Raw genomic sequence first — 63,148 nt, 5'->3', positions numbered from 1 at the left:
TCATCATAAGTGCTCTTATTTTCCGATTAACCAACAATTTCAATCGCCCTAAACACCCATAAATGCAAAAAAAGAAAAAAAAAAAATCAATTCCAGTCAAACCAAGCAAAGTCTCAATTAACTCTTCTATCTAGTTAAGTTACTACCATGAAGTGTCACTTTACCCATAATTTTAGTTGATTTTGGTGTCTACCAAAGCTGAAGATTGGTAAATTTGAATTTTTTGTTTGTTTGTGTTTGGTAGTTAAGAAAGTGCAAGTTGAGAACGTTCCTTTTTTTTTTTTTTTTTTTTTCTATCTTTAAAATTAAGAAATTATATATTATTTGTTTTTGTAAGGACACGATTTGTAACGACCCGAAATGATATTGGGTTCGCACGTAAAAGGGCCCAAACAATATCATTTATAGAGCGTGGGTTTGAAAGGCTAGGCCTTGGCCACCGGACGGTGGATTTTTCGTGGTGTTCATACATAGTTAAATCGTGTTCGCTCTTGGAGTTTTTCTCCAGGAGGTGGGCCGAGAGGCTCTGGTTTTTTGCCATTTTTCCCAGCCCCTTTCCCCAAATTGCTCACTTTTCCTTTTATACTAGCCTGTATCCCTTATCCAACGTCCACGTGTGGGTTCGATTTTCCAGGACTTGATACTTGTCCCATCAGCCCATACCCAGAGTGGTTGGGGGTGGTTGTAAAAGCTGAAGAGTATGGCTCTGTCAGGTGCAGAGTATTGAATGGCAGTAAGGGCAGCTTTCCTTTTGTCCTTTCTCTATTGACCTAGATATTTTAGATTTTTTCCCAAACTGTTCCTATACCGTTTTTGCCCTTTCTTCCAGGGAGACCTCGGATATGCCGAGGACAGGATCATCCTCGACTATGTCTTAAGACTATTTGTACTTTTATTACCTATCCTCGGCTATAACCTTCCTCGACTCGGGCCTTGGACCCCAATGTAAAAATGGGCCAGGGCCACAAATTATCAAACCCCACAATAGCCCCTCAAAATCCTGCTGTCCGACCTCTTGGTCGGAGATGAGGGTTTTGGTAATGCCACGCCTTTACTGCGGTCTGCTTAGATCTGCCCTTCATCAATGTGGGTGTCTCTTCATCTATCCAGGAAACATATCGGACTACGAGACATTCCTTTGAATTCATTCATGATGCGTTCCTGTCGCTTTATTATCCGAAACGCGCCTTTAATGATTTCCCTTTACGAGACCATTTAAGTTTGACGGTTATTGACGGCGTGGGGAAGTGGAATGGGTATATCCTCATTTACCGATTTTCTTGGAAATTTGGACAGATTAAATGCCTCCCGTTTTGCCCTTCATATAAGAAGAAATGCAAGAGGTTACTCCTCTTACACAGAGACCCTTTTAATCTCTTTAAAGTCTGAAACCCTTAGCCTCCCCCAGAGTTTCTTTTATTCGCTAGTTTACACTTTGAATTGTAATACGCTTAAGATAGGAGCGGAAATGAAAGGACCATACCCTTCCCAGAAATGCCATGTTCTTTTGGAACTCAAAATGGCTCGGTCAGGGCAGGGATGGCAAAGACTCGAGATACTTCTCATCCTTCCTTCAGCCAAAATCCGAAGCAGGGGCTCGTCGCGTCAAACTTTTGGTGCGACTGAGTTGGGGTCACCCATTATCAGTACCAGCCGCTCTCTTATGAGCATAGCTAACATGGCACCAGCGTGTTAGGAGTCAGGACTGACGCAGGGACAAAATATCCCTGCTTCTTCCTCTCTTCCTTCACTGGTGCCTCATTTTGCCTCTCCTTCTTCTTCTTTCCCATCACCAGATCCATCCTGGTGTTTTTCCTTCTTCCTCTTCTTCTCCTCTCCCCCCAAGGAAGGTCCTCCTCTCAATATGAGCGCTACTGGGGCAGATTTTGGAAAGACTTAGGAGCAGAGCTTAAAAAGATTTATGGCTGTTTGCTTGTTTTGTTGTTGTTGTTGTTGTTTTTTTTTTTGTTTTTGATTGTTTTTGTAACTCGTTTTCTATATAGGCTTGTCTAAGCCCTTCATTGTACGCTGTAATACCTCTTTATATTAATAAAAGTCGTCATTGCTTTATTTCGTATATTCTATCTCTTCTTTTTGAAATGGTTATGCCGTGAATAGACGTACTATCTTGTGACTTTTATTTTTATTTTTATACTATGAACGATGCTTGGGGCCGAGATCCTAGTTAATAAAAAGACTTTGCTCTGTGCTTATTGAAACTATCTGGCATAATGATGCCGATTTGAACAAATGATACTTTGGGCAAAAATCCTTACTAAGAAGGAAAGAAAAAGACATTATGATGAGCTTATTAGAGCTGTCTGGCATAATGACGCCGACCTAAGAAAACAATACTTAGGGCCGAAATCCCTTACTAAGAAAAAAGATGTTATTATGAACTTATTAGAGGTATCGTGTACAATAAGACCGACCTGAAAATGGGTTGTATACCCCAAACTTGAACGAGGTGATGGCTGAATGCTCGATGCCATGTAGGAGGTAATCATCCGAGGATATATAACCCAAAAAATGTACAGCCCCTGTAGGTTGCTGAGTAATAAAGCGTTTCGCCATCTTCCTAATAACTTTCATAGCCTTAACCTTTTCTGGTATTTGGTCCGAGAACTGAGCGACTTAGAATTCTTCTTAAGTAGCTGACTTCTCCATAGGTTTGAGTCCGAGGACCATGCAATACCTTGGTTCTATCCAAAACTTGATTTCTAAGTAGTTGGTTTCCCCATAGGTTTGAGTCCGAGGATCATGCAATACCTTAGTTCTGTCTAAAACTTGATATCTAAGTAATTGGTTTCCCCATAGGTTTGAGTTCGAGGACCATGCAATACCTTAGTTCTGTCCAAAACTTGATATTTAAGTAGTTGGTTTCCCCATAGGTTTGAGTCCGAGGACCATGCAATACCTTGGTTCTGTCCAAAATTTGGTTTCTAAGTAGTTGATTTCCCCATAGGTTTGAGTCCGAGGACCATGCAATACCTTTCTATCTAAAACTTGGTTTCTAAGTAGTTGGTTTCCCCATAGGTTTGAGTCCAAGGACCATGTAATACTTTGGTTCTGTCCAAAACTTGATTTTTAAGTAGTTGGGGGAATTAACCCCTCGGCTATGGCGCGGGACTTTGGTTTAGGGGGATTAGCTCCTCGGCCAAGCCCCTAGAACCCTCCGTGTTGCTGACGCTACGAAGCGCAGCCCCTAGTGAAGAATCGTAGCCCCTAGTGGAACTTTGTGCTAAAACACTACACCCAGCTGTTTGAAATGACGTGAGTGATTGTCTCAACCCATCACCTGTACCAAGACACAAGCCTTCCCCACAGACGGCGCCAATTGTAAGGACATGATTTGTAACGACCCGAAATGATATTGGGTTTGCACGTAAAAGGGCCCAAACAATATCATTTATAGAGCGTGGGTTTGAAAGGCTAGGCCTTGGTCACCGGACGGTGAATTTTTCGTGGTGTTCATACATAGTTAAATCGTGTTCGCTCTTGGAGTTTTTCTCTAGGAGGCGGACTGGGAGGCTCTGGTTTTTGGCCATTTTTTCCAGCCCCTTTCCCCGGATTGCTCACTTTTCCTTTTATACTAGCCTGTATCCCTTATCCAATGTCCACGTGTGGGTTCGATTTTCCAGGACCTGATACTTGTCCCATCAACCCATACCCAGAGTGGTTGGGGGTGGTTGTAAAAGCTGAAGAGTATGGCTCTGTCAGGTGTAGAGTATTGAATGGCAGTAAGGGCAGTTTTCCTTTTGTCCTTGGTCGTTATACTATCCAGCGTACGTTTCTCTATTGACCTAGATATTTTAGATTTTTTTCCAAACTGTTCCTATACCGTTTTTGCCTTTTCTTCCAGGGAGACCTCGAATATGCCGAGGACAGGATCACCCTCGACTGTGTCTGAAGACTATCTAGACTTTTATTACCTATCCTCGGCTATAACGTTCTTTGGCTCAGGCCTTGGGCCCCAATGTAAAAATGAGTCAGAGCCACAAATTATCGGACCCCACAGTTTTTAATTATTTTTTCAATTTAAACGTGATTTTGCATTTTTTCAACACTTATTATTTATTTTATTTTATTAGTTATATTTACGTTTTAAGTGTGTCAGCTGTACATGTCATATAATTAGTAAGTCGACAATAAAGATCTAAAATTGACAATAAATTAAAAATAATATAAACCAAATTATTGAAAATGATCAAAATATAAATTCAAAATTGACAACGACCCTTAAGTGTAACCAATAAAATGGTATATTTATCTATAATTTTTTAATCAAGTAAAAAAAAATAAATAAATAAAAAAACGAAGGAAAAAGAGGAGTCGTTTTACAAAAGACAAATAGCATGGAAACAATTTCCAAGGTGACGTTACTACGGTCATTGGTAAGACTTTGAGAAAATCACTTTTGGGTTACTACTACTACTCCTCATCTCCTCTAACTCGATCCAGTCAAATTCACCACCTACCACTTCCACTTCATGCACCCTCTTACACACTCTCCTTCCTACCCCCCACCTATCAAAATACCTTTTTCCTTTACGCACACGCGGCACACGTGTCGGTGATCCTCGCACATATTTGGTATATACTCTCTCACTTTTCCTCCAAGTGTGTGTGCTACATACGACTTCGATCAGTTGCAGACAACTTTTTGTTCAAATGGCTCAGCTCAGCTCAGCTGGTCCAGCTCACTACTCAGTCTACTCAGCTCCACTGTTTCATCGCTATAACTTTTTTTTTTTTTTTTACTAGACATTAGTTTAAAGCACAAAATTAAGTATATATTACCTGAGATGTTGTGAGCATTTGGATCTGCGTTTGCAAATCCACGTCCACGTTTTATGCCTTTTATTTTTCTTTAGCGCGTGATCAGTAAAATCAAATAGAATCACTGTGCAGAGACAAATTCACTGTTTATATACTATTCACAGGTTCCACGGCACTATTCACACATTAAAAAATTATTTTGTTATAGTATTTTTAGTTTTTAATTTAAGTAAAAATAAGTTATATCCAAACGGACCCGTTGTTTCTTAAATTATTCTCTTAAGATTTTGTCATGTGGTTACTTAATTAAAAAATACACTTTCATCTCATGAAAAAAAATTCACATAACAAAATTATAAGAATGGAACATAAAGAACAGTACGTAAGTACTGTATCTAAGTTTTGTTCTGATATAAAACTATAAACTAAAGAACGAAAAGCTCAAAGGGAAGTTTGAGGAGAGTTTCCTTTTGCTTAGAAAAAAGAAGAAGACAATCTTCTTTTTTTATATGGTAGGTTGTTTTGGCAAAACTTCTATGCAATGAGATGTTATTATTATTTTTTGATGAATAAAAGTCGTGTTAAGTTCACTATATATGGCCAAAATGGTAACTAGCCATAATTTTCTAACTATATAGTTAGTAGTTCTGGTTTCCAAACTATATTTTTTACTAGCATTTTGAGTCTAAAAGACTCGATTTAGGAGTTATAAATCGAGTTTTTGGGACTCGATTTTTATGAGTTGTTCATTTCTGATGTGGCACTTTTTCCATGTGGCATCTACATGGAAATCGAGTCTCTAAGACTTGATTTACATCTAAAAAAAAAACAAAGAAAACCACAACGACAACAGTAAAAGAAAACCACAACAACAGAAAATATGTGTTCATCAAAGAAGAATATGTGTTCATCAAAAAAAAAAAAAAAAAAAAAAAAAAAAACCCAGAGAAGAATATGTGTTCAACCCAGGCTGCATCTCCATTTCTTCTTCTTCTTCTTCTCTTTCTTTCTTTCCGCGTTTTTGCAGTTTTTGCATTTTAGGTCATTAATAATTATTATTTTTGGGTTAAAAATCGACTCGATTTCCATGTAGATGCCACATGGAAAAAGTGCCACATCAGACATGAATAACCCATAAAAATCGAGTTCCAAAAACTCAATTTATAGACCCTAAATTGAGTCTCTTAGACTCGAAATGCTAGTAAAAAATATAGTTTGGAAACCAAAACTACTAACTATATAGTTAGAAAATTATGGCTAGTTACCCATTTTGGCCACTATATATAGATCACTATATAGTTGTAAGGACTCGATTCGTGACGAACCGTAGCGGTGTTGGGCTCGTACGTAAAAAGGCCCAAACAATATCATTTGTAGAGCGTGGGTTTGAAAGGCTAGGCCTTGGTCACCAGGCGGTGGGTTTTCCGTGGTGTTCATACATGGTTAAGTTTTTTTCACTCCTGGAATCTTACTCCTGGAGGTGGGCTGGGAGGCTCTGGTTTCTGGCCATTTTTCCCAACCCCCTGATTAGCGCACCTACCTTTTTATTATATAGTCCGTCTTGGTTGATCCTAGCCCTCCATTTGTTGGTCAGGCAGGTGCTTATTTCTGTGTCCATCCCATCAACCGTTCCCTCTTACTTTCTATTAGTTGCTAGGATCGAAGTTTGCACCGTCCAAACATCTTTTCTCATTAATCGGCTCTGGGCACTGGCAGGTGCATTTACTGAGGATGGGACGCATTTTCCTTGGTCCAATTTTACACCCTGCGTCCATGTGGGCCCCATTCTACTCACATCCCCTTCAGGGGGCTATTTGGGGATAGCCTTCACTAAGACGTTGATCTTCCCATCGAAGTTCCGGAGTGCCGAGGACAGGGTAGCTTCTCAGCCGTTCCCCTTAACACCCCGGCCATCGATCATTCGTCCTCGGCAAGAGACCTCCTCGGCATGGGCCCTAGGCCTAGATAGAGTTTGGGCCGGATTGTAAACTTCCCGGACCCACAATAGTTATCCCAGGAAGCCAAGACATAAAATTGTTTTTATTTTTCTTAATTAATTGGTAGTCAGAGTGTCAAACTATCTCGTACCCAAGAATCACGTGCAAACATAAATAAAAGATATTGCTAAAAGTTAAAATTAAAATTTTTTAAATAATAATAATAATGAATTTCACAATCATTTTTTAGAGTATAATTTTTATTTTGTATAAAAATAATAATAAGAAGAAGAAGAAGAAGGAGAAGAAGGAGAAGAAGAAGAGGAACTGAAGTTAGAATTCAAAGGGCCAAGTTGGGCAAAAAAAAGGGTTTTTTTTTTTTTTTACAAGTACTGACAATTTTTTGTGCAATTCAACATTTATTTGAACATTCGTATTTGGTTTTTAAAAAATATCATATTTTATTATCTCAAAAGTTACTTTATCTGTTATACCATATCATTTTACAACAGCTTATAAAAAAAAAAAAAAAATCATTTTACAACACACTAAACATCTCAAACTCTACTTTTTTGTCACTTTATTTAAATATTTTTTTAACTATTTCTCTCTCTTTGTCCCTCTTCCTCTAAGCAACCGACCACCACAACCACTTTCTTATCAATTTCATAATTGCATGGGTTTGATCTGCACCACTACCATAGCCACAATAACCACCAACAACCACCACAAGAAACCACCACCACCACCACAACCACTTTATCTTTATTACTATTTAAGGGGTTTGTCTTGTTTGGATTCTTCAATTTTGATGTCCAAAATACCTTCAAATTTAGTTTTTTTTTTCTAACCAATTGTCCCACCTCCACATTTCTCTCACAGATTACTAGTTAAGCACAATTCAACTTTTTTTATAATAAAAATAAAATTGCTTTTTATTCCACTAACATACTCTTCTTTTTCTTTTTCTTTTTCTTTTTATTTTTTTCCTAATTTCCAAATAAAAAATGAGGCATATAGGGAAATTCAGTAACTAAATTCAAAAACAATTAAAAAAAAATCCCATGTTCAAGAGGTTCATCCCCACTACCAAGCAGTTACACAACCTTTTAGCAAAATTTTCAGGTTTTATTGTAAAACTCATTCAAAATGTAGGCATGATTATCTTTTCCTTAAAAAAAAAAAAAAAAAAAAAAAAAAAAAAAAAAAAAAAAAAAAAAAAAAAACCTAGCCTCAACACATGCATGAGGCTCTTTTTTTATTGGATTTAATGTCATAATTTTCTATGAATCACAATTTGGTTTAAGTATTTGTTCGATAATATTATGTTATTGATAACTACTCATATAGCCATGAGGGTCATTTGGCTAGCTCCAAAAAATGAAATCAATAATAGAGAGATGAAAAAAAAAATGTTCATTTTTCGGAGCTAGCCAAATGACACTTGTTGGGGGCGAAAATCTTTTCCTTCCAACAAATGAGATTTATATTGGGTTGAGGGCCTAAATCGAAACTCAACGATGGGCTTGAAGCATGGCCCAAAGGCTATCGGTGAAGTTTTTGAAGAGTTTGCCCTCTTTTTATACCTTGGGTCTAGGATGGGACTGACAAGGGTTATGGGGTACATTTCTTTACACCTAATATTATTTAAATAACACCTATTTATTTTCTTTTTCAAATGTCACAAACAAATTATTGGGCATGCCTAGATATTTTCTTTGACCATCACTATGCCAGCCCACAACCTTTTTCCTTTTTATCACAAAATTGGGCTACAAATGCAAAACACTATAGAACCTCATATTTTCTTGTAAAGCCCGATTATTTATTGAGTGAGATAAAATCTAATCCTTTCTAAAGCCCAAGAATTTTATACTTAGCAAATATTTGAAAAAACCCATGATTCAAATTCATGGCAATACTATTTTTTTTCCAATGGGATTCAACCCCATGATCAAAGCCCACGATTCAAACCCATGGCAAATTACTCGTCAAGAAGCCCAGTTCCCACTGGCAATATCAAAAGCCCAATTTTCATTGGCAATATTAAAAGCCTAGTCCCCACTGGCAATATCAAAAGCCCAGCTCTCATTGGCAATGTCCGAAACCCAATTTTCATTGGCACTATTTTCTCAAAAAAACCCAAGATTATTAATGCTTGGCAAAGAAAAAATATCATGGCATAATATTACCATGGAAAAAACCATGGCAATCGTCTTATAAAAGCTCATTCAGAGTTATCTTGAAGATTATGTTCTCATATTATAAACCTATGAAATACATGGTCATCATTTGCATCACAACATCCATAATATATACCTTCAATGCGCACGGTAAATATTCAAACCCACAAGCTCATCATTTGAATTATGATGCAATTATTAGAAGCCATGAACATTATTTACAATATGGAATTCATCATAGTAAAATGTCATTTACAGAGGTATTTTGAAACTTGTCCTATTGTTTCAAACATTACAACTAATTGCCCAAAGGCCCATTGCAAGTATCTATGAAAAACCCAAAAAATATTTGCTAATAAAAGTCCATGAGGAATGAAAAAACCATGGCAAACATGTGTTGTTGATGTCCATTTTTGTAGGATGCACACAACCCGGCCCAAAATAACTAGCCCATGTGAGCAAGCCCAATCCAAAAGACCCTAGCAAAAGGCAAAGGATTGAAAGTGGACAAATCAACCCTTGTTTATCCCTAACCAAAGTATAGTTGAAGGCCCCTACAAGAGAACCAAGGCTTTAAGGATGAACTAGGGGCTGTCCCATCAGCTTTCTGTCACCCACTACCTGATGTGAACAGTGCCCTAGGGTTGTGACATCAGCTAAAGTCTATGGGATGATGGAACTCCATCATCTTCCTCAAGGCTGTACCTCCAGCAGAAAGGGAGCTGAAACCAAGTTATCCAAATCTCAACAAATTAATGCTATAAATGTCAAAAACATTCAAGACATGATTCATATGCTAAGCCCATGAATCCTAAAGGGGAAAATTTTTGGAACATGTGGTTTGGAGGGCATAAAGGGATCTCCAACGGAACCCCCTGAAGTGGACTTAAAGTTTGACATCTGGCTTGATGTGTTGAATCCTACTTCTTGGGAGTTCAAATCTCAGTTGCAACATTAGGATTCATTCTTGATACATGTCTTAATCCCATTGGTTAGGCTCAGCTCTAGAAATCCTGACATTTAATGCAAAACACTCCAAAATATCATCATGTGTCATATATTGCCCAAAGAAGCAAGGCAGCCCCTAAAGTAAATCTCCTACTTCTGGCCAAATCCTAGGAAGATTAACCTTGATTCACTGCCTCTGATCAATCCTACGTTTTTTGGATTCTTGTTAATTAATGTTTCTTTAAAACTCCATTATAAAAACATAAGCACCTCTGCTCACAAGGGGACAACTACTCCCTCTGAAACTCTTGATTTGTTTGCCACTTTGCTTATGGTTTAGCTCTCCTCAAGCTCACCATTCATTCCTCTTAGGCCACACTCACCTAACCTCAGATATTCCTTTTCCCTTTCTACACAATTACAGCTCATAAATGTCTTTCAATTAGTCACAGACAGCCCATCACTCACTAAAACTTTAACCTCAATATTAATCCTATCATACTCACTCAAAACAGTCCACATTACCCCATTCATGCCTTATGAACATATACTCACCAAAATCTTAGTTTAATACTTGCTGCGCTGGGCTTGGATCTCTATTTCCTTTCACACCATGCCAATTAATCCCTTTCTTCTTTCCATGGAACCTTTAATTTTTACCTTTTGTTTTACTGTTGAAGGATATAATGTATTTGTAACAATCGAACTCTTCCCTTACATTGATGTAATGATGGCCGAAAGTACAATAAACTCCCTTGACCAAGACATACACCTCCAGGAGTTAACACTTTCCTAAATTTATTTAATCATTGACTGCTGGACTGTGTAATTTCACCATTGTCGTTGGAAAATTTACCTTTCTGGACTTAAGTATAATTTCACCCTTAATGCTGGAGAATTTATTTCCCTTGTACTATCAGAACAGGACCACTAACGTATTAATTAAGTATTGCAAAGTATTTTTCATTGGGCTTTTGTTATTGTTTTGTCAAGTGCGGCCTTTGTTTCTTGCTTGGATAGACTTGTCATCACACCAAAAACCTTTGGGTACCATCTCAAGAGCCCATAGTCGAGTTTCGGCTTGGCTTCTCGACATTTTATTTAGAGGCATCAATTTCTCCCTCAACTATCTCTTAGTGTGTATTGGTCTGTCCTGGGGTCTATCAGTGGAGAGTTCCATTTATAGTTGAGTTTGAGCGGGTAATTAGCAAATAATCTCTGCTAAATCATTCTTAATCTTCAAAAAATCCTTAGAAAATCGTTCCTAGAATTTGGCCAAGAGTAGTAAGCTTAGTTTTAGGATGTTCTTGCTGTTTTGGGTAATAATAGCTTGAATTCTGACTTGGTATTAAATGCTAATTGGCCTTAGCTGATAGGATTAAAGCATGTATTAGGCTAATGATCTTAGTTTTGCTACTGCTAGAATTAGAGCTCCCTAGGGCAGGTTGCATCACCCCAAGCCAGATGTCAACCTTGGAGCCCTTTGCTGGGAACTTTGCTAAAGATCCCTTTGGTGCCTTTAAAACCACATTTCCCTAAGTTTCCCCATTTGGATTCATGTGCTTGGTCCATGAACTAGAAAGTACATGTTTTTGGCAAGATAATGAGCTGATTTCAAGCTGTTCCAAAAGTTTTCATGGCTTGGTTATGGCTACCCTTAGTCCTTGATCGAATGGGTTGGAGAAGAAAGGGAAGACAGCTAGCTGAAACTTTCCTAGCTTTATATTATGTCACCTCAGCTTTATGTCACATGAGAAATGATGAAAATGAACTTAGCAATGAAGGGTTTAACCCCCTGCTGGACATGTGTCCTTTTTTGATTTGACTGGTCAAGCTGGAACTGATGGTGACGAGCTCCAGCTGTCAGGTTGTACTGAAACTTGACTGGATAGCTCACGTGACCTTCAGCTGCTAGAATTTTCATGTCAATTGGGCTGGCTCAGCTGGGCCTTGTAGTTGACCTTCTTTGGGCTTGTCCATCCCTACAAGATGAATAGTTTTACCATGAGTGATATGCATGGGCTTTTGTAGTTAGTTGATTATGGAAAAAATAAGAATAGTTCCCATAAGTTTTGTAAAAGAAATATTTTTGAGAGATGAGTAATTTATATTTCCCATGAGTGAAGGACTTTATTATACAAAGATATGTTTTTTGCCAAGAAATAGTTTTGAGCTTTTGAGCATAATGTAATTGTTTTTGCCAAAATAATATTTGGGCTTTGTAAAATAGGTGCCAAAATAATATTGGGCTTTGTAAAATAGGTACCAAAATAGCATTTGGGTTTTGTAAAATAGGTGCCAAAATAATATTTGGACTTTATAAGATTTTGTAAAAATATTACCGTATAGCAATGGGCTTTTAGAGGTGCTGTGTAGTAATGAGCTTTACTAGTGCCGTGTAGCAATAGACTTTTAGAGGTGCCGTGTAGCAACATGTTTTTAGAGGGTTTTGTTGGGCTTTTTGGATTTTTCTCACAAGGTAAATGATTTTGGGTTTTTTTGTGGAGATAGTATAATTTTATGGCCCAATTTGGTAGTGATGTGATAAATATTTTTTTGTGGAAAGTCTAAGTTGGATGATATGTAGGATATAATGGGTAGTATTTTTGAGAGGGATCAAGGTAATTTATGGAGCTTATATAGGGAGTATTTGTGGGAGCCCAATAACATGGAGAATGTTTGAGTAATATGTGGGAAATATTTATGTGGGCTCAAAATAGTTGATGGGCTTGTGAGGGTATTTTTTAGTGAGTGAGCTAATGAAATTAGGGTTCGAAAATTTGTACCTCAACATTTAGCCCCCCGAGTCCCGTGTGAGTAGTTTCTGTTTGGTCACATGTGCGAGTTTAAAATTTTGGTGGCAGTTGTGAATAGTGGGCTTCTGCAACTTTCCCATGTTTAGCACTTTGTGGATTTTCAGTTATTCTCCAAGTTTCTTGCATTAAATGTTGGTCTCGTCCCTATGTCTTGTCACTTGTAACTTTCACGTTTTCCAGTAAAAGGCTTGCCTTGGTTACTCCTTCTTTTATTTTTGCTTGGACTGAAAAATAGAGAGAATAAGGTAGAGAGAAAGAGCCTTTTCTTCTTCTTCTTCTTATTTTCGGCCAAGGGTGAGAGAGTAACACCAACTTCAACCAAGGTAGAGAGAGTGACTGAGATTTTCGGCAAAGCAGAGGCAGAAACAGAGTCTTTTCTTCCTCCTTTTTCTTGTCTTCAACCAAAAGTGGGAGAGAAAGAGAGCTTCGGCCAGGGTTAAAAGGGAAACTGAGTTTTTCTTTCTTTCCTTGCTGATTTCGGCCAAGTGAGAGAAAGACCCATAATTTCTTTTACTTCCTATTGTGGCTGTGGGTGTTTTTCTGCCTCTTTTTGCTTCTGAGAAAATAATATTTTTGCTTTTGTGAGTTATGGCTGAAAGAGAAGAGTAGCTGGGTTTTGGTGATGCTGGTATTGTTGGGGTGGTTGTGCCAGGAAGTGAGGTTGCGGCTGGGGGCAAAGCTGAGGCTATTGCCATGGGTGCTAGTGCAGAGGCTAGGCGAGGAGAGCCGTTGTTGCCGCTACAAGACCCGTGGTATTGCTTAACTTCTCTATTTCCTGCAGTTGGGGCTCCGGCTGTCAGGTTGTACTAAAACTTGACTGGACAGCTCACGTGAGCTTCAGCTGCTAGGATTTTCATGTGAGCTGGGCTGACTCAGCTGGGCCTTGTAGTTGAGCTTCTTGGGCTTGTCCATCCTTACAAGACGAATAGTTTTGCCATGAGTGATATGCATGGGCTTTTGTAGTTAGTTGATTATGGAAAAAATAAGCATAGTTCCCATAAGTCTTGTAAAAGAAATATTTTTGAGAGATGAGTAATTTTTATTTCCCATGAGTTAGGGACTTTAGTATTAGAAGATATGTTTTTTGCCAAGAAATAGTTTTGGGCTTTTAAGCATAATGTAATTGCTTTTGCCAAAATAATATTTGGGCTTTTGTAAATAGGTGCCAAAGCATTATTGGGCTTTATGAGTAGGTGCCAAAATGATATTGGGTTTTGTAAAATAGGTGCCAAAATGATATTGGGTTTTGTAAAATAGGTGTCAAAATAGTATTTGGGTTTTGCAAAATAGGTGCCAAAATAGCATTTGGGCTTTGTAAAATAGGTGCCAAAATAATATTGGGTTTTGCAAAATAGGTGCCAAAATAGCATTTGGGCTTTGCAAAATAGGTGCCAAAATAACATTTGGGCTTTGTAAAATAGGTGCCAAAATAGCATTTGAGGTTTGTAAAATAGGTACCAAAATAATATTTGGGCTTTGTAACATTTTGTAAAACTATTGCTGTGTAGCAACGGGCTTTACAAATGCTATGTAGCAACGGGCTTTTAGAGGTGCCGTGTAGCAACGGGCTTTACAAATGCCGTGTAGTAACGGGTTTTAGAGGTGCCGTGTAGCAACAGACTTTTAGAGGGTTTTGTTGGGCTTTTTGGATTTTTCTCACAAGGTAAATGATTTTGGGCTTTTTGTGGAGATAATATAATTTTGTGGCCCAATTTGGTAGTAATGTGATAAGTTTTTTTTTTTTTTTTTTTTTTTTTTTTTTTTTTTTTGTGGAAAGCCCAAGTTGGATGATATGTAGGATATAATGGGAAGTATTTGTGAGAAGGCCCAAGGTAATTTATGGGGCTTATATAGGGAGTAATTGTGGGAACCCAATAACATGGAGAATGTTTGAGTGATATACGAGAAATATTTATGTGAGCTCAAAATAATTTATGGGCTTGTGAGGGTATTTTTTAGTGAGTGAGCTAATGAAATTAGGGTGCGAAAATTTGTACCTCAACAACACTCATGTTGTATGATTAGTTCTTAAGGACATAATATTATCGAACAAATACTTAAACCAAATTGTGATTCATAGAAAATTATGACACTAAATCAAAGAAAAAAGAGAGCCTCATGCATGCGTGGAGCACATGCAATGAGGCTAGTTTCCAGAACTAATATCTAGGTAATACATTTTTGATTAAAAATTAAAATCAATGCTTTACATTAGTGAATTAAGACACATCAAAATTGATATATTTTATGATATTTATAAATATTTTTTGGTAGAGCATAAAATATTATTCGGATTTGCAACAATTAAAAAAAAATGGAATTTAAATATTCTGATAGACCAAGAATGTATTGATCTCTTGAGATGAATTAATTGATTAATTAGTCAAATTGATTAATTAATCAAATTAACATGCAATGTACGTGGCAGTATAAACAAATCACCAATAAATTAAAATATGCAGTGGAAATTAAATTGCTACAGTAATTTGTTTACGAATGAAAAAAACCTACACAGCAAAAACTCCACTGAGTGATTTTAAAGTCACTACTCCCAAGTATCCACTATTATCAAAACAAACAGTTACATGTAAAGGAATCTCAGTACCTTATACCAACTTACAGTTGAACCCTTACCCCAATACCCAATTGGACTTGTTCTGTAATGACAATCTCTCCTTTTAATGCACGACTCCCAGTATGTGACTAACCAATTGTGCGGATCCCAATATGTGACTTCGATCACCAATTAGAGAAAGTTGTTGGCTGTAAAGTTCTTCAATTCATCACACGATGAAGATCGAGAAACTCGTTGGTTACAAAATCCTACGGTGCACAAACATAACAGCTTCTTCACAAGAAAGATGAATTAGGACAAATTCTGTTTCCGGTCACAATTTGCTTGAACAAATTTTGCTTAACACTTGTGCAACTTGTGTCACCTTTAACGGCCCTTAAAAGAATCATTTTATATGTCTGGGGTTGTGAGAAAAGATAGCTCAAACATATAATCACGGATTGGATGAAAAACAAAACAGAAAATCTAAATTTCATAAACCTCGACAGATACCCTATTTGTTGAGCTGCTATTGAGCCACGGGCTAGAACAGCTCTTCAAGGCTTGATAGATGCTAGCTATCGAGATTTAATGAACAACACTTTTCACACTTGAATCTTGGACAGACTTGTATAACTTTAACACTTGAACTTGAAACCTTCTTTCTTGAAGTATTAAACAAATCATAGATGTACCCAAATGCAAGTAAAGTGTGTTTTGTTAAAGGATTATCCAATTACATAAAATAGTGACATATGTTTCTAACAAATGAATCACATATGTCCTAACATATTTCAAATAACAAATGATAATTTTAAATATTAAACATGGAAATTTTTTTATTTTTTTGCACAGAGGAAAGACATCCATTAAAAGATATAATATATGAAGATAGCATAACAACCAAAAGAGAACTAATAATGGAATTAAAAAAAAAAAAACAATATATGGAATTTAAATATTCTAAATAGCAAATGATAATTTTAAATATTAAACATGGAAATTATTTTTATTTTTATTTTTATTTTTTTACACATAGGAAAGAAATCCATTAAAAGATATAAGATATGAAGATAGCATAACAACTAAAAGAGAACTGATAATGTAGAATAAGCCAATTAAAGAATATAAGTGTTACACATATCAATAAACTTAGGCATAATAAGGCAATTATTTATTTTACAAAACAAAGAATCACTAAGGAGTTGTGTATGATTGAATGTAAGTTTTAACTTCTTCTTTCACCCAAACTCAACTAACACTAAATTGTGATGCTTTGGCCTTTATGCAATCCACTAAAAAAGTCACCCTGCATTTATAAAAAACAAAAATGATATGAGTTAAATTTGTTCTCTCTTTGGTGGACATTGAAACATATACATGGTGGTTGTGTTTTTATTTTAAATTTTTTGACATGTTAGAATTTAGTGCATATATTATGAAATTAATTTCAATTTGGTTCAAAGTATAAAATGACCGAGCAGGATTATATTAAAAAAAAAAAAAAAAAAAAAAACCAAGTGTAGATGAGTTCCATTCTAACATGGTCAAAAAGTAGGAGATTGTTTCGATTTAGGTAGATGAGTTCGATTCAATTGGATTCCACCCCCCCCCCCCCCCCCCCACCCCCCCCCCCCCCCCTTGTCCTTATGTGAAAAATTGAAAAATTAAAATAGTAGGTGTAAGCCCAAAAATTATCTTAAAATTTAAGAGTGATTTACTTCCTGGCCCCCCTAGAGTTTTGGGAAAAAATAACTTCAGACCTCATAGTTTCACATTTCAACCCAAAGAGAAATTTTGATATAAAGACCCTAGAAAAAAAAAAAAAAAAAAAAAAAAAAAAACTCATCAAACAAACAACCCTATCCTTCATCCATCGCCACTTGCTGCAAAGAGCTCCATCGACTTAAAGATCTGACCAGGCAACTAGGGACGTTCGGCGCAAATCTAGCCTCCAGGCCCTTTACAGCTCCATTGCTATATTTACCTCTCTTTGAATCCCTCTCTCTGTTTGTATATTCAAACGTGTTCATTTTGAGTTTAAGACTTAGTTGCTCTTTGTGTTTAGTAAAGTGATGGGAAACTATAGTAACTCATAAAATGGTAATATAAATTAGGATTGTTAATTATATTATTATTTTATTGATTGATATTTTTCATTGATGAATATAGATTGATATGTTGATACGTGTAGTTCAATCAAACAAAATAAGATCACTGTGTAGTATTGTAAAGGACTAGTAGGTATATTGTTAACTTGTAAGTGATCATCAATTTGCTTTATATTCAATTTAATTTTTGTCTACATTGCAATTTCAACGTAAACTTACACAATAGACATACAAAAAGTAATAAATATTGTATATATTTGTAAAGAAATGGTAAATATTGTATATTTTTTTGCAAACGTATATTGTAGGGGCAAAGACTCCAAATTATGTAATGGGCTTTGGGTCCCACCCGGGACGATTAGCAAAGTCCGAGGAGAGGAAATGATTGCTAAAGGAATTTCCAACTTAGCTCTCATAGGCAAGGGGCATTTGAAGGACGATCTGAGGAGGAATGCCTCTTCGGACGTGATGAATATAGCTCAAACATGCACTCTGGCAATCAAAAGGACCCCCCAATAGGTATTAGCAATAGGGACGTGCCTCACAAACCCGCGGGGAAGAAGGAAATGCAAAATATCTAAGGAGAGGCTGCTGCTACCGCATTAAATGCGTTGCAGCTACTTTTCTGGCCACATTAATGTGGAGAGGACCTGTGAACAGTGCTGCCTTAGCCACCGCAACTCACAGAAGGTTGAAGGGGGGGGTGTTCGATGGGACAAGCATTCAAGTAGGGACCCAGATGATCGACAAGTGTAGGACCACGATGGCTTCAAGAAGACTATATAATATGGGGAGTCCCCATGAGGAAAGGGGGGAGAGTAAAAAAAAAAAAGGAGAATACTGTAGCAATATAAACTGCCATAATACTCAAACGGTGATCAATATATATTCATTTAACCTCCTCGAACTGAAAATCTATGGATGTCAACATGTTTTATTTGTGTTTAATCGTAGTATAGCCCAATACTAATCGTTGTCCAACTCACTAGGATCTAGTTCTACGACCCATTCTCTACAAATTTATTGTTTCTGGGCTTTTTGGATCAGGACCCTATACCTCTTGGGCTTGGGCTCCAAATTGTGACCCTACATATACAATATTTGCCACTTTTTTTTTTTTATGTATACAATATAAATTTACATTACATGTAAAATATAAAAGGAGAATTTCCCTATATATATATATATATTTTTTTTTTTTTTAGAAACAATTTCCCTATATTTTAATTTAATAATAGTATTTGCCTGAGAAATTAAATTAAGCCATTCACTCATTCTTATAGACTTGTTTATTAATTTTGTAAAATAAAGTATTTTTTTTGTCATGATTTTTTTTTTTTAAGTTAAAATTTTTTATTACCTTTGACTTGGCCTCCTATAAAATATTTTTAGCTTCGCCAAACTATATAGATGCTTCTTTGAAATTTTGTTTTTTACTATATATAACATAATATATAGAATGTAAAAGAAAACAATTAATTTGATCCCTAAAGATAAATGTTTAACTCCACCATTTAGCTAGATGAAAAATTAAGAAAACTCTAGATATTAAAAAACCATAACATTATTGGTTTAGTTTTTATTTAGGGTAAACAACGTTTTTAGTCCCTATTCTATACATTATATTTCAATTTGATCCCTAACCTTTCAATTGTGTAAATTTGATTCTTAATCTTTCAGTACAGTGTCAATTTAGTCCCTCCTGTTATCTTTTGGATGAAAATTGATGACGTGTTTAATAGCCAAAATAAAAAATTAGTATATGTTGATGTGAGAATAAATTAAAATTTCAATTCTGCCATATGCCATATCACCAATTTTCATCTAAGATATAACTGCAGAGACTAAATTAACACGAAACTAAAAGGTTTGGGACCAAATCGATATAATTGAAAGATTAAAAACTAAATTTAAATATGGTGTAAAGAATAAGGACCAAATATGTAGTTTACTCTTTTATTTATAAATTTTAACATAAATCAGTAATATTAGATTTCGGTTCTCAAAAAAAAAAAAAGTAATATTAGATTTCCATTAACCATTCATGTGGTACTTCATTAGATATAACATTCATCCATATAGATATCGACATCTACATTCATAATAGCCATATGCGTTAGAAGCAGTTTGGAATTTTTAAAAGTAAAAAATAAAAAGTATATCCAGTGAATTGAGTTTGGTTAATAGTCATTTTGGGTATGTAATTTTTATTTTTGTCATTTTGATCCAGTAAATTCACACTTGTTGTAACTATTATATCCTTTAAATTTTTTTTTGATAGATACAATTGAATTTCAATCTATAATGTTTATTTCATGGTGATTAATCTTTATCACTAGGTCAATACACCAATTGATTTATGATGTGGGTATCATTTGAATTTCAGATCTCTTATTTGATGATAAAAAACTTACCAATTGCGCTAATAATTGGTTTAAAAATTTGGAACTCAGAAAGAAAATAAAATATTGAAAAATTTGCAATACCAACCCCGTCGACGTTACCTGGTTTAGGCTTGGTCATTAGCTGGGCCGTGCTTAGGGCCTCATTTATTGGATCTCGCAATTTCTTGGTTCGATGCTCCTTATAGGTTGGACATAGGTTACTGAAGCAGGCCTTATTGGGCTTTTCTGGTCCAAACTGGCATTTTGGTATGGAACCTTTCGTTTACCCACCACCCCCCACCCCCCCCCCCCCCAAAAAATAAACAATGGATGCTGTTAGGGTTATATATATATATAATTTTTTTTTTTGAGAAACAAACACACACGCACAAAGGAGAGGGAAAGAGGTTCTAACACAAAAGCATACTACAACTTCACTCAAAAGTCATGGTAACTTTTTAAGAGAAGGTGGAGCAAATTATACTACACATAACACATTCTCTTAAGCAATGTTAGGGTAATAGTTAATAAACTATAATAGGAAATTTTTTACACTACTTTCATAAAAAGTATAAAAATCTATCAACAAAATTAATTGTTTTATCATTATTCTATAAAATATTTCTAAACCAATATCTTTATCTTTAGGGCATTTGTTAACATTTTCCATAAATAATAAATCAAACAAAAAAACGTCAGGGTTAGACATACAGCAACGAGTATTAGTGGAGCTTAGGAAGTGATTGTAGCCTATGTGTGCTGGGTTAGGAGATTATTTGTATTGTAAAAATGAAAAGATTTTTGTTTGGAGAAATTACACTTTGTTCATTTGTGGTTTTCCTGAAAAAACACTTTACCTATATGTGGTTTAAAAATTGACACTTTACCCACTTGAGGCTAGCTCCGTTTGTCTCCCATTACCTACCTCTGTTAAAAACAAGGATAAATTTGTAATTTTGTTACCATTTTATATCTCTCTCCTTTCCAAACATAAAAAACTAAAAAATCAACTGAAAAGAAGATCTATAAGCTAGGTTTTGTAAAAATTAAAACCTAACTTTTACATCTTCTTTCAATACAAATAAAAGAACAAAATTAAAAACTTAAAGCTAAAAATTTGAATCATACATAAATCCTTAATACAAATTGAATAAGCAATGCTGACAGTGTACGAAAGTTAAATCATGGCTATGTTAGTTTTGCCAAAAGAACCAATTCTATAATCACGAGAGTCGTCCACCTTCACAATTCCGTCATTGCCCTCCACACCAATCAACTTCCTAGTGGTACCACGTTGCACACCAGCCATAATTTTGACCTTGTCATTTTTCCTTGGTGCCACTACGTCCATTTCATCAGGAAGAGCTGTCATGGTTTCACCATTATCACCAAGAACAATCCTACAAGAACCATCCATAAGCACCTCTCGAACAATTCCTGCAACAAATTCTTCCTCTCCCAACCTGCGTACATTTACCACTATGTCTGGCATGAAATATGGTCCTTCATTGTCACCACTTATAACGGGAGACATTGTTCCATTAACTTTTAATTTTTACAAAACCTAGTTTTTAAGGGTCCGTTTGAATACAACTTATTTTTACTGAAACTGAAAATTGAAAATACTGTAGCAAAATAATTTTTAAATGTGTGAATAGTATCATGGGACCCATGAACAGTGCCTTTGTCCCCTACACAATGCTCACATGTGATGTTACTGTTCATGCGTTAAAAAAAAGAAAAAAAAGGGGGAGAAAACGCGAACGTGAGTTTGGGAACGCGGATCCAAACCCACATTAAATCTAATTTTTCCTTGATTTTTTAGTTTTTTATGTTTCGAGAGGAAAAAGATATAAAAGGGAAATAAAAATATAAATTTACTCCTGTTTTTAACAGAGGTGGGTAATGGGAGACACATGGAGTTAACTTTAGGTGGGTAAAGTATCAATTTTTAAACTATAGGTAGGTAAAGTGTTTTTCGGACAAACCACAGGTGGGCAAAATATAATTTTCCCCTTTTTCTTTAGTACCCAAATTAAAAAATAAACTTTTGCAGTGGAGTTTTACAGAGGATTGTGCTTGCCTTTTTTGTAGGATCTGTATGGAAAGTAGGGAGCACTTGTTTTTGAATGTCCCTTCACTATAATAATCTGGAGGCAGATGGGGTTGTGTTTAGTCCATGACATTTCTGCAATTTGGGAAGAAATCATTAAGTGGGGTTAATGATAATCTAAAAGGCAAGGGCTTTCGAGCTACCCTTTGCAAAGTGGCTTGGTGGGCCTCAATTTATTGCATTTGGATGCAAAGAAACAATAGGTTGTATGGAGGGAACTTATTCACAGATGAGCAAATTATCAAAAGGATCAAAAGGGGTTTTAGAGCTAAGATTAATTCTCTATAATAGTTTTATGTACTAATTTGGGATTCTTAAGAGATTTTTACAGAGTGTTCAACTTTGTGTAAAGCATAGCTTGAAGGTAGATTATGTAATAGGCTTATTAGCTAGGATGCACGGACACAGACAGGGGTATGGATAAAGATATGACACAATGACAAGAGTAATTTTTGATAAATTATAACATGAAACTGCAGGTACAACACCGGTATGACACGGGTACGATACGGATACGACAAAAATACAGTGTCCTAAATGAAGTGTCCGTAAATCCTAACTTATTAGTTTTGCTTCAGTTTTGACAGTACTGGTTGAATGTTCTTGTTGTAATTCTTGTGTTTTTGTTCTAGTCTGTTGAGTTTTAGCAAGTAGGTTGTATCTTCTTTGGTGTTTTGATCAAATGGAATTCTGAATTATCAAAAAAAGAAAAAAAAAAGAAAAGAAAGTAAACGCGCACAATAGGAACAAGGCATGAGCATCAACAGAAAAAGATGCACAAATGATATGGGATTCGCAGTGTAAATCATGGTTAAGTTTGAAAAATCTTATCTTTTTTTGTTTTTATTTTTTTATTTTATTTTTTTATTTTGTGAAAATCAGAAAGTAGGCTGACATTATTGGTTATACGATTGAAACTTGAAAGCTCCCTCCCCGATGGAAGTCCCTTTCAGTTGTAGATTTTTGAGCAAACACTGCTATAATATCATGTACCAAAGGTTCTCTTGAAAATTATTAGTGAGAGGCGATGGGCCCTCTATCATTTTTTGCTGAGTGATGGGCCCTCTATCATTGAGGCCGCATTCATGCATCCCATTTATATAAATATAAATATAAATATATATATATATATATATATATGAAAATATAAATGATTAATATTTAATATTTAAATACTATTAACCAAGCATGTATCTCATGTTATTTTTATAGACTTATATGATTTATAAAAATATTATATTTAAATGATTTGAGAGCCCATACTCATAAATAAACCGACATAGATAGGACTGATTAAATTAAAAATATATACTTTCTAAAAAAAAAAGTATAAGAATATATATATATATATATATTTATATATATAATTAAAGCATAATTAAGTACAAAAGAGTTTAAAGTAATTAACGCCTTATAGTTGGCTTACAACAAAAATAGGGGGTTTAAGTATTTTATAGGGGCCTAGTAGAAAGCCAAGAAACCAATATAGTGATGGGTTATGTTAACGGATGTCTTTAGAGTAATTATTAATAAACTATAATAGAAAAATTTTGACATCACTTTCATAAGAAATATATAAAACTGTCAACAATATATATATATATATATATTTTTTTTTTTATCATTCTCTAAATAAAATATTTATAAAAATAGCTCGATTAACATTTCCCTTTAGGGATATACATTCAAATCTTTTGGAACCCTTACATCAATTGTCAAATCCTCTTAGACCTTGCATCAAATTGTTTCTTTCATGATGAATTATGAAGATAAATTCAAAGAATTCAAAATTAATTAATCAATGAATTTTGAGAAGTTCAAGTTTAGACCTTGGTGTTCAATCTTAACTTAACTATGCAAATTATTTAATTAATCAGTTTTGCTTATCAATGGATTCAAGGTTAATTACTATAGATTTAACATTCACCAAATAAAACAACAAATAGTATAGTAGTAAAGCATACAATTTGGCTATTAAAGTAAAAAACATTATGAGGGTTAACCACCAACCCTAAGGAATAATCCACTATTAGAATTGAAGTACAATTGAATGATATTCCACTATTAGAATTGAAGTGCTACAATTGAATCATATCCACGATCCTAATTGCTACCTACATCTTAACTCACATAATGACCCCACATTGCTTCAAGCTCTTTTGAACTCTTCTAATTAATATAGATCTTCCTTCTTGAATCCTATCCATGACTCTAAGTTCCTCCCCAAAGTTTTCTTCATAGCAAGCAACAATTTGTGTATGTTTTGTAGATGCGATAGCTTCAACAACTAATCACCAATAATACCCAGTGGCAGAGCCAAGAATTTAGGTCGGGGGGTAAGATTAAAAGACAAGATTGAAAGTAAAAAAATTAATTAATATTAATAACAAAATAAATAAACAACTATATGCTAATGTAATTGTTATACAGAATCTAACATAAAATGTAAACTTTAATTTATTTTTTCACACTTAGCTTAAAAGTAGTTTTATATTTTATTTTTTTAAACATTACTAGGTGGGACCCATTATTTTTATATAAGAGTTATAGTAGGTGTGTAACTGTGTAAGTCTATTAGTATTAGAGCATTCACATCAGTTGGGCCAAATTTTTCCGTCTATTTTACACTAAAAACCTACTTTTTTTTTATTTATTTTACACTACCATATTTCCAAAACACCCACATCAGTTTATCTATTTTACAAATCTATCCTACTTAAATAATATTATTTATTCTTTTTTTATTATTTATTAATACCTATCTATTATTATTATTTTCACTTCCCACTCTTTTTTTCAACTCTCTCACCTGATTCTCTCTTTCCCTCACTCTCTCCCTCACAGCTGCCTCACCTAGTCCATTGTCGCCGCCTCAGCCTTCGTCGATTTGGCCTCCCTTTTGCATTCGCCCTTCCTCTCTCCTTCGCCCCTCCCTCTCTCCTCCACCACTGACCCTTCACCTCCCACCCTCAACTGATTACAGCAATGGAAGATTTGGTGGCAGCAATGTAAGACCCGATGGCAGCAGATCGGGTGGCAGCAATGGCGGCAGATCCGGCGGCAGATCCGGCTCCGTTAGGCTTTTCACGTAAGTTTTCCGTTGAGTATGGTTTGGGCTGGGTTTTCTGGTGGGTTTGGACTGTTTTTGGGTTGGGTTTCCTAATGAGTTTTGATTGATTTTGAGTTGGGCTTTCCAATGGGTTTGTCTTGATTTTGAGTTGGGTTTTTTAATTGCTTTTCCGTTGATTTTGGGTTAATTTTTTGTTAATTTTGGGTTAATTTTCTGTGCTAGGTTGCAGTGTTTGGTGGTGGTGCTGGGTTTGGTGGTTGGGTGGTTATTTTCTTCTTCCTCTTCTCTTATTATGCTGCTGGGTTGTTGTAGACGTAGAGGAAGAGAAGTAGTTTGATAGAGGAGAGAGAAAAAATAGAATAAAAAAAATCATTTGCACATGAACAGTAACCGTGCATATATGCACGGTTATTGTTCATTTGCAAAGCAATTGTGTATATTTGCAAATTTTTACAAGTATTGATGTGGGTGTTTTTTGGGTTAAAATGTGCAAAATTAAGCACTCTTTGTACTTTGCACATTTTTGCAATAACTGATATAGTTTAAGGGTAAGAAAAGCTGTGATAATTGAAAAAAAGTCAAAGAAGCTAGTACAAAATAAATAGAAAAGTTCTTTATCCTAGGGGGCAAATAAAACATTTTAGTTCAACATGCTAGTATTAGAGAAACTTTTGAAAGTTCAGGGGGCACTCTCCCCCCCCACCCGCGGGTGGCGCCACCCAAAAAAAAAAAATCTTCAAATTCCTCTTTGTAGATCTGTAGTATATATAATGTTGCTTCCAGGCACTTCCTTTGCATGAGCTATTCTTGAATCTTTGTCTTGAACCTGAAAATAGATATTACAACTTAACGATATTTACAATTTGTCATCTTTTATCAAAAATCCTATAATTGATGATAAAAACATGTGCTATAATTTCTGGACCACCATATCAAAAAAGGGAATGGACCTTCTGACCCTGTTCGGTACGGCATTTGTATATGCCATTTGCTCACTCGCTGTTAAAAGGAAAGGCCAGAAGGGGTAATAGCTCATATCCCATCGACCATCTTTGGTATTTGATAAATATATTATTTTTATTTTTTTTTCTGTACATTTGCATTTATTTGTTTGTTCCTCAACTTGTCAAGGTGAAAAGGTAGAAGAAATAAATATAATATATATGTGTGGTTCATTTGAGTGAAATGAGGGACCATTGTCTGATCTACCATGAAGCATTATGAAACATCTCACATGTGAATCTTTTATATATTCCCATGGCTAAATCTGCATCAGGGAGCAGCATAAAATTGTGAAAGCAAAATTCAAAGAAAGAACAGTGCTTCATGGGTCCATATCTTCCACTTGAACATTAGAGAATGGTTTGATAAGGGATCCCATTAAGTATAAAATTTGGTTAAATTTCAAAATTATGTTATTTTAATCGCTTATTATTCTTATTATTATTATTATTATTATTTAATGTGAGATTTCGCGTGTATCTTAACGCAAACCTTATCCACCAATTTAAAAATTAAAAATTCAATAACAAATCTTTAAATAAAATGCACTTTAGAGTTTTAAGTTTGTGATCGCTTGTTAGGTTGAATTTAAAATAGTTTGCTTGAGTTAAGAAAGCCTGAGTTGGTTTTCCAAACAATAATTTTATACTCCTAATTTATTATAGACTTTGTAGTTTCATAAGTGAATTTGGTAGTAATTGTAACTTGTAAGTGGTATCAAATCTAGTCGATTTCCGTGGGTTAGCAACAACTAAAATAAATGATTGATGGGATATTTCTTGTGCTCACAATTGCGTTTACTATATATATATTATTTTCAATTTTATAACTTGATCAAGTGCAGCACTTATTTTTAGGGAGGAATGATCGCCTAAGCCCTCCAAGACAACGGTCAAACGTGACTCAAATGCTTGTTTTGTAGTAGTAGGGTACGAGATCCAAAGAAATAAATAACATGTAATCATGTGACCACTAGGTGTATAATTGTATAGAACTAGGAAATCCACCCGGAGTTCATGAGAAATACAAGAGATTATAAGAGAGCAAAACAACAAAAACAAAGAAAGAAACATCTCACTATCACTATTACATTTTATCAGATGCAATCATATTATCATATATGGTTGGGTAGGAGTGGCCAATGATGTAAGGGCCGTGTAGCCCTTTGTAGAAATCGAAAGGGCTCTATTTGACTAGAGTGTTTTTTGCATTTGATTTTGTTTAGTTTGCTTTGTTGAACTTGGTTTCTTGTTGCAATTTGGTGTATTTGACTATGTTTACAGCTGCCAGCTTTTGGAACCATAATTTTGGGTTTTAGGGGTATACTTAACCTCATGTCCCATTAATCTAATCAAAGATATAAACAGAGGACATCTTAACTACCATTAACTTCTTATACTCTTGTCTAAAGTTATTAATAATGTAAGTTTGAATAAGGGAATATAATATTTTAGTGTCGGTTAGTGTTATTTTACCACGCTATAGTAGATGGTAGGCAACCTTACCCCCTAATTTATCGGAAATGTTGATTTTCAGACTCAAACATGCAACCTGTTGTTTTTAGTGGAAGACACTTGTCATCGCATCAACAGTCTCTCTCTCTATTGTGAATTGTGATTTGTGTGTGAGTGTATATATGCGTACACGAACTTAAATTTGAATAAACTTCTGACATAATCATTTCATTGAGAACCTATATTATTTACATCTTTTTTGTAGTAACCCTTAATAAAAAATAGTAACCATTACTTAATGATAAATACTTCCTAAAAACAACTTTCACCAAATTGAACTCTTTCTTAGGAAAAAGTGACAACAAACCTAATTTGGAGGGGGGATGTTTATTAGACTGTTTAACACACTGTGAAATAGACTTTTCCCTAATTTGATGACAACTTCAGCTAAGTCACACTAATACTTAGCTTACTGTTTAAAATTAAATATAAACAAAACCAAGCCATATAAGGAGTGGTTCAATGGAAATTTGAGGTTGATTGGATTCAAACCGTGAAGTTTGAATAAACTTTTGCAGATTTTATACGAGGTTTTTTTTGCAGATTTTATACGATGCTTTTTTAGGGAATAAACTTTTGCAGATTTTTATTCTTTAAGTGGCAACTAATATTTTATATATCATTGAGACTCGTACTGCCTCCCATGATGTAAAAGAGGGACACCGTTCAAAGATAAAAACTAATCCCAACTCCCCCAAAGGCAAAGATTCCATAAGCCAATTATTTAATGACAGAACCAATTTTTCCTAAGCATCAAAGAGCATTATCCATTCATATAAGAGAAGAAACTCTAGAAATCAAATCATAGAAAGTAGAAAAAGAAAAGAAACTCAGAAAATCAAAATCATGGAAAGTAGGAAACAAGATGCTCGAAAAGTGGTTGGCACTCATGACCTGACCTGACCCATCCAAATGGGGCCACCCCTCCTATTTCAAAATCCAAATGGGCAACTTTCGGCTACAAAATAATGAATATATTTTATGTGCATATCCCTACTGTACTATCTTAGACCCGTGTACTTTTATATTTCAGTATTTTCTATAGTTGGTTTCAGTCATTTACAGATTAATATATTTGAAAAGATTGTAAAAACAACTATAATAGTTTGAGGCTTGAAGAATCTTAGGTGTTGAAAGAGTCCTGAAAAACTGAACAACCACATCAGGGAAAAAAAAGAGAGAAAAAAGTAGACTAGTTTGAGAACCCTCTATTTTCTACTAGCTAAATCTGCAAGCTTAATATATATTAATGCATTCTAATTCAATTGAAATGAAAATGGGTTTTAAAGTTTGAAGGAATACTTTTACTTATAGGAGTAGAACGACAAAGCTTCCCATTGAAACATATACATAATATAGCACAGAGAAGTTCCAAGTTCCAAAGTAGATGGGAAAAAAAAACCAGAGAATTCACAAAAAACAAAACATGACTTATGGAGATGGAGGCCAACCATAAAGTTCAGCATCTTCATTATTTCCTTCATAGAACCTCAGCTCAAGCTCCTCCAGCCTTCCCTCATCATCCCAGTAACTCTCATCATCCTCGTCTTCATCAAATTCTCCCATTTCACCAGCCACAAATTCCCATGCCAAATACTCAAAAGCATCCGAGGAATCCGAGCAATCATCCCAGTCATTCCTCTCGTAATGATCGATGACTAGTGGCCCCAAAACCTTTAATTTTGGGAACTTGTCCTTGAGGAACTTGTCGTCAAGTTTAACATCCCAACATCCTCTCAAATCCAAAAATCCAAGCTCAGGACAGCTTGATAGTATCTTGAGAACACTTGTGGTGCTGATAAGATGGTAAGCCATCTCAAGGTGCTTGAGCTTAGGCATTGTGGAGGCAATGGCATAGGCCTCATCATCCTGTAAAGGCTTGCCAGCTGTATCTAATGGGTGCAAGTTGCGGCACAGCCCCACAAGCAATTTGCAATTCTTCCCAATGGCCTCCAATGCTCGAGCACCTATTTTACCACAGTAGCTCACATCCAAGAATGTGATCATAGAGAGCCTACTGGCAATCTGTTCCACAATAGAATCACTCATCTCACTTCTAGGCAGCCGCAATGTCTGAAGGGAGCCAGCACTAGCAAATCCAAGAAAATTATAGCCAAATTACAATAATGCATAATGAAAAAAAGATTTACTAAATACCACTATAATTGCAGTCCTCAGATCACTTTGATTTCTTTTTTTTTTTTTTCAAATTGGATTATTTAAGTTGAAAAAAGTGGATTATTTTCAAATCCATAACTTGAAATAGTAAAATGCACAAGTATACTAAAATAGCATAGAAGCTTAGCTCATTGGTTAGTGTATTCTTCATTTTACTGAGGAGGCATAAATGAACCATAAAAGACTGTTTAGTGTAAATAAGGGGATTCGACCCAGAGCTAAACAGCTAAACCATAAAAGAAGGGGGGCAGATGCCACTTAGCCCCTGGCTTTTCAAGAACAAATGAACTTTTAGGAATACTAACGCTAAAACATGAATCAAAATGGAGTGTCTAATGAAACTGTGCAAGTACTTCGGCTTACTTTTTCGCAATGAAGTTGAAAATCATCTCAGTATGGAGACCAGAAACACAGAGTTTGCGCAGCGAACCACAGCTTCTAGTAATTAGCATCTCCAGCATCTGATCAAGATGGTCAGGCTGGCATCGATTACTCCATTCTTCAATATCTATCTCTTGCCAGCAATAAGGTCCCGTCACTGCTTTGCTCCATGATTTGCAAACCCTGGGAATCACTGTTAGTATCTCCTGGAGAGGAAGATTGCTGAAGATTAGCCCCAGTGCATCTGGTATTAATTCGTCCCACCGCCGATAATCACTTCCCTCTTCCATCTAAGCTCTGCCTCCAGATAATGAAAGACATCAAATTAAAAACCAAAAAACAAAACGATTAGTCCCTTTCATTAGGCATGGCAGTCACATTATGAAACTGCCAATAAGAATCTCTGATGAAAATAGGCCCTCTTTCTGACATTTTATCAGACCCACATGGAAAAATTTCAAATAACCAAGATTCTCACATCCAAATTATGGGCAAAAAGTAAAAAGCTACAGATCATATCAACAGTCATCACCAACAATCACATTCCTTCAACAACTGGTGGTAAAATATTTAATTTTATACCAATAAAGAAGAGGAAAAATAAACATATAGTCGTATAGTGTGTAATAGCCAGAGCAGAAAAATCCACAAATATCAAAGATTAACACTAGTGGAGCACCCAGAAGAAGAGTTCAAAGAAAAAGGACAAAAAATCTAAAAGATTAATCTCAGTAGAGAAAACAGGGAAACATTTTCAAAGGTTCGATAAAAACAAAGCAAAAGCAAAAATTTGAGGAAAGACAAGAAATACTGAAAGTCTACAGATCCATCAATACCCAGGTGAGTTAAAGAGCTAGAAATTTATAATATATTGGAAAAAGGAAATAACTAGAAGATATAAATTCAAAGAAAAAAAAAATCATAACTAGAGAGAGGAGGAAGACAGAATATGAACATAATTCAAGTCATTGCATGTAAATTACAAAATCAACAATGGCTAAAACCCTGCTTAGTTGCCGAGAAAACTTGGTAAAAGAAGTGAAAAATCAACTTTTGAATCCTGGATTTTTCATTATTTCCTAACAAAGAAACAGAAAGGCCTACTGAACTGAGACTGTAGAGAGTAGCTCACTCAAATCAGAGGTACTGAACTTTGAGATTGTGGAAACATACTCAACATCAATCATGCAAATCACAGACAGATTCAAATTCATGTTCTTTTACTTAGATATCTCAGTTGACCAAAAGAAAATGAAAAACAGTGAAAAAAATGAACATACTAGAGTCACACCGAAAAGAAGTGAGATTTTGCCATAAAAGATTTTTGGCTGTACTACTTTGGATCATGCAGAGACTCACCAGTTTATGCTCCTCAAAGAGAGAGGAAAGAAAGATAGCTAGTACAAAACTAGCTAGGACAAAGCCATCAACCCCCCACCTAATCGCAGCTTCAATACAACCACCACCACCAACAAACAAGAAGAGAAAAAAAAACCAAGTGTGAAAAATTATGATATTACAGAATACAGAACCAAAAAGAAAGTGTTTAGATTTATACCTGTGAGAGAGAGAGAGAAAGAGTGTGTGTGTGTGAGAGAAAATGAGAAGGGAGTAACAATAATGGGTAGTTTTATTGTGACACTCTAAAAGAGTCAAAATTGGTGTTTATGACAAGTTTTTTTTTTTTTTTAAACGTCGGTATCATAAATTTATGTTTTCATGAATAATAGGTTGCGGTATGACAGGGGCAGTAAATATTGTCTGTGACTCTGTGTGTTTAATTTTGTGTGCGTGTGTGTGTGAGTTAGAGAGAGAGAGAGAGAGAGAGGAGGGAGAAGAAGGCACCGACACGTCTAAGTAGTGTGGAAGAAGTTAATGTTACAGTTAAGAAGTCTTCAAAGTTCAAAGCCTGTGTAAAAAAGTCCATACGAGTTGTACTAAAAGGGGGTTACTCTTTTCAACTGGGGTTGAAAGTTGGAACTAGAACTTGGAAGTGTGAAGACTAAGACTGTTGACCATAGGAGTTTGAACTTTGAACCTGCAGGTTCCAATGCTATCCTTCTGGATCCAAGTGAGTTTGAACTTTGAACATTCATTCCTTTATGTAACACAGTTGATTTTAAGTACTTGTATATTGTTATTTTAATTGCCGATTTTAATGATGCATTATTTAGTGAAAAAGGTTTTGTATTGTATTTTTATTGTGAAACGGATAGGTGTTTTGGAGCCTTTGGACCACCCCAACCCCATATATCACATCCATTACAAAATAATTGTACCCTTTCGGAAGGCAAAAAGTTTTATACAAATCCTGTCTCATTCATCGTATCCTAATTGATTGGTGCCAGTAGTTACGTCTTGATTGTGATATTAATAAGAGATTTTGTTTTTGTTTTTGTGTTTTTGCTGAGATATTATTAATTAATTAATTAATAAGATAAAACTTGTATGTGCCTATGTGGCACCATGATGTGCTGGCACGACCTTTGTGAGTTAAGATCCGCAACATGTGCTTTGCCTTGGCGATCCAATCAAACATTTAATCTTATTCCAAAACTCAAAGAAAGTAGAAAGTAGAAACCTTAAACCTTAACATAAGTAGATTAGAATCAATTCAGCCAAAAAAAGAAAGAAAAAAGATTAGCATCCATGAATATCTGGATACAGGTGTTGGTGAATTGAAAATTCTGCTAATCAGTGAACATGTTCGCATCATGTCATTAGAACTAACAAAATCTTATCCGAATGCAAGGAAAAAGTCTAGTGCCACAGAAAAATGCACACCTTGTGCCATAACTCGCCACATGGCAAGTTGTGGTTGATGAAAAGATAATGTGGGGACACTCTTCCACCAACCACAATTCGCTATGTGACGAGTTGTGGCACAAGTTGTGCATTGTAGTTGTGACATTTGGACTTTCTCTTAATGCAAGCCCATATAATATAGTGACCGTTAGATTATCTAATCATTTGGTAGGGATTGATGGCTAGATCTTTCCATTTTGAAATCATGCTATATATCATGTCTAATCGGCATAAAAGACTTTCTCAGAACTGAAACAAATCCTTCTTATTCCTTTCTTTCCTAGTTCCTACACAGGATTGTTAAAAAAAGGTTTTCTTCCACCCCTCATTCCTTAACAAGTACACTGAACATCATGGGATTTATGTCAATCACTGTTTAAAAGAAAAAGAAAAACTGGGGATCATTAGTTAATATTTGGTCTCAAATTCAACACCACCCCCCCCCCCCAACACACACACACACTCTTTTCTAGAAAGAGTATGGTTTAATTGGCAATTAGGATTGAACTCGCATGGTATTTTTTTCAACTAAATTGATAGCTTGCATTGTATTAGGTCTGACTTAGAAAGAATCCAATTGTTCAACACAATGCTGGAAACGAATCAATGTGTATGGATAAGCATGTTAGAGTGAGGGGTTCACATTTGTAGCTGGGGAATCTTTGAGCTTGCTTCAGTTCAAGCAGGAAAGCAGCAAAACTTAGTACAATGTCTGCTACTCTGGATAAAAATATGTACTAATGTAGAAATTGGAGGTGACAGTATTCGTTCCTATATTCCAACACTTTTGGCAGGGGGAGTGACTGGTGAGTGTGAATAGTTATAGAGCATCTTTGTGACAGTAATCATTCACCTAAAAGAAACAAATCTGACTCGCGTGAGTGAAACCACAATAAAAAAGATAACATGCCCAATGAATGAGCCTTAACCTAAAGGACTCCCAACGTCAACTGGGTACTAGATGCTGATGAGTACGCAGTACACGCTGTTTCGCTTAAACGAACATATAAACAACTAAAAGCAATGCTTCACTCTTCACACCCAATCTTTTATATTAGCAAGCCGGAAGTGGGACTCCTTAGTTAACATTGAATTTTACAATTGGCAGTAAAATATACATAACAAGTGGGAAAAAAAAGTACGGGCGCATCACCGAGTAACCAGGTTAATTATTACAGACAAATGAAATGAACGACATTGTTGATTCAATCACCTCGACAAGCAGTAAAGTTCAACAAACGTGCGAAAATAGTTATTAAATAAGGATATGTTTATAGTTTTTGAGGGATATGTGTTGTGTATTTCCTAAAAAGATGATCCCATGAATATAGTTTTTGAGGGATATATAATTATATATCATATGCTCCTAAAAAGATGATCCCATCAAATTTAACTGTCTAATGCATTCCAGGAATGCCCTGATTTCTTAAGGCATTCGGTGAACCATGATGTTACAAATCCTTGTTTGTTTAGATACTACTTTTTGAGGTCCATGAATAATAGTAAAAATAAATTGAATAGTAAAATAATTTCAATTTTTTATTTTTATCCAAACGCATGCTTAATTCAATTAATAAAACGATTATCCCTTTGTTTTTCCAAAAGAAGAAGAAGAAGCAAGGAAAAACCATCCACAATTAAATGGATCATGGAGGAAGAAGTAAAATCCATTCATATTAGTTACCGAGTAACTAAAAAAATTGGAAATCGCTTTGAAAGGTTTGAACAAGGCTGATTTCTTAGGTGCATTTCCCGCCACATCAATGCAATCCGTACTGGATTTCCGAATCTCACTATAGTATGCAGCCGCAGCTTAGCTTAACACAAATTTGTCTACATAGATAAGGATATCTATCTCATTAACTAATCAATAAATGTCGCCAAACTTCCATTATCTGTGAAATATTTATAGCAACAAAAATGCATAAAAGATTAAAAAAGGAGGAGGAAAACACAATTCATCCCTACTACCATAGGTACATTCTGTGTTTATAGTTGCATGAAACCTGGTGAGCTTAACTTTTCTTGTTTCCACAGCAAAACACCCACGCTACTCCCTGAGGTGTAAATGAAAACAAACAATAAGTATGAGTAATGACATTAAAAAAATATCACATTAAACTTTTACATGAAAGGGGAAAAAAATCATTTACTCATCAGAACCAAACTTAAGTAACATGAATCTAAAGCTATAATTGACACTTAGTTTGTTTTTTTTTAAATAATAATTAGCAATTAACACTTAGTTATAATTCTAATGTGCAAAAACAAAAAATCACATACTTTCATATCATAGTCTAGGCGTTTCCCATTAAAATTTATTAGTTTTTTTTTTTTTTTTGAGAACTTAAAAAACAGAAAAACTTACAATACTTTTTTTAGTACTTACACTCAATGAGTTGTGAACCCATGACTTCACCTTCCACCCCACACTTGGCAGAAGTGCCGCTTGAACCAAAGCTTATTGGCTTAAAAGCTTACAATATTTAGAGAAATGCACATATTAACAACACCAGTGACTATTCACAAAGAGAACTAAAGCTCAAAATATTGTTTTAACAGGTCAAACAATCTATTTAGTTCTGATGTCAGGTATTCATTTCAGAAAACTCAAAAAAATGTTGTTCACTGTAATTTAGCAAAGATGTCCAAGCAGCATCCAAGGATGAGGTAATTCAATATCCGAAGCAGCTGATAGACTTATTTTAACTTCACAAAAAAATCAAAATAAACTCTACAATTCCCATGATGGAACGTTCCCAAATCATGACAACCTCATCTCACATGGGCCAGAAGCCTGTCTTTAGCATTTTCTTGTATGGATTTGTCATATAAATTCAACCAAGTTATATAAAAAAGCTAGCTGTAAGGCAATATCATGATCACCAATGAAAGATGAACATCATAATGTGATGTTTTCCATCTTCCTACCCAATGAAAGGACAGATCACTCAAGGGTATCTTCAAGATTCATTCTTGGCCACTAGGTCTAAAATTGTTAACTGATGGCAACAAACCCAGGACTAGAAATAACATTTGCTTTAATATAAAATAAATAAATAAAACCAAAGTGCTGTGTATTCAAGAGTTAGGCCCTTTTGGATATACACCACTGTCAGTTTCTTTTAAGATCTTCTCCCCTCTCCCTGTGTGTGTGTGTGTTAAAATACTTAGTATTCTCAAAAAAAAAAAAAAAAAAAAAAAAAAAAAAAAAAACTATGCAGCTCATGCATCCATACAACACGCTAAACCCTGAGGTGTAAATGAAAAAAAAAAAAAAAAAAGTGAGATAATAATGACATTTAACAAAATTTATATTAAAAAAAAAAAAACATTTACCATGAAAATAAAATAATCTTCAATTTCCCATCAGAAACCAGACTTTAGTGGCATTAATCTAAAGCTAAAATTGACATTTTGTTATAATTCAAATGTGCAAAGCATGAATCAAGTAATTACCATGTCATAATCTTGGAATTTGCCATTAAAAATGGAAGTTTTTTGGTTGAAAACTAAAAATTGAAAACTTACAATATTTATAAAAAAAAAAAAAAAAAAAAAGTATATTGATAAATTACACACACAACTAATGGGTTGAGGACCCATGACCTCACCTTCCACCTACACTTTTGAGAGGAAGTGTCATTTGAGCCAAAGCTCTTTGGCTAAAAATCTTACAATACTTAGAGCAATGAACATATTAACACCAGTGCTAAAATCGTACAATACTAAAGTGATGAACATATTAACTCAACCAGTGACTGCACAAAGAAAAATAAAGCTCAAATATTGGTTTAACAGATCACCATTCTATTTACTTCAGACGGTAGCCACATGTCTAATGGTAGGCATTCATTTCAGAAAGCTCACATATACGTTGTTAACAGTAATTTAGCAAAAACGTCCTAGCAGCGTCCAAGGATGAGGTGAGCACATATCTGGAGCAGCTTAAAAAAAAATTTAGCTTCACAAAAGCACCAAAATGAACTCTACAATTGCCATTGTGGAACTTTCCCAAATCATGACAACCTTATCTCACATGGGCTAGACGGCTGTCTTTGGTATTGTCATGTGTGGGTTTATAAGATGGGAAATGTTAATCAATGCCCTTAGGGCATTGGTTTAGGAACCATTTTTAGAAACATTTTATTGGAAAATGATAAAACAATTGATTTTTCTGACAACTTTTTATATTTCTCATGAAAGTGGAGTTAAAACTTTCCTAATTTGGTTTATTAACAATTGCAAGGGCACCTGTTAACATGATCCTTATAAGATTTACATAATAAAGCTGGCTGTAAGGTAAAACCATGATCCCTTGTTTTCTATTTTCCTACAAAGTTCTCAACTGAATGAGAGGGATAGCTCAGTCAAGGGCTTCCACTTAGAAGATTCATCCTCCTGGGCCACTTGCTCTAGAATTGTGACTGATGGCAACAAATCCAAGACCAAAACAATAACATTTGCATATGAAGGTCATGTGCTCATACATTATGTTCATGGCCTGACCTTACTCTCCTTACTTTATAGACGGAGGAGATGCTATTTGGTCTAAAAACCATTGGCAACATCAAAATTATGTTACAAGTTGCATCAGCCTTAATAACATGCCAACCTAAGAAGCACGGACACTTAATTTGGGGGAACATACCCGTGTTGTACCGGTGTTGTAACCGCCGTGTCATGTTAAAATTTTTTAGAAATTGCTCATGTGGCCATTTTGTACCCGTCTCGGTGTCCATCTTCCTAGATGCCAACACCTAGAAGATTCTGCCTGGGAAAACTTACCATGAGCCTTAAACACTACAATTTCATGATTATCAATGAAACATGGAATAACTTTTAACGAGTATAGGAATGTCTATAATATTTGTATTAACCATGTGCACATGAGTGTTTTCTTACTACAGACATTCTAATGAGCTCAGTGCCAATGGATGGCAATAAAGTCATCACTAAATTCATACTAAATTAGAAAATTTGACTACTTATGGATGTGAGTCAGAAACGTAACCAGAAATTTCTCAAACACATAGTACATAGACATGTTCTGGAATCAGGATATAGAACATTGACCAAAAAATGTCAGCAAGCATGCTTAAAAGAGGATAAGCTTATAAGAAAGCACTTCTGTTCCTTGCAATCAAGAACACGTTGCCATACATTTGACTAGGATAGTACTTTTGGCATGTATATCAGCCTCCATCTTAGGCTAACAAAGACTTAAGTGAAGGGGACGGAAATAAAGCCCTGGTGCTCAAAAAGGCCTTCCTTGAACTTCTTCCAAAGTGACTTGGATTCAAAGCTTACTATGCTGTGAAAAACATATACTAAAGCTCCAGTCTAACAAAAGATGACATTAATCTATTAGATGGACGATGCATGGGCAGTGACAAAACAAATTCCAAAGTGCCATAGTTGGTCTCATGACGATTCCTCTGAAACACACTAACAAAATTAAAAAGGAGCACTTTGATATGTGGGTCTAGCAAAAGAAAACGAAGGGCAAGGGAATAATTCTAATGAAAGAAATTTGAATTCAATGATGGGAAAAGATGGAATTTACTTATAAAAGAATAAATAGGGCAAGGTGGAGTAGATCCTTGGCCATAAGGAGGATCTTGAGCCTAGGCCTTGAATACTACTACTAAACATACAACATTGCAGCTATTAATGTCATTTTGATGAAACAAAGTTCTAAAAGAAGAAAGGCATCAATTATTCTTTGTCCACAAAATTTAGAATACTTCCAATGGCACATAAATATACGGAAATTTGGGGTTTAAAAATGTAATACTACAAAACTAGACAGGTCCATTAGCTTTTTTCTTCGACATCTTAGCCAAGCCAAGTATGTTGTTGAAAATAGGTATGGGGGTGAAAAGAGAATTAGATGAACAGGAATCAAAATCAAGCAACTCATAAAAACCCCAATTCACTGAACATAAGAATCATCTTTCAAGCTAAAAAATGAGATGAATTGTATCAAATCTTCAAGCTCACTTTTCCCTTTATTATGATTTATTCTATTCCTTCCAATACCTTAGATGCTCTGGCTCACAACCATCTAAAGAATTCAATCAAACACATGCCGAAATTGATGTCTCTTTCAATTTATGCATGAAAACTAATTACTAATTTGAAACAAACTAAAAGTCTAGCACAAATCCTTGCAACATGGACAGCAAATCAATTCAAATAACCAACCTCAAGTTTTTATAAACCCCATAAATTCCTAATCAATCAAGCAAAAAACCTAAACCCCATAATTTCAAATCGATATAAAACACTATCCCAATGGTTCATAGAGAGGAGCAAAAGCCATACCATTTGATGAGCCAGCCAAACAGAAAATGCTGCATAATGGGGACTTTCTCTAAGACCTCCACTTTATACATCTTCAGCAACCCACTATTCACTTTGTTCCAAGTAGGCACACCGCTAATATCATCCAACAAAGGCGAATGCTCCGCGAACAAACCCTTCTTCACCTTCTTCACAAATGCAATGCAAGAAATGTACAGATACTCCTTATTGAAATTCTCCAGTATATCATCATTATGAATAGATTTCGGCTTCATGTACCGGTGATCGATCAGCTGTGACGAGCCGAAGATAAACGGCAAGAAATGATAGTCATCGAGCCCCCAAACGCCATGAGAACCAGCAGGCTCCAAGCAATAAACCAATTGCAGTTTCCTCATCAATTCCAGGTACTTCACGAAAACCCTAGCTACCACGGCCTGGTAATCCTCCTCCTTGATGACTCCCAATCGAGCCAAGCAGTACAGCCACGCCGCGAAGTTGGTCTCGTGGCCGGTACCGTAATCGATTCGGCTCGAGTTCCCGAAGCTATCGGTGAAGTAAGGGACGATCTCGATCGTGGCGGATTGGAGATCGGCCGGGAGGAACTGGAGCATCAGCGAATCGCTGGTTTCGGTGAGGCGGCTGTGCCAGGTCCGGTACGAGAGGTTGCCGTAGCGAGCGGTTTGTTGAGCCGGAGGGATTTCGTCGACCCATTGGATTAGGGTTTCGAGAATGGAGACGATGGAGTTGATGGTTTCGGATTGGTGGCAAGGGTCGGAGAGTTTGTGGGAGCGAATTGACTCTGAGAGAGCGACGACGAAGCCGAGGAAGTTTTTGCCGGAATCGGAGTTCTGGAAGTGGTTGAGATCTTCGGGGGATTGGATTTTTTTGGCTGGGGTTTGGAAATGGTAAGGTGGGGAGACGAGTGGGACCTTTTGGGAATGTGGGACCGGGGCGAGGATTATGGCTTGTTGGGTGTGGCTGCTTGGGGGGAGGTTGATCGCCGGAGCGCGAATTGGGCGGTAGTTTGGAGGTGGGGAGGTGTCGGACCATGTGGGTGGTGGTGCGTAACTGGTTGGGGCGCCGCAATTGCAGCAGGTTGCGGCGGTGGTTGTGGTGGTGGTGGTGGTGGAGGTGGGTGAGGATGGGGATTTGAGGGGTGAGTGTTGGTGGTCGTAGTCGTGGTCGTGGTGATGGTGGTGGTGTTGGGGGGGTTCTTTTTCCATGGTTTTTTGTGGGAGCGGGAGAGGAAGTGGGACTCTGCGGAATGAAATGACAAGTGGTTTGAAGGTGGCGGATTTGATGCCACGGTAGCGTTGTGGGCTGTGGGACGTGATTTATGAAGGAATGGGGGTGAGCTGTGACGATGTTGGGTTGGGCTTGCGATTTGGTGAAGATGGGTACTGAAATGATGACTGATGAGTCAACAGGATTCAACAGAGAGAAACTAGAAGGGACAAAAGCCATACAGCCTTCGCACTCAAATAGTTCTCTAGCTCTGGCCCAAGCCCACTTCCTCTTTTTCTGTAAAAGCCCAAGGGTGGGTCTTTAATTTGATGAATTTTAAATTGTAAAAAAAATAAAGATGCTAAAAATAGGACGTTGGAATTGATATTTTGACTATAAAAATCATAATACTTAAAATTCCATAAACATAAAATTACAAAATTGAAGAAAATTATGGTTATTAGACTAAAATAGCATAACATTTAAAATCAGACGGTTTGCATAAAATCATGTGATTCAGCACTAGTTCTAAAAAAAACCTACCAATTTTTTTATGGTTTACTCGGTTCTTTTGCAAATATGGTATTTCTTTCAAATCAACTCAAAAATTTGTACTTTGCCTCGCACTTCACAGTTTTAAAGTTTTCTTATGTACGTAGGCATTGTAACAAGGTTGTTCACTCGCTTGTGAGGCGAACAAATATTTCTCCCCCGTTGTTAGTCTGGATAGAAAATATTCTACCAGCCGTTGAACTTATATTTCAGACTCATTTTAATAGCCTTTCTTCTTTAAAAAAAAAAAAAAAAATTGTAGGGTTTATTGGCTCAACCATATGTTTGGTACGGTCCCATTACTATGTATGAAATACAAAAGCAAGATTATAAATTCAAACCATTAATAGGGTTGGTGTAGGTGAAGGCTCTCAACCAACTTGTTTTAATTTATAAGTCCTCAATTTTTCGATAGCATCATCATTGCTAAACTGCAGTTTGACCTAGTAAGAAATCTATTTGACCACAACTTGCTTGGGCTTGTCCATGGGGAGTAGGAGTTTGTTTCTTTGTTTTCCTCTAATTGAATACAGTAGAAGTTGATTGCATGTTGGTCATATTAATCAAAAGTCTCAAGATATAAATTTTTTTTTTACATCTTTTCTTCAATAATAAAAGTATTGTTATAAATGGATCTATGTGAAAAATAATATAGCTCTAATCACAAATTGTCAGTTGTGATAATAATAGTAGTTAGGTTTGCTTGTTGACATACAATATAAGTCCTTCTGAATCTTCTCCCATTCTTCTATCTCTATATTCTCTGTTTTCCAATTCTCTTGTTTTTATTTTTATTTATTTATTTATTTTTATGTTATGTTGTCTGGTACAGGTTTTGACACGTACGGTTAAATATGGTTGACTCACAATAGATGTGTGGTTTTAATATTTTTTTTTAATAATTTTATGACAAATGAACAAATACATTTCTTTGAACCATAAAACTACTTTTAGCGTGAGTTACAGCTGAAATCTAACCATGTTTATGTCTACGTTTTAAATAGTGGGTCCCGTTTATTGTTTACGAGACCCGCAAGTACAGAATTTGGCAAAATAAATTTTAAAACTGGGTCTTACGAAATTATTCACACATTTAAAAATTTTTTTGGTATAGTATTTTCGGTTTTCAGTAATAAACTGTATCCAAATAGACCCTTAGAAATAGAGATTGAATTTAATTTGTTATCTTACTAGGAATTGTGCAAACACACCACAAAATGTTACAATAATGGAGGGGTTAGGCTATTAGCAGTCAAAATAAAATAAAATAAAATAAAATACTATATGTGAATCCACCCCACTAAAAATAAACCTATTTTGAAAATATTATAGTCTTTATTGTGTTCCTAGATTTTCTTTTGAAAAGTACTATGTTTATAATATTTTTATAACACTTTCACAACAAATTATAGGTGGTTAGTTGTTATTGGTTCTAATTTGAACCTATCCCTAAGATTACTTTTTACCCCACCAATAACAACTCTTAACACATTGTCACTTAGGATTTGTTGTCAAAATATTGAGAACATAGCATTTCTCTTTTCTTTTTGACCAATTAATAAAAGGATGATACTAGGAATATTACACCATAGAATTTACAAATTAATGAACCATCAATCACAAAATATAATTCAAATATTTATTTATCAGTTGCTAATTTTACAAAATATAGCATTTGTATACAAATATTATAAAATATAATATTTGTATAGTTTAATATCAGTTGCTAATTTTACAAAATATAGCATTTGTATACAAATATTATAAAATATAATATTTGAATAGTTTAACTTGTAATTCAATTCTCAGCAAAGAATAAAAAAATAAAAAGGTTTTGTAACCCAATTGACTAAAAGGGTTCAAATCTAAGATTTAAATCTTGATACAGTTAAAATGTATGTACAAAATCAAGTAGCTATAAAAAAATCAGTCTTTTAGGTGTGGTTTGGATAGGATGATTTGGCATTTGCGTTTTCTACGTCTTTTTTTTTTTTTTTTCAAGCCGTGATTGTTGACTTTTTTCTGTGAATAGTGAACCTATGCATGGGCGGCTCCACTTGAAGCCTAGGGGGTTCAAATGAACCTCCTGAATTTGCCCAAAAAAAACTATTATATATCATTTAAAATTTTTTTATTTGACCCTTTAAAATAAAAATTTGAACACTTTGAACTCAAATTTTTTAAAAACTCAACTAAAACAAACTTGAATATGATACTCTTAATAATATCTTGGTCTTTTTAAATACACACATAAACCCAATAACAAACTAATTTGATCAAAATATGGAAAAAATAAAAATAAAATAAAAAGTCCAGCAACAAAAGTAGAAATTTGTCAATCTCAAAGTTTAGAAAAAAAAAAAAAAAAAACCATGTTAGATCTTAAAAAATTTGAAATAAATCAATCAAATAAGAGATTAATGGATGAATAATTACTTGACTATGTACATTAAAAGAGATGTAGATCATAGGATTGATAATAAAGATATTGTGCAATGATTTTAAAATATGAAACCTTATGTATTTGGTTTTTTGTGTGTGTGTGTGTGATGTCAATATATTCAAGTTTTCTTTTGTTTTAAATTTTCTATAATTTATATTTCTTATCGACCCCCCTTAGAAAATAATTCTAGAGTCGCCACTGAACCTGTGCACTGTTTACAGGACCCACAAGTTATTAGGAGTTATTAGGTTATTGACTTTCTTAATTCTTACTAACAATTTACTATATATAATTAAAAAAAAATCATGATAAATAAAAAATATATGTGTGAGGATTTACTATCATTGACATGTTCTTACTTGAAAGTCTTTAGTCTCACAAAGCACTAATTTTTTTTCCTTCAATCGGCTTTAAAACTGTGTTTCATTTTTCAATCTCTCTAAAGAACATGATATGCTTTATATAGAAGCTTCTGCCACTTGACAGTTCTATTCTTAATTGAATAGTAGTCTTGGACTTCTTGTGCAATACATATTCAATTAGAAATAGGATTCTTTTGATGCTTGCATGGCAAGCGCAAAAAAATCCTATATGGGCTAGACTTCAAGGTGCCGTGCACCTTCCAACACTTTTGAACGCGTATTATCCTTTTAGTGGGTCCAGTGCACATTGGCCTAAGCATATGATTTATTTGACTGGCAATTCATTATTTACGATGGCTGAGGACAAATCTTCTCTTGCCCAAAAAATCTTCCTTCTCATTTTCAATTCTGCTTACTTGCTTAGGCCTTAGAGGGAGAGAGAAAATGGTTTCCCTAGCTTTTACAGAGAAACCACATGCAGTTTGTGTCCCCTACCCAGCTCAAGGCCACATAAACCCCATGCTAAAGCTAGCAAAAATCCTTCACTACAAAGGCTTTCATATCACCTTTGTAAACACAGAGTAAAACCATAAGCGCCTGTTAAAATCCATAGGTCCCGACTCTCTCAATTCCCTTCCCTCCTTTCAGTTCGAAACCATTACAGATGGTCTTCCTGAGCCTGATATTGATCATGTAACCCAACACATATCATCCCTATGTGCCTCCACACAAAAACATTGCTTAGCTCCCTTCAGAAACCTTCTTTTGAAACTAAATGACACCACTTCATCCCATGTCCCTCCAGTCACTTGCATTGTTTTTGATGGTGTCATGAGCTTCACTCTAGACGCAGCAGCTGAACTGGGCATCCCTGATGTTCTTTTCTGGACAACCAGTGCATGTGGGTTCATGGGCTATGCTCAATACCGCCATCTCATTGAGAAGGGTCTAACTCCACTCAAAGGTATTGAATCAATCAATTAAAATTAGCATCGACTTCACCACATGCCTTATTTTAGTGGGGCACTCTATTTATAAAATTGTGACCATAATTCACCTGAAAAGGTCACCTCGGATATTATACAACATTATTGTGGGGCCAAAGAAAGTGTAGCCCCGGCCCAGGCCCAGTTTATCTTAAGGTCTGCAGCCCAAGCCGAGGAGAGCTATTGCCGAGGACGACTTCCTCCTCGGCACTTCATTAAATGCCCAAAGAAAGGAGCAAGCTGAATATAGCGGGCAGGGCCAGGAAAAAGCAGCCAACACAATAATGCAGAATTCGGCGTCTGACAGACCCATGCCCATGCCCATGCGCCTTTCCAGCAACTCCCAACCACTCTAGGTATGGGTCGACTGGACAGGCCTGCACCCCAAAAGTAGAAATCAACACGTGGACACAAAAAAAGGGGAACGGAACACCAGTATAAAAGGCGAAACAAACAAAGATATAGGGGGGAGGCCAAGCCCGCCATGTAGTGTTTCCCGTAAGAACTACAACTAAAACCACTCACTTATGCCCAGGTCATACCTTTCAAGCCCACTCTCTACAAATGATATTGTGGGAGGCCTTTTTACTTACGAATCCAATCTTATCTTGGAGTTGTTACAAATTGAGCCCCTATAATTGGCGCCGTCTGTGGGGAGGTTTGTGTCTTGGCATAGGCGATGGTGTGGGACAATACCCTTGTCATTTCTACCAGCCAGTTACAGCGTGCTAACGTAAAGTTTCGTTGGGGGCTATGATTCTTGACTAGGGGCTACACTTTATAGCGTCAGCCACGCAGATGGGTCAAGGGGCTCGGCCGAGGATCTAATTCCTCTAAAGCCAAAGCCCCATAAAAGAAAAACTACAAGTTTTGGACAGAACCAAGGCCTTGTATGGTCCTCGGACTCAAGCCTCTGGGGAAACCAACTACTTGGACGAAAAACTACAAGTTTTGGACAGAACCAAGGCCTTGTATGGTCCTCGGACTCGAGCCTTTGGGGAAACCAACTACTTGGACGAAAAACTACAAGTTTTGGACAGAACCAAGGCCTTGTATGGTTCTCGGACTCAAGCCTCTGGGGAAACCAACTACTTAAAAGAAAAAGCGCAAGTTTTGGACAGAACCAAGGCCTTATATGGTCCTCGGACTCAAGCCTCTGGGGAAACCAACTATTTGGGCGAAAAACTACAAGTTTTGGACAGAACCAAGGCCTTGTATGGTCCTCGGACTCAAGCCTCTGGGGAAACCAACTACTTGGACGAAAAACTACAAGTTTTGGACAGAACCAATGCCTTGTATGGTCCTCGGACTCGAGCCTCTGGGGAAACCAACTACTTGGACGAAAAACTACAAGTTTTGGACAGAACCAAGGCCTTGTATGGTCCTCGGACTCAAGCCTCTGGGGAAACCAACTACTTGGACGAAAAACTACAAGTTTTGGACAGAATCAATGCCTTGTATGGTCCTCGGACTCGAGCCTCTGGGGAAACCAACTACTTGGACGAAAAACTACAAGTTTTGGACAGAACCAATGCCTTGTATGGTCCTCGAACTCAAGCTTCTGGGGAAACCAACTACTTGGACGAAAAACTACAAGTTTTGGACAGAACCAAGGCCTTGTATGGTCCTCAGACTCGAGCCTCTGGGGAAACCAACTACTTGGACGAAAAACTACAAGTTTTGGACAGAACCAAGGCCTTGTATGGTCCTCAAGCCTCTGGGGAAACCAACTACTTGGACGAAAAACTACAAGTTTTGGACTCTCGGACTCAAGCCTCTGGGGAAACCAACTACTTGGACGAAAAACTACAAGTTTTGGACAGAACCAAGGCCTTGTATGGTTCTCGGACTCAAGCCTCTGGGGAAACCAACTACTTAAAAAAAAAGCGCAAGTTTTGGACAGAACCAAGGCCTTATATGGTCCTCGGACTCAAGCCTCTGGGGAAACCAACTATTTGGGCGAAAAACTACAAGTTTTGGACAGAACCAAGGCCTTGTATGGTCCTCGGACTCAAGCCTCTGGGGAAACCAACTACTTGGACGAAAAACTACAAGTTTTAGACAGAACCAATGCCTTGTATGGTCCTCGGACTCGAGCCTCTGGGGAAACCAACTACTTGGACGAAAAACTACAAGTTTTGGACAGAACCAAGGCCTTGTATGGTCCTCGGATTTAAGCCTCTGGGGAAACCAACTACTTGGAAAAACTACAAGTTTTGGACAGAACCAAGGCCTTGTATGGTCCTCGGACTCAAGCCTCTGGGGAAACCAACTACTTGGACGAAAAACTACAAGTTTTGGACAGAACCAAGGCCTTGTATGGTCCTCGGACTCAAGCCTCTGGGGAAACCAACTACTTGGACGAAAAACTACAAGTTTTGGACAGAACCAAGGCCTTGTATGGTCCTCGGACTCGAGCCTCTGGGGAAACCAACTACTTGGACGAAAAACTACAAGTTTTGGACAGAACCAAGGCCTTGTATGGTTCTCGGACTCAAGCCTCTGGGGAAACCAACTACTTAAAAGAAAAAGCGCAAGTTTTGGACAGAACCAAGGCCTTATATGGTCCTCGGACTCAAGCCTCTGGGGAAACCAACTATTTGGGCGAAAAACTACAAGTTTTGGACAGAACCAAGGCCTTGTATGGTCCTCGGACTCAAGCCTCTGGGGAAACCAACTACTTGGACGAAAAACTACAAGTTTTAGACAGAACCAATGCCTTGTATGGTCCTCGGACTCGAGCCTCTGGGGAAACCAACTACTTGGACGAAAAACTACAAGTTTTGGACAGAACCAAGGCCTTGTATGGTCCTCGGATTTAAGCCTCTGGGGAAACCAACTACTTGGGCGAAAAACTACAAGTTTTGGACAGAACCAAGGCCTTGTATGGTCCTCGGACTCAAGCCTCTGGGGAAACCAACTACTTGGACGAAAAACTACAAGTTTTGGACAGAACCAAAGCCTTGTATGGTCCTCGGACTCAAGCCTCTGGAGAAACCAACTACTTAAAAGAAAAAGCGCAAGTTTTGGACAGAACTAAGGCCTTGTATGGTCCTCGGACTCAAGCCTCTGGGGAAACCAACTACTTAAAAGGAAAAGCGCAAGTTTCGGACAGAACCAAGGTCTTGTATGGTCTTCGGATTCAAGCCTCTGGGGAAACCAAGTACTTAATGGAAAAACTACGTTACAGGGACCTTGGAATCTATCCGAGGAGAACTCCCCATTAGTAGTTCGCTTAGTCCCTAAACTGCATGGATTCCCCAGTCTACTCTCGGATCCTCAATACCAAAGGAATTAAGGCGATACAGAGCAATATGTTAGTAAAACACAATCAAAGTCTCTCACTGCTCGGCAGCCCCCTTTCTCGGAGGGTATATTTAACATTTATTGTTCTCGGGCATTTGTTTTGCGTGTATCGCACAGCGCTCGGCCGCTATCTCGGTTAGTTTTATTCGTTAATTTATTGAGAACTACCATTGCTATATTTGATAATGTCAATAAGTTTAAACTAGTAGGGATATGTTTTAAGACGTGCTTCTGCTCTAAGTATCATTAAAGGCAAGCATATATTTAATATTCATGCACAAAGCAGTTGTTGCAGAAAAACAAAGTATTTAGAAAGAAATAAACTCATCTTTTATTAAGACAAAGGAATAGTACAATGTACAATGAAAAGCTGAAATAAGCTTACATTAAAGCTAATTACGTAAGTAAAAAAGAAAAAATACAAGAGAGTAAAGATAAATCCGAAGGAGAAGCACAGAGGAGAGGTTGGCTACTGTGCCAAGATGTTGACTAAGGGAGCCATTCCTCAATACTTTTACATGCCCATAACTCAGGCAGTAAAAGAACCCGACGAGGGGCCTGCACCTTCGAAGAAAAGGTGCAGGGAACCCAACTTGGGGCCTGCACCGTTGAAGAAAAGGTGCAGGGAGCCGGAAGTCGAGGAGTCCCCGCAAAAATTTGCCTGCGACAAGGCAGACGGCGCTGATGGCGGAAATTCCTTCTTCTGACATACTAAAAATCTTGCATGACCAGAACCTGCTTCGGATTTTGACTGAAAGAGGGAGAAGTACCATCTTCCCCCTGTCAAAACGGGGGATTGGCTTGAATCTGTGCCATCCTTGTCCGTACCATATCACCTTGAGGATTCGGTGTCTCTAAAGCGTGCGAAGATCTTTCATCCCCATCCCAGCCTCAAACATCTTATTTTGAGGCAGAGGGGTACTAGAACTAGAGATCGTGGATATGGAAGAAGAAGTATGATTCTGAAGGGAACAGGAAAGTTCATGTGTAAGGAGAATGACCCTCTACCCTATTTATACACGGAGCAGACCGGTGGCATTTAACTTGTGCAAATTTCCAAGGAACGCTACGGACAAGGCGGACTGGGCTCAATTTCCAACCTCATCCTCAGCCGTAGGATCTGAAGATCCTCGTGAAGGCGCGCCTCGAGTACCGAAATATCAAAGGGCTCCGCGCGAATGAAAAATAAAGGAGCGTCCCTTGCTTTGGCACGACTTCCGTGTAAATGGAAAAATGCAAATATTAATGGAGTGCAAAATCGGAGCAGGCTATGATGTAGACCCAACATTATCAAAACCCTCCTCCCCAACTAAAAGTCGGGCAGCAGGCTTTTGAGGGGTTATTGTGGGGCCAAAGAAAGTGTAGCCCCGGCCTAGGCCCAGTTTATCTTAAGGTCCGCAGCCCAAGCCGAGGAGAGCCATTGCCGAGGACGACTTCCTCCTCGGCACTTCATTAAATGCCCAAAGAAAGGAGCAAGCTGAATATAGCGGGCAGGGCCAGGAAAAAGCAGCCAACACAATAATGCGGAATTCGGCGTCTGACAGACCCATGCCCATGCCCATGCCCATGCGCCTTTCCAGCAACTCCCAACCACTCTAGGTATGGGTCGACTGGACAGGCCTGCACCCCAAAAGTAGAAATCAACACGTGGACACAAAAAAAGGGGAACGGAACACCAGTATAAAAGGCGAAACAAACAAAGATATAGGGGGGAGGCCAAGCCCGCCATGTAGTGTTTCCCGTAAGAACTACAACTAAAACCACTCACTTATGCCCAGGTCATACCTTTCAAGCCCACTCTCTACAAATGATATTGTGGGAGACCTTTTTATTTACGAATCCAATCTTATCTTGGAGTTGTTACAAATTGAGCCCCTACAATTATCATCCTCTCCATTTCATTCATTAAAATTATATATTATTAATCTATTTTGCAGTAAAATTTTAAATAACGTGACTTTCTGTACATTTTTAGATTTATAAAATTTAACATAAACCATGTAATTGATCCATTTCCGGATATTGTAGTACCAATATATTTCCTTGTATGAATTTTTATAGTAGTTTTTTTGATATTGATTATGCAATTTCTATGTGCAGATGAGAGTTATTTGACAAATGGGCATTTGGATACAATCATAGATTGGATTCCAGGAATGAAAGGTATCCGTTTGAGGGATCTCCCGAGCTTCGTTAGAACCACAGACCGAGATGGTATTATGCTGAATTTTGCAATGGTTGAAGCCAAGAGAGCTCAGAGAGCTTCTGCTGTCATCTTAAATACTTTTGATGCTTTAGAGCATGAGGTATTAGAAGGACTTTCAACCATGTATCCTTCTATTTACTCCATTGGTCCCCTACAACTTCTCGTAAATCAGATCCCTGATAACAATTATAAATTGATTGGATCAAACCTTTGGAAAGAAGAAGAAAGGTGTATCGAATGACTAGACAAAAGAGAACCAAACTCTGTTGTTTATGCGAATTTTGGAAGCATCACTATCATGACAAGCAATCAATTAATTGAGTTTGCTTGGGGACTGGCAAATAGCAAGCAAGCATTCTTGTGGATCATAAGGCCTGATCTTGTAAGAGGTGACTTGGCTGTTCTTCCTTCTGAGTTCTTAGAAGAGACCAAAGAAAGGGGTCTTTTAGCAAATTGGTGTTCTCAAGAAGAAGTTTTGAGTCATCCATCTATTGGTGGGTTCTTAACTCACAGTGGATGGAATTCCACACTTGAAAGCATGTGTGGAGGAGTGCCAATGATCTCTCGGCCTTTCTATGGTGAGCAACAAACCAATTGTCGTTATACTTGCATTGAATGGGGCATAGGCATGGAGATATTGAGTGATGCAAAGAGAGGTGAAATAGAGAGCCTTGTTAGAGAGCTGATGGTGGGAGAGAAGGGGCAAAAGTTGAAGAAGAAAGCTACTGAGTGGAAGAAATTGATAGAAGAGGCCACTGGCCCTAATGGGTCATCTTTCATGAATTTGGACAAAATAATTAATCAAGTGCTTCTAGCCTCAACAAATTAGGTTTTAGTAGACTAATTAAGGGGTGTTTATAATATGCTTATAGAAGCTTCTTATTGTAACTTATTGTTATCCAGTTCCTTTCTTTTATTTTTTTCCTTTGCTAAGATCTAAGAGCAACCGCATTAGGGGTTGCAAAAATGTGTAAAATGCAAAAAGTGCTTAATTTTGCACATTTTAACCCAAAAAACACCTGCATCAGTTTTTGTAAAAATACGCAAATATACACCACGGTCTTGCAAATGAATAGTAACCGTGCATATATACACAGTTATTATTCATGTGCAAATGATTTTATTATTATTTTTTCTCTCTCCTTTATCAAACTACTTCTCTTTCTCTACGTACGACTACAACCTAGCGTGGCAGAATAAGAAGAAGGAAGCATAAAATAACCACCCAACCACCAAACCTAGCACCATAACCAAACACCGTAACCTAGCATGGACAAAACTCACTGGGAAACCCAACCCAAAATCATCACGGACACACTACAAAATCATCAAAATCATTCTAAATCTAGATCCAAATTCATCAAACCTGTAGGAACCAAGTATAAGACTTCTGGGCCTTAAATCACTTGGGCTCACAATTTATTTGTAGTGGGCTTGAGGATTTCCTACTATGGGTCGTTCTCGGCAGAGAGACTCAAAGCAACACTCAGTTGATACTCACTCACTTGGTTGTTTTCTCTTAATTTTTCTGAACCCCTTCTTCTCTCAATTTTCTTCTATTTATACCCAAGGTTAGTGGGGAGATTATGATTACAGTCACCGTTAGTGCTATTGAAGGTCCAATATTATCTAGTTAAAGTGGATGTTTAGGTGAGAGGGCGGTGCAGCATTTATGATCTTGGAACTTGGTTCCATCTTGACCGATTATATTCGGCAACTCAGTTTCCCGTGCATATCATGATTTTCCCGGACACGGCTCATACGCTTGACCGGGAAAGCTTAACTGGTCACCTCTTGGAACTCAATACCCAAAACTTGTTTTTACACTAAGGCAGTTTCAAGAAGGGCATAAGGTAACTGGACCTTTCTGCTGGGCCTGCGCCCAAAGCCGGTATGGGCTTGGGCCCGGGGCCTACATGGGCCTGGGCCCAAGGCCAGTATGGGCTTTAGGATCTCGGTGCCGTACAATAGCCCCCCCTTGATTCATACTCGGTCGCCGAGAAGAATTAAGGAGCTGTCTGGACCTTTTGACCTCGGGAATCTTATAACCTGGGACTCATGACCGTGGCTTCTCATTAATATTCATCTCAAAAGATGTGCCGTTTCGCAGCGCTAGGTGCAGTCGCCATTATTGCCTGACGGTTCGTGAACCGAAGCGGCGCGCAAATCGGTTACGTTTGGTATTCGCTGGGTTGCTCGTAAATCGTGCCCATTTATTGCTTAATTAAACGTTTCTTCTTCCCCCATTTCTTTTTGGCTCTATAAATAGTCCCCCTCTGAACATCATTTCATTTTTCCTTCGCCTCTGATTTTTTGTGCTTACTCTCTACCGACCACATTTCTGTGCGCTTACTCGCTTGCCCAGTGTTCTTTTCCTCCTTAGAACCTAAAGTAAGTCTTTCTTCCCCTTCCTGTTCCTTCAACTTTATTTCTTTAAGTTCCCTTTTGTAGTTTTAGGCGTTGCAGATGGGTTACTCTTACCTTCTAGAATCCTCGGCTGCTTTGGCCACCTTTAGGAGTAAATTTAATGTTCCCAATGACGTGGATGTGGCTTACTGCCATGAGAGTGATATTGAACTCCACCGAGGGCGAGGTACAGCCTTTTTTCCTTTGATGTCAATTTTAGAAGGTGGGGTTAGGTTTCCCGTGGATCCCCTCTTATTAAACACACTCACTTACTACGGCCTGTGTCCTGACCAGCTTTCCCCCAACTTTTACCGGGTAGTTAGCTGTGTCAGTAAGTTGAACCACACCTTTAACTTACAGTTAGACCACCATGACATTAACCAAATGTATAGCCTCTGTGGGAACAAAACCGCCAACTATTACCTAAAGACAAGAGATACTCGGGTACGGCTGATATCATGCCTACCTGATTCGAACAGGAACTCCGCCGGGGAGTTCGTTAGGGTGTGCGGCAACTGGTTTGTCGGGGACGTCCCTTGCCCCCTTTCACGGCGTGAAGTGGGTTCGTACCATCCCCTTGATATAATTGCTTTCCTCCACTTCTTCTTTTCTTCTTATTGAAGTAAATTTTTATTGTTAGAGACTAATGCGTTACTTGCTCTTTTGCAGACGACAAAGTGTTCGTTCAAGACCTCAGAGCCGTCCACGCCAAGGATTTAAACTTCATCCTCTGTTCCGAGATATACGTGCATTGGGAAGGACAACTTCGGGCCTCGCACTTGATCCTTGGAGTGGAGCCGGTTTATTCTACCTGGAAGCCCTTCAAGCAGGCACTATTAGTTGACAGCCCCCTGCTATCATATATAGACGTCCGGTACATAAACTTTTTGCCGCCGACACTTACCACCGGGGAGGCAAGGGAGTTTGGTCGGCGGTTCACTTGCTCGGACGAATTAGCTCCTTTGCGAGACGAGTCCGCGGAACGGGTATCTCGGCGCCTCAGAGAGATAGCCCATGAACCCATACAGCAAGAAGACCAAGTACAAGAGCAGCCCATTCCCGAGAATCCAGCCGCCGAGCCTCAACAACAAGTGATAGAAGTGGCTGCCTTGCTAGCTGAAGCTATCCAACCTAGTGGAAGGATGGTATCAAGGAAGGTCATGACAATAGACCGGTTCGTGCCCGGTGCCCGGCAACTTAATCAGCCCCCACCTTTCCAGGGTCGGGGTCCAATGCCTCAGCCTCTACCCTCTTCGCAGGCCGGACGGGCCCGTAAGAAACAGAAAGTTACCGATTAACCTGCCACGGGCCTGGGAGATGCCGCTGTCCAGACTCCTCCCCAACCAACAGGAGGAATCGTTATCCGTGAGCCGCCAACCGAAGTTGGCACGGGGGTCGCGTCCTCCTCCCAAGTGGCTCCAGCGTGGAAGCCAAAGTTCCTGTTGGACGGCAAGCCATTGCCCTCAGCCGCCTGTGTTCGGATGTGGGAGAAGGGCAAGGGCGGCCGTATTGCCCAAACTTTGGCTGAAGCTCTTCTTCTTCTCGAAGACGTGCATGCCTTTGAGGAGGGATTCGAGGAGTCTGTGGGGCGCCATTGCGGTAATTCTTTTGTCTATCTACTCCTTCATACATATTTCCTTTTGCTTCTTTTCTAACCTTTGTGCTTGCTAGGCCGCTCAACTGGCTCACATTGTGGCTGCCCGGGCACAGGATCTTGCCGAGAAAAATGAACGCGAGAAGGGGGCGCGGGAGTCAGCGGTGAAATCGGCTAAGGAAAAGCTGAAAGTTGTTGAGTCTGCTGAGAAAAAGGCTGCTGCTGCGGAGAAGAACCGGGCATTGGCCGAAAAGAGGTATGCGGAGCTCCTGACCAAGCAGAATGAGACAGAGGTCAAGTTAGCCGAAGCCATCAGCCTTAACACTTCCAACGCCGAGGAGATAGCCGACCTCAGGGCAGGCTTGGCGGCCGCGGAGCAAAAGTGGTACGACGTAAGTTTCGTTGATGCCGAAAATTCTACAGAGCCGGTGGTGGCTCGGGCTCGGAATATGGGTTTTGAGGCCAGGTGGTTTGCCGCTCTCCAAGTAATGGGAGTTCTCGAAGATTCGCATCTGAGAGACCCCAGCCAAATTCCATTTCCGAGCCCTGTACCTGCCGCCCAGGATGCCCCAGTTGCTATTGACGAGGAGGAGACGGCCAGTATGAGGGAGTTGGTTGAACAAATCGATGCTCACGCCAAGCCCGAGGAAATGGAAGCCACCAGCATCCCGACTGTGTAGGAGCTTCTCGGTGAGGACCCGCCTTTCCCCCTAACCGTCCAGCAGGAAGTGACCCCGCCGACCCAACCTCCCAACTGATTTTACTTTTATTTACTATCTTATTTTTAATTTGTTGGTTTTATTTGCCTACGTCACCGGGATGTGGTGACTGAAAAATTTTATTTGTTTAATTGGTAGACTGTTTTCTTTTTCCGTTTCAATCTGTTGAATGAATTTATATCTATTTGTATGTTTTGCTTGAATCATGCCAGTGCTATGGCTGCTTAATGGAATGATACCCCCAAAACCTGTTGTGCGGTGCTTTGGGTAATTCGAGAGCGCTAATGGACTTAGCATTTGTAAAAGGGTTAGGTTTTCATCATGCTTTAGTTTAACCGAGAATCATGTTTTCATCCTTAGAGCATTTACTTGTAAGGTTTCCACCTATTCGGCGATTTTAGTTTAACCGAGAATCATGTTTTCGTCCTTAGAGCATTTAATTATAAGATTTAAACCTGTTCGGTGATTTTAGTTTAACCGAGAATCAGGTTTTCATCCTTAGAGTATTTAATCATAAGATTTAAACCTGTTTGGTGATTTTAGTTTAATTGAGAATTAGGTTTCTGTCCTTAGAGATTTATTTGTAAGGTTTCCACCTGTTCGGCGATTTTGATCGAACCGAGAGTCAGGTTTCTGTCCTTAGAGATTTATTTGTAAGGTTTCCACCTGCTCGGCGATTTTGATCGAGCCGAAGGTCAGGTTTCTGTCCTTAGAGATTTATTTGTAAGGTTTCCACCTGTTCGGCGATTTTGATCGAGTCGAGGGTCAGGTTTCTGTCCTTAGAGATTTATTTGTAAGGTTTCCACCTGCTCGGCGATTTTGATCGAGCTGAGGGTCAGGTTTCTGTCCTTAGAACTTTGTTTGCAATTCTCTTGGTGTGCGGTTACGGAGTCAAAAACAGCATATACAAAAAAGTTCACCATGCTCTTAATTTCAATGGAATACAAGTTCTGGCTTACACGGATGATCTCGCGTAGAATTTCTTCAAGTTGTTGGCGTTCCATGGTCGGGGGAGCGGCCTCTCGTCAAGGTCTTCCAAGTAGTAGGCCCCTGCACTCGCAATGGCCGTGACTCTGTATGGCCCCTCCTAGGTTTGAGCAAGCTTCCCTGCAGGCATGTCTCGCATGTTCCCCACTACCTTCCTTAACACTAGTTCCTCGGCACTGAATTCCCTCCCCTTTACATTTCGGTTGTATCTTTGGGCCAGCTTTTACTGATACTCGGCGAGCCGTACGGTCGCGGCCTCCCTGCATTCTTCTAGCCAATCCAAATGCTCCATCATCAGGTCGGCGTTCTGGACGGGGTCAAACCCGGCGACTCGTGCACTGCATAAGCTCACCTCGGTTGGTATCACTGCTTCTGCTCCGTATGTCAGAGAAAACGGGGTTTCCCCCGTGGATCTCCTGGGGGTCGTGCGGTAAGCCCACAATACACTGGGTAGCTCTTCTGCCCATCTTCCTTTCGCCCCATCCAACCTTCTCTTGAGCCTGTTCAAAATAGTCTTGTTTACTGCTTCAGCTTGGCCGTTACTTTGTGGGTATGCCAGGGTTGAATACTTGTTTCTGATGCCGAGCTCGCTGCAGAAGGTCCGAAAAGCGTTGCTGTCGAATTGTAGCCCATTGTCTGTTACTAGCGAATTCGGCACCCCAAACCTTGTAACTATGTTTTTCCATACAAACTTTTTCACGTCAGTATCCCGGATATTAGCCAAGGCTTCAGCTTCAGCCCACTTGGTGAAGTAATCTACAGCCACCAATACAAAACGGCGGTTCCCCGTTGCTCGGGGGAATGGCCCGAGGATGTCAAGCCCCCATTGTGCGAACGGCCAAGGGCTGCTGACAGGATTTAGACGTCCTGTAGGTTGATGGATCATTGGGGCGTGCTTTTGACACTGTTCGCAGCTCCGAACGTATTCAGCGGCATCCTTTTGCATCTGTGGCCACCAAAACCCCTGTGTCATCGCTCTGTGTGCTAAAGATCGTCCCCCAGCATGCTCGCCACACATTCCCTCATGCAGCTCGGTCAGAAGCTCTTTGACTTTTTCGGGATGTAGGCACAAGAGGTAAGGGCCTGCGAAGGACCTTCGGTACAACTTTCGGTCCGAAGACAGCCAATACCGGGGGGCCATCCGGCGAATTTTGTTGGCCTCGGCCTCATCCTCTAGGACTTTATCTTCAGCAAGGAAGTCTATGATCGGGTTCATCCAACATGGACCAGCCATTGCTACCTGCGCAACCTCTACTCCGGCCTGGTCGGGAACACTCTTCACATAGATGCTTGGCTCCCTTATAAGTTCTATCGTGATAAGCCGCGGCGTGTCCTCGGTGGCCGATGAGGCTAACGTGGCAAGAGAGTCAGCGTGCTTGTTTTGTGACCGGGCTACCTGGGATATCTTTACCGTTCCAAACTGACCGATAATCTGTTTTGCCGTACTTAGATAAGCTTTCATTCGGGGGTCCTGAGCCTCGAAGTCCCCAGTGATCTGATAAACAACCAGCCGAGAGTCCGAGTAAATCTCTACATCCTTTGCGCCCAGATGCAATACGGCCCTCAACCCGGCCAGTAGGGCCTCATACTCGGCTTCATTGTTCGAGACTTTGAACCCCAATTTGAAGGAGTGTTCCAGTCGTATACCCTCAGGGGTGATTATGACAATACCAGCCCCGGCCCCCATAGCATTTGATGCGCCGTCCACAAATACCCTCTACGGGCGAATCTCCGCACTACAGATTACCTTGCCCTCGTTCTTGGGTGTGAATTCTGCGATGAAATCAGCGAGAACCTGTCCCTTTACCGAGCTTCTAGGTCGGTATCTTATGTCAAACGATCCCAACCGAGTCCCCCATTTGGCAATCCGACCTGCGAAGTCAGATCTTTTTAACAGTGACTGCAATGGATACTCGGTGAGGACGAACACCGTGTGTGCCTGGAAGTAATGTGGCAACTTCCTCGTGGCGTGCACCAGGGCTAAAACTAACTTCTCAAGGGGCAGGTACCTTGTCTCGGCATCTACTAAGGTTTTGCTCATGTAATACACTGGCATTTGTACTCCCCGGTCCCTTAGCAACACAGCACTTATGGCATGTTCGGTGACTGCAAGGTACATAGACAGATCCTCCCCGGGCTCCGGGGCCGTCAACCTCGGTGCCTTTGCCAAGTATTCCTTTAGCTCCCGAAAAGCCTCATCACAGTTCTCGTCCCATCGAAACCCCTTCCACTTTTTCAGAAGTTGATAAAACGGCCGGCAGCGATCGGCAAACTTGGAGATAAATCGGTTCAAGGCGGCTAACATTCCAGTGAGCACTTGCACCTCTTTAGGATTGCTTGGTGGTTTGAGGTGGTTCACGGCCTCTATTTGGTCGGGGTTAGCTTCTATTCCCCGAGTAGAGATCAGATATCCCAGGAACTTACCAGCCCCCACTCCGAAAGTGCACTTCTTGGCATTCAGGCGCAATTTGTGCCGACGTAGTATCTCGAATACTCCCCGGAGGTCTTCGGTGTGCTGTGACTCAATTCTGCTTTTTACCACCATGTCGTTGATATAAACTTCAACCGTGCATCCAATTTTTTCTCGGAACATTCTCGTCATCATTCGCTGATACGTGGCCCCGGCGTTCTTCAATCCAAACGGCATGACCTCGTAGTGATAATTTGCATTCGGGGAGATAAATGCTGTCTTTTCTCGGTCTTCGGGCGCCAAGGCAATCTGGTGGTAGCCCTGGAAGGCATCTAGGAAGCTCATCCTCGGGTGCCCGTATGTTACATCTACTAGCTGATCAATCTTGGGCATCGGGAATGGGTCCTTGGGACATGCCTTGTTCAAGTCTGTGAAGTCCACACAAACTCTCCATTTGCCGTTCTTCTTCTTCAACACGACAGTGTTTGCCAACCACTTCGGGAAGAATATCTCCTTTATGACTCCGGCCTCCTTCAGCCGCTGTACCTCCAGGTTTACTGCATCGACGTGTTCTTTTGACGCTCTTCTCGGTTTCTGCTTCTTCGGGGGGAATAATGGATCCACGTTGAGTCTGTGGACAATGAACTCGGGATCTACGTCGGGCACTTCATACGGGTTCCATGCGAAAACATCTATGTTCTGCAACAGGAACAACAACATCTCTACCCTTTCCCAGTCATTCATGCTTGTACCTATCTGGAAATATCTGTCAGTATCTGGAAGAATTCTTACCTTCTGCACCTCCTCGGCAACGTCTACCCCAGTTTCCCCCTGGGGTTTCTGTAATTGCTATGAAGTCTCTTTCTCGGCATGCTCAGCTTGACCGAGCTGTTCCTTTTCCCACCTGACCGCGGCTACAAGGCACTGCCTCGCCACCTGTTGGTTCCCCCTTACCTCGACAACTCCATTCTTAGAGACTAATGCAATACTTGCTTTTTTGCAGACGACAAAGTGTTTGTTCAGGACATCAGAGCCGTCCACGCGAAGGACTTGAACTTCATCCTCCGTTCCGAGATATACGTGCATTGGGACGGACAACTCCGGGCTTCGCACTTGATCCTCGGAGTAGAGCCAGTTTACTCTACCTGGCAGCTCTTCAAGCAGGCACTATTAGTTGATAGCCCCCTGCTATCATACATAGACGTCCGGTATGTAAACTTTTTGCCGTCGACACTTACCACCGGGGAGGCAAGGGAATTTGGTCGTCGGTTCACTTGCTCGGACGAACTAGCTCCTTTGTGAGATGAGTCCGCGGAACGGGTATCTCGGCGCCTCAGAGAGAGAGCCCACGAACCCATACAGCAAGAAGACCAAGTACAAGAGCAGCCCATTCCCGAGAATCTAGCCGCCGAGCCTCAACAACAAGTGATAGAAGCGGCTGCCTTACTAGCTGAAACTATCCAACCTGGTGGAAAGATGGTATCTAGGAAGGTCATGACAATAGACCGGTTCATGCCCGGTGCCCGGCAACCCAACCAGCCACCACCTTCTCAGGGTCGGGGTCAGGTGTCTCATCCTCCACCATCTTCTCAGGCAGGGCGAGCCAAAAAGAAACAAAAGGTCACCGATCAACCCTCAACCGGCCCAGGGGATTCTGCCGTGCATACTCTTCCCCAACCAGCAGGGGGGATTGTTATCCGCGAGCCGGAAACCCAGGCTGGAGCGGGGGTTGCGTCCTTCTCCCAGGTGGCCCCAGCGTGGAAACCCAAGTTCCTGCTGGACGGCAAACTTTGCCTTTTACCGCCTGCGTGCGGATGTGGGAGAAGGGTGAGGGTGGCCGGATTGCCCAGACGCTGGCCGAGGGTCTTCTACTCCCCGATGATGTGCACGCCTTCGAGGATGGATCCGAGGAATCTGTGGGGCGCCGGTTAGAGTGGCATGCCATTGCGGTAATTATTTTGTCTATCTACTCCTTCATACAGATCTCCTTTTGCTTCATTTCTAACCTTTGTGCTTGCTAGTCCACTCAACTGGCTCACATTGTGGCTGCCCGGCCACGGGATCTTGCCGAGGAAAACGAGCGCGAGAAGGGGGCACGGGAGTCAGCGGTGAAATCGGCTAAGGAAAAGCTGAAAGCTGCCGAGTCTGCTGAGAAGAAAGCTGCTGCCGCGGAGAAGAACCGGGCATTGGCCGAGAAGAGGAATGCGGAGCTCCTGACCAAGCAGAATGAGACGGAGGTCAAGTTAGCCGAAGCCATCAGTCTTAACACTTCCAACGCCGATGAGATAGCCGACCTCAGGGCAGGCTTGGCGGCCGCGGAGCAAAAGTGGTACGACGTAGGTTTTGCTGATGCCGAGAATTCTGCAGAGCTGGTGATGGCTCGGGCTCGGAATATGGGTTTTGAGGCCGGGTGGTTTGCCGCTCTCCAAGCAATGGGAGTTCCCGAAGATTCGCATCTGAGAGACCCCGGCCAAGTTCCGTATCCGAGCCCTGCACCTGCCGCCCAGGAAGCCCCGGTTGCTATTGACGAGGAGGAGACGGCCAGTATGAGGGAGCTAGTCGAACAAATTGACGCCCACGCCGAGCCCGAGGAAATGGAAGCCACCAGCGTCCCAACTGTGCAGGAACTTCTCGGCGAAGACCCGTCTTTCCCTGTGGCCGTCCAGCAGGAAATGACACCGCCGACCCAACCACCCAGAAGATTTTACTTTTAGTTATTATCTTATTTTTAATTTATTGGTTTTATTTGCCTATGTCACCGGGATGTGGTGACTGAACAATTTCCTTTATTTGTTTAATTGGTAGACCGTTTTCTTTTTCCGTTTCAATCTGTTGAATAAATTTATATCTATTTGTATGTTTTGCTTGAATCATGCCAGTGCTATGGCCGCTTAATGGAATGATACCTCCAAACCCTGTTGTGCGGTGCTTTGGGTAATTTGAGGGCACTAATGGACTTAGCATTTGTAACAAGGGTTAGGTTTTCATCATGCTTTAGTTTAACTGAGAATTATGTTTTCGTCCTTAGAGCATTTAATTATAAGATTTTAAACCTGTTCGGTTATTTTAGTTTAACCGAGGATCGGGCTTTCGTCCTTAGAGCATTTTCTTGTAAGGTTTTCACCTGTTCGGCGATTTTGATCGAGCCGAGGGTCAGGTTTCTGTCCTTAGAGATTTATTTGTAAGGTTTCCACCTGCTCGGCGATTGTGATCGAGCTGAGGGTCAGGTTTCTGTCCTTAGAGATTTATTTGTAAGGTTTCCACCTGCTCGGCGATTGTGATCGAGTGGACGATCAGGTTTCTGTCCTTAGAGATTTGTTTGTAAGGTTTCCACCTGCTCGGCGATTGTGATCGAGCCGAGGGTCAGGTTTTTGTCCTTAGAGATTTATTTGCAATTCTCTTGGTGTGCGGTTACGGAGTGAAAAACAGCATATACAAAAAAAAAGGTTCACCATACTCTTAATTTCAATGAAATACAAGTTCTGGCTTACACGGATGATCATGCGTAGAATTTCTTCAAGTTGTTGATGTTCCATGGTCGGGGGAGTGGCCTCTCGTCAAGGTCTTCCAGGTAGTAGGCCCTTGCACCCGCGATGGCTGTGACTCTGTATGGCCCCTCCCAGGTTTGAGCAAGCTTCCCTGCAGCCATGTCTCGCATGTTCCCCACAACCTTCCTTAGCACTAGTTCCCCGGCACTGAATTCCCTCCCCTTTACATTTCGGTTGTATCTTTGGGCCAGCTTCTGCTGATACTCGGTGAGCCGTACGGTCGCGGCCTCTCTGCATTCTTCTAGCCAATCCAAATGCTCCATCATCAGGTCGACGTTCTGGATGGGGTCAAACCCAGCGACCTGTGCACTGCATAAGCTCACCTCAGTTGGTATCACTGCTTCTGCTTCGTATGTCAGAGAAAACGGGGTTTCCCTCGTGGATCTCCTGGGGGTCGTGCGGTAAGCCCACAAAACACTGGGTAACTCTTCTGCCCATCTTCCCTTCGCCCCATCCAACCTTCTCTTGAGCCCGTTTAAAATAGTCTTGTTTACTGCTTCAGCTTGGCCGTTGCTTTGTGGGTATGCTGGGGTTGAATACTTGTTCCTGATGCCGAGCTCGCTGCAGAAGGTCCGAAAAGCATTGCTGTCGAACTGTAGCCCATTGTCTGTTACTAGCGAATTCGGCACCCCGAACCTTGTAACTATGTTTTTCCATACAAACTTTTTCACATCAGTATCCTGGATATTAGCCAAGGCTTCAGCTTCAGCCCGCTTTGTGAAGTAATCTACAGCCACCAACATAAAACGGCGGTTCCCCGGTATTCGGGGGAATGGCCCGAGGATGTCAAGCCCCCATTGTGCGAACGGCCACGGGCTGCTGACAGGGTTTAGACGTCCTGCAGGCTGATGGATCATTGGGGCGTGCTTTTGACACTGTTCGCAGCTCCGAACGTATTCAGCGGCATCCTTCTGCATCTGTGGCCACCAAAACCCCTGTGTCATCGCTCTGTGTGCTAAAGATCGTCCCCCAGCATGCCTGCCACACACTCCCTCATGCAGCTCGGTCAGAAGCTCCTTGACTTTTTCGGGATGTAGGCACAAGAGGTAAGGGCCTGCGAAGGACCTTCGGTACAACTTTCAGTCCGAAGACAGCCAGTATCGGGGAGCCATCTGGCAAATTTTGTTGGCATCGGCCTCATCCTCTGGAACTTTATCTTCGGCAAGGAAGTCTATGATCGGGTTCATCCAAAATGGACCAGCCACTGCTACCTGCGCAACCTCTACTACGGCCTGGTCGGGAACACTCTTCACATAGATGCTTGGTTCTCTTATAAGTTCTATCGTGATAAGCCGCGGCATGTCCTCGGTGGCCGATAAGG

At 39.0% G+C, this 63,148-nt stretch overlaps 2 protein-coding genes and 1 pseudogene across 7 annotated transcripts; 1 reads left to right on the top strand and 2 right to left on the bottom strand.

The window, feature by feature from the left end:
- Positions 1-28,653: 28,653 nt before the first annotated feature.
- LOC115971827 (F-box protein FBW2) lies at positions 28,654-31,840 on the bottom strand. Of its 5 annotated transcripts, none has more exons than XM_031091895.1 (4): positions 31,529-31,840; positions 31,330-31,418; positions 29,953-30,291; positions 28,654-29,500 (listed from the first exon to the last, which is right to left on the bottom strand). In XM_031091895.1, exons 3-4 carry the CDS (start codon positions 30,258-30,260, stop codon positions 28,843-28,845), a joined length of 966 nt encoding a protein of 321 aa, XP_030947755.1. In that variant the 5' UTR covers positions 30,261-30,291; positions 31,330-31,418; positions 31,529-31,840; the 3' UTR covers positions 28,654-28,842. The 5 variants fall into 5 exon arrangements, with proteins under 5 accessions (XP_030947755.1, XP_030947753.1, XP_030947751.1 ...); XM_031091893.1 differs by having other exon boundaries at positions 29,953-30,271; positions 31,529-31,836; XM_031091891.1 differs by having other exon boundaries at positions 29,953-30,267; positions 31,529-31,818.
- A 2,695-nt stretch (positions 31,841-34,535) lies between these two features.
- LOC115971197 (serine/threonine-protein phosphatase 2A activator) lies at positions 34,536-40,446 on the bottom strand. Of its 2 annotated transcripts, XR_004087255.1 has the most exons (3): positions 39,103-40,446; positions 35,165-35,251; positions 34,536-34,832 (listed from the first exon to the last, which is right to left on the bottom strand). XR_004087255.1 is itself a non-coding variant. In XM_031090953.1 (2 exons), the coding sequence occupies exons 1-2, from the start codon at positions 40,305-40,307 to the stop codon at positions 34,826-34,828; spliced, it is 1,212 nt and encodes a 403-aa protein (XP_030946813.1). In that variant the 5' UTR covers positions 40,308-40,443; the 3' UTR covers positions 34,536-34,825. The 2 variants fall into 2 exon arrangements, 1 of the variants encoding a protein (XP_030946813.1); XM_031090953.1 differs by lacking the exon at positions 35,165-35,251 and having other exon boundaries at positions 39,103-40,443.
- Positions 40,447-44,109: 3,663 nt separating this feature from the next.
- LOC115971196 lies at positions 44,110-50,992 on the top strand (annotated as a pseudogene).
- Positions 50,993-63,148: the final 12,156 nt, after the last annotated feature.

The sequence above is a fragment of the Quercus lobata genome, chromosome 12 (genome assembly GCF_001633185.2).
Source record: "Quercus lobata isolate SW786 chromosome 12, ValleyOak3.0 Primary Assembly, whole genome shotgun sequence".
Classification (NCBI taxonomy): domain Eukaryota; kingdom Viridiplantae; phylum Streptophyta; class Magnoliopsida; order Fagales; family Fagaceae; genus Quercus; species Quercus lobata.
Note: the sequence above shows the minus strand (reverse complement) of the source record. Positions and strands in the feature narration are given on the sequence as shown.

Excerpts from the sequence above, each read along its gene's own strand:
- LOC115971827 (XM_031091895.1), bottom strand. The coding sequence starts at position 30,260 with ATGGAAGAGGGAAGTGATTATCGGCGGTGGGACGAATTAATACCAGAT. Across the intron at positions 29,501-29,952 it reads TTCAACTTCATTGCGAAAAA|TGCTGGCTCCCTTCAGACAT; the intron begins GTAAGCCGAAGT and ends TGGATTTGCTAG.
- LOC115971197 (XM_031090953.1), bottom strand. The coding sequence starts at position 40,307 with ATGGAAAAAGAACCCCCCCAACACCACCACCATCACCACGACCACGAC.